A 72,089-nucleotide genomic window follows, 5' to 3' on the forward strand; every position below is an offset into this window, starting at 1 on the left:
ACTCTATATTTTATTTATGAGAAATTACATTCTTTTATTACGTAGTGCCCCTATAATTTTGTTAACCAGTATTTTTTTAAATAATATTTTTAGCAAATATTTTTGACATAGAAAATTCTCTTTTAATATATATAGGGGTAGTAAAAAAGTTTTTGGTGCCCCTAAAATTATGGGGCCCTGGGCTCCCGCCCCGCGAGCTCGTGCTCAGGGCCACCCCTGTCAAAGATAATGCTAACTCATAGTATATATCACTTCTTAATTAATTTATCTATTAGGGTGAGTAGGATAGCTCAGTTATCTACTATCTACTATTCTAACATATAATAAAAGATTGACCAAAATCCCTATATTGCCCTTCTTTCAAAAATAATTTACACTACAAAATGGACATTTTGGTAACTAACAAAATAACACTTCACCTTTTTAACTTTTGCACCAAGTGTTCCACTTTCATTGGTCCACCCACTTTCTACAACATAATACACTACCTTATTTATCTCTCTCTCTCTATAAAGTACAATTTCAATTTACAATATAGTTGCATATTTATGATTATTACTAGCGGGATACCCGTGCGTACGCACGGGTACTGGTACGGGACGCGAATTTGTTTTTAATACATAATAAAAATGAAATGAAAGAAAAATCAAATTGTAAAATAAAAAAAAATGATTAATATATTTTTTATTTAGAAGATAAATTAGTAGTATAGTTGTTATTGTTTATTACAATAATAATTTGTGTCATATATTAAAGTTAGATCAGTAGTAAAGTTGTTTTGTTTATGTACAATAGTATTATTTTTCACCTTAATGTTTTCACATATTTGAAACAAATTATTGATACCCGTGCGTTCGCACGGGTACTGGTGTGTTACGTGGATTGTTTTTAAAATATAATAAGACTAAAAAGAAATAAAAGTAAAATTGATTTATCAAAAGAGTTTATTATTTTTAAAAAAAGACATATTTTTATTTTTATTTGAATCATAAATAGAATTTTTTTTCATATATAAAAATATTAGGATCAACCATATATTTCTTGTATATAAATATTATTCATGTTTTGACATTATGCATAAAAATATTTAAATCAAAAACTTATTTTTCCCGTGTTTGAATTCATTCATTATTTTAAATATATTTATTTTTATTTTTTTTAATGGTACAAAAAATGTAATAACACGTGGGTTTGTAGGAACTCTGTTATGGACACTCGTGTGCTTGTACGGGTACAGATGTGTTACACGGATTTATTTTTAAAATATAATAAGAATGAAATAACATAAATACAAAATTATTTAATCGAGAAAGTTTATTATTTTTAAAATAAAAACATATTTTATTGTTATATTTAGAGAATAAATATAATTTTTTCATATATACTAATATTTGGATTAATTGTATATTTTCCTGTAGCAAAAATAAAAATATTAGAGTTTCATAAATATGAAAAATTCCGTGACTTCGCACGGTATTGGTACGGTATACACATTTCTTTCAAAAATAAAATGAAAGACAAAATGGTTAACCAAAAGTTTATTAATTTTAAAAGATATGATTGTAGAAGTTAAAAGATAAGCAGAACAAAACCCGCGCCTTTAATTTTTTCGCATATAAAAATATTTAAATTATTAATATATTTTTTTCTCACCGTAAAAAATAATTTTGAAAAATGGATAATGCTTTAATTCAAAACCAAATCGGCAAATGAATAAAGTAAATTTATAGACAAGTTTGACATCATACAAACACATTCATTGGCTTGTTGAAACTGAAATGAAGTAAATTGTTTAATACAACTTCAACCATAATTCCCCCCTACAGTAACATGCATAAAGTATATTGTTTATCACCCTCATTGTCTTCTTTTAGTTTTCAAATTTAGAAGGAAAAAATAGAGTAAAATAGAAATCTGATTCTCTCTTTTGGCATCGTCGAAGACATTCCACCAAATCATCATGCATTTCTACTAAACAAATCAAAATGACCAATTCAATCAAAAATATTTGTAGACATAGTTGTACATGTCTGCTCTCTCAATTCGGCAGATAACCCAAGTGCCTCTGGCTGTCTAATCTTCCCAATATTTACCCGAACAGCACAACTTGTACAACAACCTGTCGGAAAAAGAATCAAATAAAGAAGGTCATGACATTGTTTTGAATGAGCTTGGTACAATCAATATTAGTGATAAAAGAAACAAAGAACGGTTAAGACTTTCGATGATTTCAAGTAATGAATTGTACAAACCAAATACAAATCAGAGAATAATTCAAAAGGAAAAACCAGAATCACTCTTCAACGATCCTTTATCGAAACCCATAAAACCTTGATACCTAAACAACAATCACAGAGAGATAGTGATAACACGATTTTATATCGTATATTTAGCTTACAATCCATAGATATTTATAGCATTTTCCGTTTATTATTTTAATTTATTACGATATTACGCGTGTTTTTGCTTTGTTTCAGGTTTTACACTCTTACTATGCCGAATTGTGAAAAAGAGAAGAAATGGAGACAAAACGACCCTTTTCTATGCCTAAAAGACGTAAATTGGGTGCTGAAGTAAAAAGGGAGTGCAATTAAAGGCCAAGTGTGCTGAAAGAGGCCCAAAGACTCAATGAAGCAATCCAGCCCACGAAGGAGAACAGCCCAAGCCACACAAGTAAGCAGAGACGCACGTCTCTGCCACCTCAGCAAAAGGGAGACGCACGTCTCCACCTCCCTAAATTCTCTCCACTTGAGACGCACGTCTCAAGTCTCCCTGAAGAATAGGAGACGCACGTCTCCACGTCCCGGTCTGCAGAAGTTCCTCTTTTCACGCAAAGCAACTGCAAGCCCCTCCTATAAATAGGACCAGTCACTTCACTTCAATCTGTCCGATTTCCTGCCAACGAAGTGCTGCCGAAATTGTACCGCGAACTGCTTTTCCTTATTCTGCTTTCATTTAACCGTTTATTTTCTCACAACGATTTCTACACTGGAAATTGTTGTGAACTTTTCGTAGATCTAGCCTTACGTTAGATTTATCGTTTTATTTCATTGTTTTTATTTTCTGCCATTTAAATTCCGAAGAACGATCCAGCCCACCTGTGGTGGAAGTTCGAGTACTTCAAGATTCAATTCAATTCAGATTTATTTTAATTCAGGTTTTTTATTTACCGCCTTTATTTATATTATTATTGCATGATATATTATATGCCATTTAATATGTCTAATATTATGAACCGAACCGATTTATGCATGTTTAATCATATTAATATGTCTGGCTAAATTACTAAAGGTGTCGGTATGTAAAGTAAGTTAACCGTAGGGATCCGAAATAAATTGGCTTAAATTATGTTTTATTAATTATCACTTATTTTTGGTTTATATGTCTAGTTTAATTAGTAAGTCTTAAAACCAATAGAGCGAAAGTTTGAGGGCTTAGGACGGTCAAAGGTTAAAACCAATAGAGCGAAAGTTTGAGGACTTTAACTGGATAGTAGACATAGGACATTAGTTTTAAGGATGGCGAAAGCGTATTAAAACTAATTGGAACTTATTTATTTTCAAAAATTGTTTTTACACTCGAGCGGGATGGCGAAAGCGTACGTTAGGGTTATTAGCTTGCTCCGAGTCAACAGAGCGAAAGTTTGAGATTAGGAGATTTAAATAGATAACAACCTCGTAAAATAGGCATTTTATTAATTACATTGTTTCCAAAAAGCTCTTCTAAAATCTAATGGGATGGCGAAAGCGTACATTAGGATTAGGATAGTAGTCTGAATCAACAGAGCGAAAGTTTGAGACGAGGATTTTTAATCAATTGGAATTAGTAAAGATTTTTAATTTAATTATGCAAAAGCCAATGGACCTTCGGATTACCTTTAGTTAAACGAAATACATACTGATACCTGTCTTTTATTATTATTCTTTATTTTCTCACAATCACTTTCCCTTAGGAACAATCGAAATTTTAGTACTCCTAGCTTTACATAGTAACCTTAGATAACGGTAGATCGATTCATAGTCCCTGTGGATTCGATATCTTTTAAAACTACACGACACGACTGTGCACTTGCAGTTATCAGATTTATAGACACGTAAAGTCGCGATCAAGTTTTTGGCGCCGTTGCCGGGGACTATTTAAGTCGATATCGTAACTCACTGTTACACCGTAGAGACTAGGACAATTCTTCCCTTTCTTTTTGAACGATTGTATGCCAAATACTCGTTCAGAAGGAGGAGACTTAATACAACGAATTAATGAGATCGAACGTTTCATTAACGTTAAACGTCGAGCTCGCAATCTTCCCGAAGTAGCAGAAATCCCGATTAATCAGGAATTGATTTTTACTGATCAAATCAATCAAATCACCCCGAAGTTAGAGATGGCTGCTATTCGTCCTCTTAGAGACTATGCCGCTCCTTCGCGCGCTGAACCACATTCAAGTATCGCACCACCTGCGATTGAGGCGAACAATTTCGAACTGAAACCTTCACTGGTCCAAGCTGTTCAACAGAATCAATTCTCTGGAAGCCCTGTAGACGACCCCAATCTCCATTTATCCGTGTTCGTGCAATACGCCGACACTATCAAAGCCAACAACGTTAGTTCCGAAGCTATTCGATTACGCCTTTTCCCTTTCTCCTTGAGAGATAGAGCGAGAGCGTGGCTTCAATCCCTGCCTTCCAATTCCATAACTACGTGGGACGAATTGAAGAGAGTATTCTTAGCGAGATACTTTCCGCCTAGCAAAACTGCTATGCTTAGAGGTCAAATCAACGGATTTACCCAGAAAGATAACGAATCGCTCTTCGAAGCTTGGGAACGTTACAAGGACATGCTTAGAATATGCCCTCATCATGGACTCGAACCATGGCTGATCATCCATACTTTCTATGGTGGTCTCTTATATAACACTAAAATGACTATAGATGCCGCTGCTGGCGGAGCATTAATGGACAAACCCCATGATGAAGCATACAAACTCATAGAGAACATGGCACAAAACCATTACCAATGGGGAGGAGAACGAGCCGCTCTAGAGAAAGCCCAAACCAAAGGAGGAATGTACGAAATAAGTGGTATAGACCGCGTTAACGCTAAAGTAGACGCTTTAACTCAAAAGATCGAGAATTTAACCATCACTCCTTCAGCCACCGCTGCCGCTGTAGCACCTAACTGCGAGATTTGTGGATTGACTGGGCATGTAGTTGCTGAATGCCAACTCTTGACTGGAGTCCCATCTGATCAAGTAAACTACGCTCAAGGAAACCCTTATTCTAACACGTACAACCCTGGATGGAAAAACCACCCGAACTTTTCTTATAAGAACAACAATGCGTTGTACGCGCCTGGACAAGCACCTGCTGTACCACCTGGCTACCAAAAAGCGCCTGTAGCTGCTCAAAACACCCCTAGGAAGTCAAATCTAGAAATCATGATGGAGAACTTCATAGCTTCCCAACAACAAACCAATAAAGACTTCCTGAATCAAAACATCCACAATAGCGAGCAACTAAAACAACTATCGAACAAAGTAGATGCTTTAGCTACGCATAACAAAATGTTAGAAACTCAAATCTCACAAGTAGCTCAACAACAAGCACCTACTGCTGCCCCCGCTGGCACGTTTCCTGCTCAACCTCAACCCAATCCTAAAGGACATGCGAACGCGATAACACTACGAAGTGGAACTAATTACGATGGACCCATAGATCCTAGAACCCAAAACGTACCCATGTCACAACAAGAGCCAAAGGAAACCCAAAAGAAAACAACTGACGAACAAACTGCTAAGACTGATGAGAACAATAACAAAGTGGAACCCGAAAAAGAGAAACCTTATGTTCCACCACCACCTTATAAGCCACCAATTCCTTACCCTCAGAGATTAGCTAAATCAAAAACCGAAGCGCAATTTAAAAGATTTGTAGAACTTCTGAAGCAATTAAACATAACCATACCATTCACAGAAGCCATAACTGAGATGCCTTCGTACGCTAAGTTCTTAAAAGAAATCTTATCAAACAAAAAGAAACTCGAGGATAACGAAACTATAACGCTTACCGCTGAATGTAGCGCTATCATCCAAAATAACATGCCTCAAAAACTGAAAGACCCTGGTAGTTTCTCTATACCCTGCGTTATTGGAAAAACCATCATAGAGAAAGCCCTGTGCGATCTAGGAGCTAGTGTTAGTTTGATGCCTCTTTCAACCTGTAAGAAACTCAATCTAGGTGAGCTTAAAGCAACAAGAATGTCTCTTCAACTAGCAGACCGTTCAGTTAAATACCCTGTAGGAATGTTAGAGAATATCCCTGTTCGTGTAGGTCAATTCTACATCCCAACTGACTTCATCATTATGGATATCCAAGAAGATTCTAACATCCCGATCATATTAGGAAGACCATTTTTAGCAACCGCTGGTGCAATTATAGATGTAAAGCGAGGAAAGCTTACTTTCGAAGTAGGAGAAGAGAAAATAGAATTTATCCTTTCCCAATTCCTAAAAGCACCTTCTATAATTGACACATGCTGTTCTGCTGACATAATCGACGAGTGTGTCAAGGAAATAGAATCTGAACCAAATAAGAAAACCGAAACCCTAAGAATTCCTATGCCGCCAATTTTTGAAGATGACAACTAGCGTGAGGAATATCAAGATAACCACCTGAGTGAATGCTTAGCTTTAACTCCCGATCCTATACCTGGACCTAAGAAACCTGGTATAGAGCTGAAAACACTTCCTACCGATCTTAGATACGAATTTCTAGACGAAGAACTAAACCGACCAGTTATAGTGAACGCCAACTTAGGACGAACCGAGACTGAAAAATTACTTAATGTCCTAAGAAAATACCCTACCGCTTTAGGATACAACATATCAGATCTGAAAGGTATAAGCCCTTCTCTGTGTATGCACCGCATTATGCTCGAAGACGATAGTAAAACCTCTAGGGAACATCAAAGGCGAATAAACCCTATTATGAGCGATGTGATTAAAAAGGAAATCCAAAAACTGCTAGAAGCTGGAATAATATATCCTATATCCGATAGTAAATGGGTTAGCCCTGTTCACGTCGTACCAAAGAAAGGAGGAGTCACTGTAATCACTAATGCAAAAGGAGAATCTGTAGCACAACGTACCCAAACTGGATGGAGAATGTGCATTGACTATAGGAAGCTAAATAAAGCTACCCGAAAAGACCATTTCCCTTTACCTTTCATAGATCAAATGCTCGAACGCCTAGCTAAACACTCACATTTTTGTTATCTGGATGGATACTCCGGATTTTTCCAAATTCCTATCCACCCTGACGACCAAGAGAAGACCACATTCACATGTCCTTATGGTACATTCGCTTATAGACGAATGCCTTTTGGGCTCTGCAATGCACCCGCGACCTTCCAAAGATGCATGATGGCAATATTTGCCGACTTCCTAGATGGAATAATGGAGGTCTTTATGGACGACTTCTCTGTCTGTGGAGGAAGTTTTGAAACATGTTTAGAAAATCTTGAAATGGTGCTAAAACGATGCGTAAGCGTAAACCTAGTCCTTAATTGGGAAAAATGCCATTTCATGGTTCGACAAGGAATTGTACTTGGACACATCGTATCCGATAGAGGAATCGAAGTTGATAAAGCAAAAATCGAAATTATCGAAAACCTTCAACCTCCCAAAACCGTTAGAGAAATAAGAAGTTTTCTGGGACATGCTGGTTTTTACCGACGCTTCATTAAGGATTTCTCTAAAATAACCAAACCCTTAACTGAACTACTCATGAAAGACGCCGAATTTATTTTCACCGATAAATGCACTGAAGCATTTCAAACGCTTAAACAAGCATTGATCTCTGCGCCAATTATGCAACCTCCCGACTGGAATGAACCTTTCGAAGTAATGTGTGACGCAAGTGATTATGCTGTAGGAGCCGTTCTAGGACAAAGAAAGGATGAGAAACTACATGTCATATATTATGCGAGTAGAACCCTAGACGAAGCTCAGATGAATTATGCCACGACAGAAAAAGAATTATTAGCTGTCGTATTCGCATTAGACAAATTCCGTTCTTACCTGGTAGGAGCCAAAATAATCATATACACTGACCACGCTGCCATTAGGTACCTCCTAACCAAAAAGGACGCCAAACCAAGACTTTTGAGATGGATCTTATTACTGCAAGAGTTCGACCTGGAAATTAAAGATAAGAAAGGCACTGAAAATGTCGTAGCAGATCACCTCTCTCGATTAGAAAATCTGAAACCCGAACAAGTACCAATTAACGATGATTTCCCTTATGAAAGACTCATCGCCCAATTAGAAGCAAATGAATTCGAACCATACCATCCAAACTCTGAAACCAACAAATTAGAAGACATAGCTTTAGCCCGATCTAACGCACCTTGGTATGCAGATTTCGTAAATTACCTAGCTGCTGGTGTGCTTCCCCCTGATCTAAGTTACCAACAGAAGAAGAAATTCTTCCACGACCTAAAACATTACTATTGGGACGACCCACTCCTGTTCAAAAGAGGCCCCGATGGAATCTTTAGACGTTGTGTACCCGAGGAGGAAATAAGAAGCATAATAACACATTGCCATTCTGCACCGTGTGGAGGACACCATAGCACATCTAGAACCTGCGCCAAAATCCTTCAATCTGGACTTTTCTGGCCCAACTTGTGGAAAGACGTCTATTTTGCTGTACTAAGCTGTGATAGATGCCAACGAACTGGAAACATTTCAAGACGCGATGAAATGCCTCAAAAAGACATTCTTGAAGTAGAAATATTTGACGTCTGGGGAATAGACTTCATGGGACCGTTTCCGTCATCGTTTGGAAATCAATATATACTCGTAGCCGTCGATTACGTTTCAAAATGGATAGAAGCTATTGCTTCTCCTACAAACGATAGACGAGTAGTTATCAAACTTTTCAAAAACGTCATCTTTCCTAGGTTCGGTGTGCCAAGATTGGTAATTAGCGATGGTGGTTCCCATTTCATTTCAAGAATACTTGAGAAACTCCTTCGAAAATATGGAGTGAATCATCGAATAGCCACACCATACCATCCACAAACAAGCGGACAAGTAGAAGTATCTAACCGCGAAATAAAACAAATATTAGAGAAAACTGTTGCTATATCTAGGAAAGATTGGTCAACCAAGCTAAATGAAGCTTTATGGGCTTATAGAACAGCTTTCAAAACTCCAATAGGGACTACCCCATTCAAACTCGTTTATGGAAAATCATGCCACCTACCAGTAGAGTTAGAACATAAAGCCTATTGGGCCATCAAGAACTTAAACCTAAACTACACTGCCGCTGGTGAGAAACGACTTCTAGACATAAACGAATTAGAAGAACTTAGACAAGACGCTTACGAAAACGCCAAAATCTATAAAGAGCGAACGAAAAAATGGCACGACAAGCGTATATCCAGGAAAAATTTTAGCATAGGCGATAAAGTGCTTTTATTTAATTCTAGACTAAAATTATTTCCTGGTAAGTTACGATCTAGATGGTCTGGCCCTTTCGAAATAACTAACATATTTCCGAGTGGAGCGATAGAAATCAAAGGGGAAACCGTCAAACCTTTTGTCGTAAATGGGCAACGTCTTAAGTATTACCATCATCTCGAATACAATGAAAACATCGAAGTTTTTAAACTAGACGAACTGCCCGCTCTTTCGAAAAAATAGTTTTCTATTTTAAAATCGTCGAGCTTACGACATTAAACAAAGCGCTTGGTGGGAGACAACCCACATTTATTTATTCTTTTTTTATTTTCATTTTATTTTTAAAATTTTAACCTTTAATTTTCATTTAATTATTCTATTTTTAATTATTCTAGATTTTTAATTTTCTTATTATTTTTCATACATCTTATAATATTTATTATAATTATAACTGCTATCTTAACTCGAGAAAATACTTCCTTTTTATAATTATAATTATTATTATAACTTGTTTTATTTAATTTTATTTTTAAAATTAACACTAGCCTAGTTCTAACTTAATCTCAATATTTTCAACTTCTAGGTTTTTCATTTAACTACTAACTACGATGCAAGAAGTTGATAACATGGAAGTTGTGTTCCGTGGTAGAGGACAAGAAGCAAGATTTAACAAGCTGGCTGGAAGACACATGGATTTGACTTGCTATCCTCACCAACCAACTATGGTGAAACTTGGTATCGAAGAAAGCATCCTACACCTGCTTAACCAAATTGGTTGGACTGGTTCTCACTTGTTCCGCAAGTTTAGCACTTACCGGAAGCTCACTCTGGAATTCTTGAGCTCCCTGACCTATCTTCCAAACTGTGGACAAGGACTGAAAAAAGGAGTTATTCTCTTTAGACTCTTTGGTATGGAGTTTAATTTCTGCATCCGAGATTTTGCTGAAATGTTAGAACTACCTCATGGACCTGATGCATACGCCCAAGTAGCTGAAGAAAATCTTCCATACTGGGAGTTGAAAAAAATACTAGGGCAAGATCACTGGAAACGACAACCCTGAAGAGAATGAGTTTCAATCTGAGAACATCCACAATCCTGCTTTCCGCTACTTTCACAAGATCCTTGCTCACTATATTTTTGGAAAGCCCGATAATGTCACTGAAGTTACCAGAGAAGAGTTGTTCATCATGTTTTGTACATCTCAGAATCGCCCGGTCAATGCCATCGCATTCATGCTAACAAACTTCGAGCGCATCACGCAAGACGAAGTTTCACCCATTAGGATCGGCGGATTCGTCACTATGATTGCTAATGCCATAGGAATGAGAGTGCCTTTGCTTAGATTGACACCTTTTGGTACCCATACCTCTATGGACATCAATTTCTGCTTTAATCGAGGTATCACCGGTAATCTTGGACCTGATCGTTTTGAATTGCTCATTGATAACAAAGTTTGGTATCAGTTCACCTTACCGAATCCTAGGACGAGTGTGCACAACCCTGCCAACTGGCTTTACTATGGTCAGATTCCTGAGAGAGAGCCATCACCTGAAACTCCTCAAGCTTATGAACATTTTGATGAGGAAATGCCAGCATCTGAATCTGAACCTGAAACACCTCCTGGTTACTATGAACCTCATCCTGTTGATGAACCCATTCCTGATTACGAACCTCTTCCCATTGATGAACCTGTATCTGAGTATGAGCCTGAAACTCGTTCTGAAGATTCCGTTGATGATCACACTGTTGATATGACTGATGTCGAGGTCGAGCAACAACAACCCGCTACATCTACTGCATCGGTGAATCAAAGAATGCCTAATCTGAATACGCACGAACAAGCCATCACTGCGCTACAACAAGATGTACAACATGTGCGCAACGAGCTACACACTTTGCAAATGCATTTCTTCGATTTTATCGACACCGTAAATGCTCAGTTCGACGAAGTTTTCAAACACATTCAGTCTAATCAGAACAACAATAGACGTGGCTAGATGTTACCGTATTAGACTATTAGATTTTATTCTAGTTTTAGTAATTTCTATTCCTAGTTTAGATTTACATTTTTCTGCACTTTTGCTTTCTACTTCTGTTAACACTCAGTACTAGTTTATTATTAAATGCAAAATTCTTTTGATTACTGCTACTGTGTTATGTTACACTGCTATTGACTGCTATATATATACTTCCCTATAATATTTTTTGCTGTTAATAGTATTTAAATCCGACACTGTTATGAACTGATGGACAATATTAATGGTATCTGTCAGCACTGTCTGGTCACTTGCATGCGTGACCCACCTGCCTACAACAGGAGACGCACGTCTCCATCTGTGTGGGGCCAGCTGACACAAACCAAAGGAACAGGAGACGCACGTCTCCATGCTCTGCCCCAGCAGACTGGCTGCCTGAGACGCACGTCTCCCAAGGCCAGCAGTCTGTTTGACCACGCAGACCACTCTCTTTCCCTCTTGAATTTTGAATTTGAATTTCAAAATTCATCTTTCAATCTTCTTCATTCTTCCCCTATTTATTCCATTTAAACTCCATTAACCTCATTCATCCTCCATCATTCACCTCTTAAACTCCATTCATTTCCCATTTCTCTATTCTATTCAAACTTCAAACACCACCATTAATCCATTTTAATTTTCCATTAACCACACCATTTTCAAACCTCACTATAAAACCACACCACCACCACTCTTCTTCTTCACAACTATCATACCATTCTCTACTTTTCTACACTACATTTCTATTTTTCATTTCCATACTCACCATGCCTCCACGTTCATTAATCCGTAGTGAGCGTCCCGAGAGACCACCTCCCGACCTTTCAAACATTATCTTCCGAGATGACGACAATGATGCTCAACGAACAAAATATGTTGCTTTCTACGAACGTTCGGTTGTTCCCACAAAATTTGTGAACACCGAGTGTCTAGAAACTTTGGGTCTCATTGATGGTGTTACCCGTCTGCTCACCAAATCTAGCCTCCACCATCTTTGTACCGAACCCGTACCTACTTATGAGCCGCTCGTCTTAGAATTTTTGAGTTCTTTCAACTACGACACTCCCTCTAATCAACCACTCTCAACCGGTAGCATCCAATTTCGGATGTTCAACCGTGAATATGCTCTCGAACAAGATGTCGTAGCTTCATATTTGCATTTTAATCATGCACCAATTGCTCACCGCTCAATCTTTCAAGAACTCAATGGTCGATCCTGGGAGGATCTCGCTTTTGAATTTTGGTTCCATCTAACTGGAGAAAATCCTACCGGTTGGAGAGCTCTCCATGCTTCTCACATTCAAAACCCCGCTATACGTTATTTTCAACGTGTCTTGGGGCATACTATTTTTGCGAGATCTAACAACCACAAGGTAAACCAAAATGAATTATTTTTCCTTTACTGTGCGCTTAACAATATCCGTTTCAATGCCGCACCGTTTATGTTCCAACACATCCAAGGTTTAGTTAACGCCCCCGCTACAAATCCATTCTTGCTTGGAGGCATTATTACTACCTTGGCCTGTGCTTTAGGTCTTGGTGACGAGCTCCTCTCACTCTCACATCTCATGAAGCCTGCTCAGTCACTCGATCTCACCTACTGCCGCGATTCCCACTTGGTTTCACCCCGCCATGATGGCCGATACACTTTGGTCGTCAACAAAGTTCCTATTCCTTATGTCATCCTTCCATGCCCTGAAAGAATTAACATCCGTTATGTTCAACGTTGGAGGCTTATTGAAGACAACCCTCAAGATGACCAACTAGAACATCCTAATGAACCTATGGATGCCAATGAAGAAGAACTCAACCAAGGGCAAGCTGATGTCAACCAACCTCCTCCAAACAACCCTCCGCCTATCACTCTTGAAGCCATGTATGCTGCTATTCAACGCCAAGATCAACTCGTTCAAGCTATGCAGACAAACCAAACTGAAACAATTAGGCTCATCCGAGAGATGCAACAGGAGCACCGTGACTATGCTATTAGGAACGAAAGTCAATACGCTGAAATTGCTACATATTTGCATGATCTTGACATTCGTGTGAATGACTCTCCTGATAGACGTCGCCGTGTTCGTACAAGAGGCGCGAGCAGTTCTCGAAACCGCAACAATGAGGAGTAGTTCTTATGCACTGAGGACATTGCATCATCTAAGTCTGGGGGAGTCGTATTATTTCTATTTCCTTTAGTTTTATTTTTCCCTTCAGTTATTTCCCTTCCTTGTAATGTTTTTCAAATTCAATAAAGAATATTTATGGAATTTAAGTCTTATATGTATAATTCCGTAGTTATTTCAATTTCTTCCATTTTCTTGAGCCATAACAAAAATTTTACGATAAACGCAAACCCCACACGTTCGAGAAATACAAAGCTACTCAAACACTCAACGCACTGAAACTGAATATAGTCAATATCCTTATTGTCCCAACACTCTAAAACCCCCGAGTATGCGTAACCGATTTGAATACCCGTTATACCAAAACCACCGACTTTAAGTTTTGAAATAACCCTTAGTAGTTTATTCTAGCAGTCGGCACCGTCTTAGATACAAACTACGCAGAGAGTCGATGAATATAAGTGTATGATCCTCATAATAATTATGTGTTCAACCATAAGAAGAAATGTGCCTACTAAGTAAGGTGATCCTCACAAGATCATTTAACCTAACGGTCGCAAATCTCAAATACAAAGAATTTAAAAAAAAAACTCACTGTCGATTGGTTCAGAAGTCATCTGGTAATGAACTTGGTAGGAAGGACTATTGTCCGATTCCCCACAATCTACAAGTGAATGCTAAGGAGTATACCACATATTGTGCCAGAACTCCATGAGAAGGATCATAGTCACTAACCGACTACTCTGCTATGTGCGTGTCAAGATAATGGGCTTAATGTGATTGCGCGCGAATGAAAAGGGTGAAACATGATGACAAGTCAAAAAGGTCGAGCTATAATGGCATGATTCGGATTGGTATGCATACTGGGAGTTGTTTAGTGTTGTTACTATAGGTTTATTGCTAGATTCATTATCATTATTTCCGAATAAGAACACTATGTAGCTAAGTATGACTGAACGACGTGGTGGAAGTGTGTTTCATTTATCTTTATCTTCTTATTTTGCTTGAGGACAAGCAAAGGTTCAAGTCTGGGGGAATTTGATAACACGATTTTATATCGTATATTTAGCTTACAATCCATAGATATTTATAGCATTTTCCGTTTATTATTTTAATTTATTACGATATTACGCGTGTTTTTGCTTTGTTTCAGGTTTTACACTCTTACTATGCCGAATTGTGAAAAAGAGAAAAAATGGAGCCAAAACGACCCTTTTCTATGCCTAAAAGACGTAAATTGGGTGCTGAAGTAAAAAGGGAGTGCAATTAAAGGCCAAGTGTGCTGAAAGAGGCCCAAAGACTCAATGAAGCAATCCAGCCAACGAAGGAGAACAGCCCAAGCCACACAAGTAAGCAGAGACGCACGTCTCTGCCACCTCAGCAAAAGGGAGACGCACGTCTCCACCTCCCTAAATTCTCTCCACTTGAGACGCACGTCTCAAGTCTCCCTGAAGAATAGGAGACGCACGTCTCCACGTCCCGGTCTGCAGAAGTTCCTCTTTTCACGCAAAGCAACTGCAAGCCCCTCCTATAAATAGGACCAGTCACTTCACTTCAATCTGTCCGATTTCCTGCCAACGAAGTGCTGCCGAAATTGTACCGCGAACTGCTTTTCCTTATTCTGCTTTCATTTAACCGTTTATTTTCTCACAACGATTTCTACACTGGAAATTGTTGTGAACTTTTCGTAGATCTAGCCTTACGTTAGATTTATCGTTTTATTTCATTGTTTTTATTTTCTGCCATTTAAATTCCGAAGAACGATCCAGCCAACCTGTGGTGGAAGTTCGAGTACTTCAAGATTCAATTCAATTCAGATTTATTTTAATTCAGGTTTTTTATTTACCGCCTTTATTTATATTATTATTGCATGATATATTATATGCCATTTAATATGTCTAATATTATGAACCGAACCGATTTATGCATGTTTAATCATATTAATATGTCTGGCTAAATTACTAAAGGTGTCGGTATGTAAAGTAAGTTAACCGTAGGGATCCGAAATAAATTGGCTTAAATTATGTTTTATTAATTATCACTTATTTTTGGTTTATATGTCTAGTTTAATTAGTAAGTCTTAAAACCAATAGAGCGAAAGTTTGAGGGCTTAGGACGGTCAAAGGTTAAAACCAATAGAGCGAAAGTTTGAGGACTTTAACTGGATAGTAGACATAGGACATTAGTTTTAAGGATGGCGAAAGCGTATTAAAACTAATTGGAACTTATTTATTTTCAAAAATTGTTTTTACACTCGAGCGGGATGGCGAAAGCGTACGTTAGGGTTATTAGCTTGCTCCGAGTCAACAGAGCGAAAGTTTGAGATTAGGAGATTTAAATAGATAACAACCTCGTAAAATAGGCATTTTATTAATTACATTGTTTCCAAAAAGCTCTTCTAAAATCTAATGGGATGGCGAAAGCGTACATTAGGATTAGGATAGTAGTCTGAATCAACAGAGCGAAAGTTTGAGACGAGGATTTTTAATCAATTGGAATTAGTAAAGATTTTTAATTTAATTATGCAAAAGCCAATGGACCTTCGGATTACCTTTAGTTAAACGAAATACATACTGATACCTGTCTTTTATTATTATTCTTTATTTTCTCACAATCACTTTCCCTTAGGAACAATCGAAATTTTAGTACTCCTAGCTTTACATAGTAACCTTAGATAACGGTAGATCGATTCATAGTCCCTGTGGATTCGATATCTTTTAAAACTACACGACACGACTGTGCACTTGCAGTTATCAGATTTATAGACACGTAAAGTCGCGATCAGATAGATAGAAAGAGGTGCATTCAAACTTCAAATTATGAATCATGACATGATTCATCGATGTTATCGATTGCAGATACAACTATGGCGGAAAGCAACAAATTCCCAATTAAAACATGTCAAGAATTTGTTTAGGCAAACTCACAGCATTACCTTTCACAGTTAGTCATTTCATCATCAACATTCTCCTTATATAATATTATGCGAGCTTCAAGACCAACCCCTCCAACTGTGTTAGTAAGTTCCTTAACCTCGTTGCCAATTACCACTGATGAATAAACTTTTTTTGGATATGAGGCTTTAGAATTTACAGCCCTTGAACTCCAAACTGCATGTTCAGACTCAGTAATAGTATTTAAGATTGTATGATAGACAACAAAAAGACTGGGTTGATTACAAAGGTGTATTTTAATAAAACAGTGGGTTGATTAAAAATAAGATAGACAGCAGAAATGAGAAGACATAAAAACCAAGGATATTTAGCTTTAACATGTTCAAACCAAGAGCAAAAGCAAATAAATCAGATATAATCCAGAAAGATCACATGTAACATTTCCCGAGTAAGTATGTACCAAATGTATTTTGATCATTATGCACAATAATATATCAAAAGTTACTTTTATTATTCTGCAGTACTTTAGAACATAAATTTACAAACCTAAACATTAAATCTTGAAAAATAAAAATAAAAAGCATTTATAATCATAGACATAGATATAAAAAGGAGTATTTCGATATTATTGATGCGTTTAACCATGGACTATTGTCGATGAGACCATAACTTCAAGAAGACTTATTCTCATACATCAAAATTTAGATATCATCTTTTTATGTCCAGATACTTTTTCATCTAAGACTAAGTCCTAACCAAATGACTTTTGAGTTGGCTAATGGCCTAGTTTCTTTCACTCTGCTCCAATGCCACTACTGCAACGTTGATTTCATTGCTCAAAATTTTGGTTAACTTAGGGGATTGCATCTCATATAGCACTACAAATGGAGTATTTCCCGTAGACACATGAAATGAAATGTTGTGTTATACAGAAACTCTACTCATTAGGAGCACAAGTTTTTGTTTGGAGTACAAAGTGTAAGTATGGTCGACTGTTAATATTGAATCGTATGCCGACATATATGTTGCCAGCGCAATGATGTTTATATCAGTTCCCTGTCACAGAAAGAAAGTTATACACCCTATCATAAACCAAGCTATTAACACCAAAATCATTGTTCCAACCAGAAAACTAAAACATTGGAAGGAGAAAATTCAAATGCAAAGTTGAGAGAGGGAGAAAACACAACAACCATTTCATCAATAATCTTCACCTTCACCATTGAAGGCCAAATGCCTAAAAACCTGGCACTGCTACAGATAAGTGCCATATATTGGCAGAATTCAGAGATTTTCTATAACTCGCCAGTTTGAAGATCTTACTGAATTGAGCTGAGATAAAATCAATATACTAAAATAAAAAAAATTACAACAGAAAATCTTGTTCAAAAAGAAGTTGTTATTATTATAATATGCCAGCTGAATATGGGTCACATGAACCTTCTTTAAGAGCCTTCTTTCTCATTATAACATGCCAGTTGAATAAAAACTTAATTTTAATTAATAATTTAAAGTGAAATATCAGCAATGTCAAAGAAACTCATCAGTTGCAAAGTAACTAACAAAGATAATGGTCGAAAATTGAAATACCTGTCTATTTTAATTTCCTTCGCAGCTCTTACATTATCTTGTAATGTCATCACTGATTAGATGTTTATGGCGGGATTTTTCTTTCCCTGTCAATGAAGAAATTCATAATGAGAAGAAATACAACTCATGCACCACTTCCAACCGAAAAACCTTACATATGATGATCATGACTATAACTATATTGACTTGTTAATCAATTTTTTTTGGCTTACGACTCATAAATTAGCCTTGCAATTAGGAACAATGGTCTGTATCAATATGATCATAAAAATGCATACAGAATAGATATGCAACCCTACACATTGATATGGACATGCTTATGAAAAACAATAACAATGAAAATAGATGCAAGTGGTTATGAAATATTTTAAATTTGCGTAGCTCAAATTAAGTTAAATAAGTTAAATAGACAGATAATGTACACATCAAGATGCAAAAGCAAAAGGTAGATTATTTCTCATCCCAAGCGGCATTGTCGCAACCGGTGGGGGATGAGGTAATTTAAGATCCGATACCACTCGAAAAAGCCAGCTAGCAGTACCATCTCCACATGCAACCTAGATTTTCAAGTGACATATTATCATTAGAGATCAAAAGCATTGTAAAAATTCATTTCAAATCAAAGATAGTAAATTTATATTATACTTTTATGTACCTTTTCATATTTAAATAGTTGGGTTTATTGTATTCTATACAGGTTACTTGCTGAAAGTAAAATTCCATTGTTCATTGCAATTTTGAATTAGTTAATCCTGTCTTACATAGTTTTTCGGTTTCATTATTTATTCAGATCTGATACCACCTCGGAAAAGACAATTCAGTCGTAGGAGTGCAAAGAATGATTTCTAACATGATAAAATCACCCTCCCCCAGTCGTGGTACATACTTCCGACAACATGTTCAGACTAACACCCCCAACAAAAAAAGCCGAAACGGCTAACGGAGAGTCCTGCATCAGCTAAAAAAATGGTAGAAATCAAAATAAAAACAGAATTCTAGCATAACAATTCTGCAGTGGAGCTCAAATGAAAACAGAATTCTAACATAATCAGAAAAACCTATAACCACTTTCGCCTGCCGACTTACCTGAATCAATCTATAATTTCAAGTAGGAAAAACAATTTAAAACATTGTGAAAGACAGTAAAAAGAAAAGGGTGTTATCCAACTATATATGCCGAATCGTATCATCAAAAGTGAGACAAAGAAGCAACATAGAAGCAACCTGGGAAAGATATAAAGCAAAGATGTCATGGTGTATTCAAAATAGGTCTAAGACAAATGTGAACTCAAAATAGGCATTACCATCCCCGTAAAACTCGTGATAGGGAGACTTTTCCTCCCTTGGTTGTCCATCAAAGGAAGCAATAACAGTTCCTACAACAAAGAAAAAACATAAATGAGAAAGATATACCAAATACCATAATTTTGTAATATGTAGAAGTAAAATTTTTTTAATTGAAGGTGCAATGGAAATGTTTAAGAAATAAAATTACTAACCAATAACATTTGATGCACTGACCAGGGAACTTGCTGCTTCGACATCGGAGGTTCTTTCAACGAATCAACCGTACTAACAAATAAAATTACTTAAAAGCATTAATGAACTAACTGAAAACAACAACCCAAGGAGCAGTGAAGCCAAAGTTCACAACAACATAGCAGGATTCAAAACAAAATAGAGGTGACAAAGCAAGAAGGATGGTCTCATAATTGGCCTGAAATCATATTTAAACCGAGCCGCACTGTATCAAACCCTAAAAGAGATACTAAAACCGACTCTCTTTATCCAACCGATGCACCACCGTAAAACCGATTCCCGCAGTAACAAAAAACTTTCATGGCCAGCAATCTAAAATTTGTTTTCGGTCAGTTATGGTGATGGTATTCCTCCGATGATACTCAAAAACAAATTTTGAGAAAGAGGAAGAAGAAGATAGTCGGTGGCAAAATATGAACGTGGAACATAAAAACCCTAAAATCTTAATTCATCAACATTGAAACAAATTTTGAGAAGAGGAAGAAAGAAGACAGAAAATGAGAGAGGAGGAGGACGAATACAGAAGATGAAAGAAAGAGAATAGAGGGAAAGAGAAAGACAAAGAGAGAGTGAGAAAAAGTCAATATTTTTTGAAATTCAAATTAAAGTAACATTGAAAGAAAACAAAAGTTGAAAAGAAATTGAATTTGGACCAAGTGACATCATCAATCCATTCCAACCTATTTATCAAAGACAAAAAACACCAACCATGTAATTGAAATAGAATTATATGACATCAGTAGTTGGAAAAAGTATTTTTTAGACACAAAATACCCTTATTTCCATTAGGTGGCAGCCAAAGAGAAAAGGGCAAAAATGTTTTTTCCAGAACAACTTCCTTTCTTATATTATAGATTCATTTATAATTGACTCATTCATTTTAAATTTACATGTTTTTAAATATATTTTATACAATATTAAATAAATTTACATAATATTAGGCTATAGTTTACGGGTCACTATCAACATAATACATATTTTATTTATTTTTTCAAATATTAAAAAAAATTATTCTCTTTCCGTTTCATAGATCAATTTTTTTAAACATATACTAAGAGATTGATCAAACTCCATAAACTTCCCTTGCCTCAAATTTAGACTACAAAATGAACATTTTGGTAACTGACAAAATAACCCTTCACCTTTTTATCTCACGGGCCACTAACAAGACAACATTTATTTTAATTTAATCAATCATTATTTTAATTCAAGAGACAAAATCTTTATTTTTAAATATTAATTTTTTCTCCATCTCATAATTATATTTTCTTCTTCTTTGTGTATGATTAGTTAATATAATTAAATCGGTTCATTTTTTTAAAAAAGTAAATCATTTTAATTTTTGCATTTATATCTAAAATTTTACATTTGTATTTGATACTATCTAAGTGGTATGACATTAAAACTCATTTATGTGTTATCACATTAACAAATATTTTGTTGTTATTTTTTTATTTCAGGATTATTATTCGAAGATTCTAAATTACTACATATATTTTTTTTAGTTATTTACACAATATCATAATTAAATTACCCGTCCTAAAAATCCTCAGTGTTGGAATTGCAAAGCATTATGAAATTGCCTATGAAAATCTTATTAATAAAACTTTTTTATAATGGTTTATTTTCATTTTATATATATATAATTTAGTCAAACTTTTATATTTCACATTATTTCATATCATTCAAAAATACTACACCACAAATAATGCACCCGTGCGACAACACGGGTCTCTGACTAGTTTGTCATTAGATAGTTGGGTTAAGAGAATTCTTTAATAAATCAAATTGTATTAAACAAACACATCCAAATCAAATAAGTTATTTTGGGTTACGTTATTTTGGTTATAGTAGTTATTTATCGGTTATATTGGAATTTTGCATGAACTGTTTTCTTAATTTGACTGATTCACTTTATAAAGTAAAGAGAAATCTCCCTTTCAGCCACACAACCTGCTCCACCACCGGAATACTCATCTTCACCATTTACCATCGTCGGGTTCGGTTATACTCTCTCTCAATGCATTTTCGTTTCTTTCGCTTTGATTGAAATTCAAATACGTTGGAAGAAATAGTTGATAAACCCTATAATTGACTAACGCTATGTACAATCAATGGAACCCTCAATCAATTTTTGAGCGAGGATTTTATGACATGTCTGTAACTCACATTGTCTATATTATCCTTTATACTCTGATTTCAGAGTATAACTTAACAAGAAAACTCCTTTTTGTTATAGTTGTGTGGTTTCAGCTAGTTTAAATTCAATGGATTCAACGGATTCATTGGATACCGATAATGAGAAACCGAATCAAGGTGATTGGAGAGGTCAATTGGACGCCAAAGAATTGTCAACAAAATGTAACCTTTAGTTTTACTTTTACTACTGCCTTACTAATTTGGAGCGTAGGGAGTAATATTTAATTATTAAACCATTGTTTTTCATTTTTGTAGATTCGACCATTTAAAAGAGCTTTTTCCCGTTTCTGCTCAAGAGGGATTTCATGAAGTTCAATGGATTGTCCAAATGTTTGAAGAGAGAATTTTTATTACCGCAACAAGCCTGGTATATCTCTAATTAGAGGCCACATGATTATCAAATTATACACACATACCTTAAGGTAACATGACATTCTCTTATTTCAGTATGATTATCTAAGGACAATATCTTGGAAGATCCTTAGTATGGAGATTGAATCCCAGGAAACTATGGCCACCAATATAATATCATCTTTTGATATGCTTACACTAGAGAGTGAATCCCATTGCACTATGGCCAACAATATGACATCGAATCAAGTGGGCGCTATCAATAAACCTCTTGATCCAGGTTAGCATTTAAGAGCTTTGCCTGTGATCGATATTCTGAGAGTATCAGACTCTGAATTGTGTTATGACTTTTAGCATTAGCTATTGGGACTATACTTAGACCTATTGCCTTGAGATATTATTGTTATTATTATTTGTTTTTGCATCTGACTTTGCCAATGGGAGATCAAATGAAGGTGATTGGAGAGGTAAATTGCCGCCTGGAACGCGAGAAAGAATTGTCAACAAAATGTAAGCTTTATGTAAATTCCGTATCACTGACTTGATATGAGTTTTTACCGTTGATGCACATCACAAGAGAAATTAAATATAAATTGTTGATTGATCTGATAGATTTGTAAGCATTTGGTGTGTTTTATTAGAGAATGCTGCCATTAGTTTTGAATAAGAGCATGAGGTTTCCTGCATTCTGTTTTGCGGGTTTTCTGGAAAACTATTGTTTCGCGGAAACTACGGTAATCTTAAGGATGAGACTATCTAAGATGTTAGTTACCAAGAACATTTATAGTTCCTGTAATCTATGTGTGCCATCCATTCTGCCATTTTTAGGGGAAAACTTCTGTAATCCTAAGGAGGAGACTATCTCATCTGTTAGTATTATTTAATAAACTAAGATGGATCAAACACTAGTGCAGAAAAGATTTTTTACATCAGGCGAAAAACACATTTTACATCGGGTCTGGGTCCGATGTAAAGTCAGGTGATGTAGTAAATCAAAGACATTTTACATCGGTCTGTAGCCCGATGTAAAAGATACACCTACCACATCGGTTGACTGTTATATATGATGTGAAATAAGGTGTTACTTCTATTTTAATAAAAATAACTACAATATTTAACATCGGTTTTCTAAATTGTCCGAGGTAAAATATGGGTTTTAACATCGGTTGTTTTATTGGTCTAATGTAAATTATATGTTTTTACATCGGTTACAATTGCGTCCAATGTAATATGTTTGCTATCTTTTTTTAAAAATTTAGACTATTTTTTAGAAAATATTTTTTGGTAGCTAATTTTTCATACTTTTATAACGGAGTACATCTAAGCCACTATAAACACTCAAATGAACATAAAAAATAATTTAAATGTTATATACAGTTTAAAATGTTGAAATTCTTTTGGTTGATACAAGTAAACATTCTTTTACAATTAGAATACGAGCAAGTATTTCATAGTTTTTAGTGTTATAAATTGTTCACTTTGCATTACACATAGTATAAAACAATAAAAACTAATGTACTATAGACAGCAAAACTGTCTCATCATTATCACCCAAATTATGTGTTTCACAATAGTCCTCTCCAGTTTCATTTTCCATTTCTAGTTGATCCATTTCTGATTCAACCAATGCAACCATTCTTGACCGTTCCCTATCCCCTGGGTATGTCAAATACAGAAATGAATAAATGATAACACATATTGGAATAGAATTGCAATTGTACTATAAAGTGCCTTACCAAGTGATGCAGCATTTTCTCTATCAGTTTCAACTTCAACAGAATCCGATGAACCTTTCGGCACTGGTTTATAACCATAAGCACGTTGAGCCAAAACTCCAACAATAGGTGGAGCAAAAGACGCCAATATACACTCAAAAGATCGATCGAAATCATATATCGTCGTTCACAATTTCTCAGGTAGTATTTCAGCAAATATTGGATCATTTGTTGCTGGTGCACACCAGAATGTGATTATTCCCATGATGACCAAAACGAAACCATGAACAAAGGGTGTGGATGGATCATTTAGGCAATAACAACAACAAAATCGCAGCTAAAGGAATGGTCGAACCCGCGCTTATTTGAGCCAAAAATTATTCTTCCAGTGTTAGGTAACCGTTGAGATATAAAATCTCCAAGCCATCCTTCAAACAGACCTTTAACGGGTTAATTAAAGATCAGTTATGAAATTTCAAATGAAAAATACAGAGAAAACATGAAAATTTTAAAGCCTATGCAGAATAGAAATATATATTAATGATAGAAAGGATGGCACATGTCTTTCCAATGGGCTAATGTGCAGGCACGCAGCACACGATTAACTGCGGATTTGATGAAGTGATAAAGAATTTACCCATTCCAGATGTTGAGCAGGGATACCAGAGTCAGTTCCAGCATATATTCAAAGACCTGACATGACAAAAATAGAATATCAACTAAAAGTGCAAACACGGGCAAAAGAAGATGATTCAAATCTAAGTAATAATCATACTAAAGAAATGATCTTAGGAAAAAGTTATCAAATTATAACAGTTTGGATTCTCAGTGGAGTGAAATTTTTAACTGAACCAAATATTTAACCATTCCATGAAATTCTCAGCTACATTGCTTCAAAGACAATCATTCAACATAAAAAAATGACATAGCATTACCTTAAAGACTGTTTCGAGAAACATGCCCAGACATACCGAATGTGGCCTCCGTCCTGGCACACTTGCCTGGGTATAATGAAAAACAAATTAAATATCTTGTTGACTACAACTTGAACTGAATGCACGCAAAACACATTCACGTGTTAAATAATACACATCCATCCAATTTAACTCACCCTTCCAGCTATTCTTATTGAAACCCTATCATCTTCATCATTGTTGCCAGAGTTGTCTGCACCTTCATATTTTTCTAGCATCACATTTCTTATCATCTCAAGAAAAACATTCCCAGGTTTTAGAGCCACCAATTTGGTTAAGAAATTCACCTGCAATGCCAACAGTTTTATGTGAAACTAAATATAATATGGAAATGTCACATCATCAATACATTAGTACAAGACATATTAGTATAAGACAATTTAAAGATTAAATAGTTGACTGAAGAACCTAGTAACTCATATAATACTTGAAGTTTCTATAAATACCTCCAATAAATCATCAGCTTGGTTAGCTATTTCAATTAGATTTGCCCCTGGGATATGAATCTTCAAGTCATTCTCGCCCTTTGAATCGCCACCAGCTGCTACTCGGCGTAACAATTCATATTTGCTTTCCTTTTAAGGAGTTCTACATAGAAGACCAATTACTCGAACATAAAAGATGACGGGAGAAGTGTACATTGGTATACAACTCGGAACATATCAGAAAAGTGTTCAAGAAATGACTCAAAGAAGTTCCTTACCTGGGGTGGCATTTTTTAGTTAGATGTGATAATACTGTCTCTTTGATATCTTCCAACAATGACTTGCGCTGCATGAAAACATATTCACATTTAATTCCCAGCCATAACTTTATGACAGTTTGTTCGCTCAGCGAAATATATTCATATCATTTGTTGCTAGTTCACACCAGAATGTGATTATTCCCATGATGACCATAATAACACCCTGAACAAAGGGTGTGGATGGATCATTGGGCAATAACAACAACAAAATCGCAGTTAAAGGAATGTCGAACCCGCGCTTATTTGTGCCAAAATTATTCATCCAGAGTTAGGTAACCGTTGAGATAGAAAATCTACAAGCCATCCTCCAAACAGGTCTATGCGGAGAAAAATACAGAGAAAACATGAAAATTTTAAAGCCTATGCAGAATAGAAAAATATATTTATGATAGAAAGGTCTAATGTGCGTGCACGCAGGATTAATCGCGGATTTGATGAAGTGATAAAGAATTTACCGATTCCAGATGTTGTGCAGTGATACCAGAGTCAGTTCCAACATATATTCAATACAAACATTCCCGGGCGTACCGGATGTGGCCTGGCACACTTGCTTGGATATCGTGAAAGTCAAATTAAATAGGTTATTGACTACAACTTGAACTGAATGTACGTGAAACACATTCACGTGTAATACACATAAATCCAATTTAACTCACCCTATTCCTGTGGAAACCCTATCATATTCATCGTTGTTGCCAGAGTTGTCTGCGCCTTCATCTTTTCCTAGTATCACATTTCTTATCAGCTACAACAACTGAACCTTGCAACTTCAACCGATCCCCATCATCAACGCTGTCATATACATCTCGCAATCATAATCTCCAACTACACTCGTCTTCGATCACATCTGCAGATCCTTCGACGATGCAATCGAGTTTCAACGTAACAATACATGCAGCAGCATCACGACATCATCAACAAACTTTCAACACGATATGCACAACACAACAACAACATTCATAGGAGATGGATGAATGAATCCTGGAAGCAGAAAGATTTGGTTTTTGGAAAAGGTTGAATGCATTTGAGAGAAGAATTAGACAGAGGGAGCATTGATGCAGAGGGGGTTCGAGTGATGATGCATCTGCGTGAAAAGGTGAAGAGGTTTCGGCGGCGAAGCAGAAGAAGAATGAAATTATGATTTAGAATTTAGGGTTTTGTTCAGTGGAGAAGGATTTCACATCGGTGGAGTAAAAGGCCCAATGTAAAAAGCAGATATAACAAAATTTCATCTATTTACCAAAAAGCCACCGTGTTTTACTTTTTCATCAATAGACTTTTTACATCAGTGTAAATTTAGGTCTGATGGGAAATCTTTTATATTAAAATTTTATTATTTACCAAATTGCCACCGTGTTATATTTTTTCCAAAATATAAGTAGCTACCAATCTGATCTTTTACTTGAAGAACATAAGTGAAGTTCTTTCCTGGTGGAATTGGACAGTTTGTTCCATATACTCCACGTCTTGCCCTGTTCCAACAGAATCTAGAAAAATGTATCAACAAATTACTAAGATAGATTATTCCTATCATAGTCAAAGAAATTTTCATTAACCTCAAAATACTGAGGCAACATCTTGTTCCTGTCCTCCCTCTGTCCGCTTCGGCGGCTGCTGCAGTTGATCAAAGTGCTGCACTTCTTCTCGGCTGCTAGCTCTTCCTGTACACAAATAAGGAAGTTGTTGATTTTCATGTCAGTTTTCCTTACACACCTCTACATAACACATAGATCTTATCTGAATCCAAATGCAATAATCCTCATAAAAAATAGCAGCAAAATAAAAAATCTATATAAAGGCACAAATGACACTGCCAGCACCAGTTCCATATGCAAATAAGCACCAGATGTAGTATAACACATTCCATTAATGTGAATCTCACAAGTAATATAAATTGCATACCTTCACCGAAAATACTCATTAATAGGAAGCACATTCTAATAGTTATTATATAGCAACAAATGAAGCATACCTTCATCAAATCCTTCCTTATCCAAGTAATGTAGAGTTGCCTAAGACTTTCTTAAAGTCATTCTGTAGTTTAGTTTCTGTCAGTGATAATAATAAACACATAAAATTCTAATCAATCAATTAAATTATGTTTCACTAACATTAATTGGAAAACATATAGAAAACAAAAAATATTAATTTCCTCCAAAATGAATTATTCTAGGTCTCACAATAAGAAAGGTCTCTCACCTACGAAAGTAGAAAACATTTTCACCAATGATTGAAACACCTACCAAAGTTAAACAATTTTCAAAAGCTGTTAAGAAAAATACTTAACGGCGGCAAATACTTTAATGTACAAGCCTACATTTCAACCTTGAGCTTCCTTTCAATCTTCTCTAAGCCGTAAAATCTCTTGCTTTCTTATCCTTGAGTCATGCTTCCGCATCAAGCGAAGTGAACTGAAATTGTAGATTTAGCCGTATAAAAGGTAAGGTTTGCTGAGATCCTGCAAAGGCGATGATTGACAGAAAACATATTTTAGGAATTCAGAATTCTATGTTTATTCTAGCTATTTATGATACGGAAACCTTGAAGTTAAATTATTTCTCTTTCCTTTGTTCTTCATTTGTATTGGTTCTTTCTGTTTTTATTTTTCTATTACTTACTACCTCTTCTGGAAATTAAGGACCTTGCTTGCATAAGCAAATACAAATAGAAACACAAGAACAAAAGCAATATGAGCATGATAAGACAGAGCATCAAACATTTGTGTGATGAACTTCGAGAACTCAAAACTTTTTACATCAGTGTAAATTTAGGTCTGATGGGAAATCTTTTATATTAAAATTTTATTATTTACGAAATTGCCACCGTGTTATATTTTTTCCAAAATCAAATATTTTTTACATCATTGAAAATAAATGTCTGATGTAAAATATTTTGATAACTATTTTTCACATCATATATCTTAAAACCTGATGTAAAATTCTTTAACCAAATGTCTTATTTTTAGTAGTGAAATAATGTATTTGGTTCAAATTTGTGCATTTAATTAGGAGTGTATGAGGTATTATTTAATAATTAAACCATTGTTTTTACTTTTTGTAGAATGGACATGTTTCCTAATGTTTCTGGTCAAGAGGGATGAGATGAATTTCGAAAGATTGTCCAAAGGTTTGAAGACATGATTTTTACGGCTGCAACAAGCAAGGTATATATTTAATTAGAAGGCACATGATTATCAAATTATAGTTACTAATACTAGCTACATGTCATATGGAAAATTGACATTCTCTAAGTTCAAAGAGTCTTGCATTGAAGACTAAATGGCAGGACACTGAGATCAACATTATAACATTGAACTTGGCACAACTAAATCTAATAATTGATATGGATTGATCTCCATGAAATATCTAAATCTCATCATTATTGGGCACATAGAAATAGTGCTATGATTTGTATGTATTTGTGCTCGTGAACTGCTTCAATCCAAATTCTGGAATAATTAAGAGCATTGTCACGAATACTTTTAATCAAGACACGACCACAACACTTTGGAGACAATAACGGAGAGTGTTGGACCCGTTTATGAAGAATTGGGACAAGCTTTTCCTGTTTGTCATGAAGCCAGGCCAACATAAATTTTGGATTACATTTTGTTCTTACTTTCAACTGCAATTTCACGTTGGAGAAATAACTATTAATTGTTAGATAAGAAAAGGAACCTCACATCACATGGCGATTCTGGTGGTATTTGAATGTTATGCTTTTTGCTTTTAATTAATGAGATTTGAACCATGTAGATAGAGCTAAACAAGTTATTGTAGTTTACTACGGTCTCGGAAAGTTACTGTTGGAGGCTTGATCAAAAAGAAAAAATATGCGCAATTAATAATTTTGAAGGCTTGGTCAAAGGTTAATGCAACAGATGAAAACAACACATTAAATAAAAATTAAAATTAATTACTCAAAAATATTGCAAAACATAAGTCTGAACCAGACCGAGTTCATCCAGTCAGATAGATGGCGGCCGCAGACGCGTGTGTGGTGGTTTATGATGATGTGTTCTTCCTCTTTTATAAAATTGTGTACTCCTTGAGGCTTACTCCCAGAGACCACCTATAAAAACACCTCTAAAATGTATTATTCCTCCAATGTGAGAATTTAAATAACTTTTTCAAATTCACACTTTAATACACTAACTTATACTCATGTTTACTTCCTATCAATTTCAAGCCAACTACTCCTTTACCCACCTCCCTCTTTTCTTGGCCACCTCCGGTGAAAAACCTAAAATATCCTCACTTCGAAAATGCATTTCCGAAACGCTTATTTTTTTTTCAAAATTTATCTTATTTCGGAAATGCACTTCCGAAAATACGAAAAAAAGTGTTTTCGGAGATGCATTTCCGAAAACACCCTTTTTTGGGTTTTCGAAAATGCATTTCCGAAAACACCTTTTTTTTGGGAGGGGGTATCTTCGGATATACACTTGCGAAAGAATTCAATAATTATTAAAAAATTAAAATCAAGATGAATCAATACAATTAATAGGTATAAAATCAAGGTAAATCAGTACAATTAATAGATATAAAATTTCCTAAACAATTTTAAAGTTAAAAATTATTTTACTAACTTATATAAATCAAAAACATCTTAATTTCATAAGTAAATTTTGAATTATTTCAAATTAAATATAATATAAATATAAATATAATATATATATATATATATATATATATATATATATATATATATTATATTATATTATAAATTAAAACACTCATTGTTTTAATTTTTATAATTATTATATAAATGTATAAATATATTTATAATGAATATATAATAATTATTATATAAATATATAATAATTTTTATAAATATATAATAATTATTATAATTATTATATAAATATATAAATTTATAAATTAAAACACTCATTTTTTTTAATTATTTTTGTAAATATATAAATATATAATAATTATTATAAATATATAAATATATAAATAAAAAATTATAACTCATTTTATAAGTGAAATTATTTTAATTTTTTTAATTAAAATAATTTTAAATTTTAAAATATGAATCAAAATAGAAATATATAATAATTATTATTCATAATTCATAAATTATATCAAAATATATAATTATTATTATTCATTACTCATAAATTATATCAAATTTATGATAATTGAATTAATTAATATCCTAAAATTAATTTTTGGGATTTTTTTAGATTTTTTTTGTTGGTTCGGAGATGCATCTCCGAATTAGTCAAAATCCCAATTTTTGGGATTTTTTCGGAAATGCACTTCCGAAGTCTGGAAAAATTTAGAAAAAAAAAATTTCGGAAATGCATTTCCGAAGCGGGGTAAAATGGGGTTTTCGCTGGGGTGACCCCCATAGGGAGGTGGGTAAAGAAAAAATCTTAATTTTTAACAATCTCTCACTTAAATTTAAACAAAAAAAATGTTTTGAGAAGTGACGTTAAACGTTTCTAAAATTATGCATAAATAAATTTGTATACGTGTTGAATGCAGTATAGGGCAAGCAACAAAAATGATTTGGAAATATTGATCCGGGAATTATCATCCACAGAGATGGTGAGAATGCCATTCAACAATTTCTATGGTTTCGAGTTCGGGTTTGAATGAAAAAAGTATAAGAACGGAACAGTAAAATATATGAACAGAAAAGAATTCATTCTTCAGAAAGATAAAACTTATCGAGCTTTGCATATGATCTACTTATCACAAACTTAAACTTATCGATCAGTTATACTCAACCTACGATACTCATCTATGTCATCACGTATCTCTCACATAAGCGTCCATCTCTGGAGCACCTACGAGATTAACTCACAACCAAAGTTATCTCTAATGCAAAGTTGCGAGAACATCCATATTCTCACGCCGGCAATCTCTCGCGCACGCTCAAACACGAAAGCATTAAGAACGAATACCCACAATGATTGTTAGCTCTAAGTATATCTCTAGAGTTCACAAACTAAAAGATAATCATCCTAGATAAGGATTCAAGAAGTTTATCTCTAAAGCAACCCAAATCCCGAACACAGAGCAAAAATCTAAGACAACAATTAACATAGATTTGTAAAGCAAGTTTTATATAACGCCATGATCAACAAATATACATGAGTTCAAAGTAAAATCATATACAAAACCCAACCAAAGAGAAATACACAAAGAAGAAGAGAAATGAACCGAAAATCTCCCGGTTTGTCAGCTCCGTTCGACGCTCAATCCACCTCAATCATCCAAATGCAACCTCCAAAGTTGTTTTCTAAGCTAATCTATCCAAAAAATGAAGGTTGATAGAGTTGGGAACAAATACCCCAAAAGCATAACCTAAAAATGTAATTTTTACCCCTATTTACCGAGCTGCTATCTGTCATGGTCGCTTAGCGAGCTCTGCTCCGCTTAGCGAATGACAGCAAAAGTGAAATCTTGTTTTCGCCATAAGTTGAGAACCGTAACTCCGAATTGCGTCCGGTTCGAAGCGTTGGAAAGATTATTCAATGCTCTATCCAATAATGAATGAACGGAAACCAAAATGATGATTTTGGTCATCCTTATTTTGAGCCTATGGAAGTCCGCTTGACGGTGGCTAAGCAGGCTTGCACCAAAATTGCGAAATCGAAGCCGTGCCTTTGACACTTTATTCCTCAAAGCTCCAATATGCATAAATACCTACAAAACACAGGAAAAACTATCAAATGGTATAAAAGTATATGAAAATACAACTATTCACAAAGTATACGTATTTATACACAAAACGGGGAATTCTTCAAACAGTATTAACAAAAGTATCGATAAGTGCCACTATTTACATACACGAAATAAGTACATTTTGGCACTTATCAATACGACTTGAACCTTTGCATAGCAGGTCAGATTCCAACTTAACAAGAGTAATCATAGTCTTTCACGGTCTATCCCAATTTAGTGAAGTTTCTAGAAACTCTCCCTCAAAATTTCATAAGAACTAGCCTAAATTCCACAATTACAGATGTGAGTTAATCAAAAGTGTTCATGTAGCTTGGTACTCCAATCATACATAGTGATTACTTCTTATTTGATATCTCTTACAATTTTAATAACAATTTTTAATTTTTGCAATAATTGCGGTATCGTTGCAGTGGATCAACATTGCTAACATAGATTTTTCTCAGATTTTTATCGCAAGGGAATTTTAGCTAACAAACATCTTAACAAATTTGCTTCTTTACTTGCAGTCCCCAATGCTATCATTTCAAACGTTAATGTAGACTGAGCCAATATAGTTTTTTTTTTTACTTCTAAGTTACAACTTCTCCAGCTATACTGAGTATATAATCACTAATTGCTTTAGAATCATCTGATAAGGTGTTCTAATATGCATCATTGTATCCTTCAAGTACAACCAAAAATCTTTGATAATATAAATCAAGATTTATGGTCTTTTTAAGGTATCACATGGCTCTCTCAATAACTTGTCAATGCTCATTATTCAGTCGAGTAATAAACATGCACAACAATCCTACGATATATACAATGTCGTGTCTAATACAACAATAAGTGGCATATCTAAGACTGTCAATGATATTCGCATACTCAATTTGTCTAACATTATCACTAGTGTTGTTTAATAATTTTTACACTTGGTCGTATGATGTACAAACAAATTTATATTAAAAGTAATTATATTTCTTAAAATCTCCTCCATATAATAAAAAGATTTACCCTTCTTAAATATAGTAATCCTAATTCCAATCTTCAGAATTACTTCTCCATGGTCTTTCATAATGAATAACAGAGGACCCATGTTTCAAATAAATTCAGATTACCTAGCATTCACTTCAACCCATGTCCCAATCACAGTATTAAAGTTTTGTAGGAATGGCTGAATAAAAATACCAAATTTCAAAACTCTCATTTTCCATTTTCCTCTCAACAACTACATACACCAAACGAGTGGTAGGTTCCCACAAAGATTCCACATTTTATTGACCTTGTCCACAAATAATTCTCATCACATTTAGAAACAAATTCATGTTACATGCCATGTTACTTTCTACACCTCTCTTAGCTTTTGGTTTAGTCTCTCTCAGTCCCAACCAATACGGCAGAAACTATATAGAATGTGTAACTTATTATTCACCCTGCAATCTTTCAATTTTTATATTCACTCTTCCAATGAACATATTGTGAATAATCATTGGATATTCATCATACTATGAGTATGACATATACAAACCATAAATATTGGTAAATTCATTGATCTACACCCAATAAACTATTGATCACATTCTTTACAGTCACAAAAAGAACTAAAAAATTTATTGTTTCCCATATTAACCAAAACCAGGGACAGTGGATATTTTTCAGTAGTAGCACATGAAACCATTGATATGCTTAGAGTAGTCTCTGTATGATTATTGAATAGTGGCTGCAGAAATTTGGTGAGCTTTGTGCCTGCCAAACAATTTTGTCCAATCTCATTGATTTCAAGTACGGGACAGACGAAACGAACCGCTTGCGTACAACATTTGATATACCGGTCTTATTCTAACTGTCAATATTATACTCAAAATGGTACCAATTCCACATACACCCGCCAAAACAAGAAAAGTGATTCTGAAGCAATCTGCACCATAGCAAGTGGAATTTCCTTGTTTTGCAGCTTCCGTGTCATACAAATTTCCAGCAAGGAAAACAGAAAAAAGTAGTGCACCAATTGGATTTCCTAGCATCATGAAGCTGCTAATCACACCAAAGTGCTTCAAACCAAATAGCTCAGAAACTGTTGCAACCATTATAGAATACTGAACTCCATAGCACATTCCAAGTAAAGCTGTTGCAGCATAAAGAGTTCCATCTACAACTGAAGCATAAAGCAAAAATGCTATAATCATAATTACTTGTGTAATTGCCATCCAAAATGTTCTAGGCAGTGTTTTCAACCTGTCATGATGTTAACCTCGTCAGTTTACGCTCACGCCAGGTATAAGATAATTCAAATTGTGGTAAGAAGCTAACATTATTCACAACCATTTCATGATTCAGATCATAAATAAAGAAAGTACCTAACAAAATGTTCAGACACAGCACCAGCACCGAGACGACCAATAAAATTGCAAAAACTGAAGACTGAAAGCAATATGGTTGTATCATCTACACCAAAAGAAATTCCAATTTGAGCCAAATTATTGAGAACAGTTATTCCCGAGCCAACGCCTAAGGAATAAGCAAACCAAAGTAACCAGAAATCAGCCTTGACTATAGCTTCTTTGAACTTAAAATCATCTCCTCTTTTCGGTCTCCTTTTCTTCCTCACCGCCCCTTCTCCTTCTGCAATTAGTACTTCAACATCTGAAGAAGAAGTATCCTCATTTTCATGAAAACTTCCAACATATGCAGCTGAAGTGGATGAAGATGCAATCAACGGACTTGTTTGTGTCGAAATTGAAACATCACTTCCATCTAACGGAGCATTGGTTTTTTGAATGGCAGGAAATATAGTCATTTTCAAAGGAATCGCAAGGGGAGTTATCATAAATATGATCATTATGGAAACTAAAATATAGGAAACAGAATCATTGATTGAAACCATGTCGCTTAGTATTGTGGTTGTAACAAGATAAGTAGCAAGTAAAATACTTGAAGCTTGTGTGAAAATAAAATGGACATGAACAGAAGAGTCTTCACCAGAAGGAGGAGTACAAGGCCTAATGAAGTACATCAAAACTAAACACACAGTAGAAACTCCAATGGCAAGAAATAAGAGTAATTTAGAAGCAGAACCTTTTAGCAATAAGCTATATATTAATGTATATACTGAAGCACTAATCCCTATATAACCTTTGAGAATGCCAGAGATTGTGCCTCTACTAAGAGGAAAGTTTCTCATGTTGGTTACAAGCACGGCTGTCCCGAACCATGCGCTGCTGTTCGTGGCAACACAAAGTGCAAGCCATAACTGCAAAGTCAAGAGAATCGAGTTAATATAGAAACTAGAAAGCATGTGTGACAGAATGATGATTTCAACCAATGATAAACAGAAGATATTGTGATGCAGCATAGTTACCATAACATAGGGCAAGTTGGAAACAGTTTGTGTAACAGCAAGCCAGATAACACCATAGCCAAAGAAGCAAAGGAGAGAACCAACAAGAAGCAAAGCCCAAGGAGGGAACTTGTTGCAGGCAATACCAGGAAACAAACTCAAATTTTCTCCAACATCATTGGCCACTCCAAGAATAGTGACTTGTTGTTGATTAAGGCCCAACACAGATTTGAGAGCAGATGAGTAGAGAGGGAAGTTGTAGGCATTACCAGCAGCTATTTGAATCCAAACTGCGGCAGCTAGTCCCACCCATGGAGGTCTGCTACCAGCTTTCAGAACCAACTTCGCCATTTTGCCTTCAAAATTCAGTTTCTTATCATCTTTTTTACACTATCTGGCTTTGAACTAATAACCCAAATGAGTTTGTTACTCTTTTTTACACTGTCTGGCTTTGAACTAGTAGCTCAAATGTGGATCACAGGAAATTTCAAGTGTTGTAAAAGTTTTGTCGTTTCCATTTTGGCCTTACTTTTTCTAAATTTGCATGTGGTTGTCATCATCATCATCATCATGATGCTTATGATTGCATAATTTGATCAAGAGATAAATTCTGGTAAGGTTTATCTGTCAGCATTGCCACCAAACAGTCCAAATCTAACTTTCCATTCACAAACCTATGACTTTTTTTATCATGGAATGTTGTAAGAAGCATTAGATTTGAAGGTTATCTTAGATAACATAAGTTGTTATTTTACTGTCATTTTACGTTTTATCAAATTTTTTTTATGACAAGTAACTGTTTAAATTTAGAGTGTTGATGAAATCCAATCACACTATATATTTTTAACAATTTTTCAAAATTTTGATGGTATTTTTAGTTTATTTTGTGCCAAACAAAAAAAAATAAGACAAAGTTCGAAGTATTGTGGAAAATTTCAATCAGATTCAAAATCACTTTAACAAATACTCTCTTTGTCCCAAATTATAAGAGAAAATTATTTTTTAGATTCATTGTATAATTAATGTATTTGGTCTATATAAAGACCAGATACATTAATTCTTCAATGAATTTAAAAAGTGATTTTCTCTTATAATTTGGGACGGAGGGAGTAGGAGATTTTGACACAGGGTTTTGAAGTGTTTGGTTTTATTTATAATACTAAAAATTTTTTAATTTAGGGAACACAAAATTTATATTAAAAAAGAGTTTTAGATGACTTTCATAAAATTTTCAAATATATTTTATATTGTTATAAAGTTATGAAAGTTAAAAATATAGTAATAATTAACACTCCTTTATTGTTTTATACAATTTTCTTAAATGTCAATTTATTTTTATACTTTTTTAAAAATTTGTTTTCAAAAACCTTCCCATCCCCTCTCCATAAAATTTCCAAATATATTTTATGTATTCAAAAACCTCCACTCTTTTTTAATTCTATACAAAATTATGTCTTTTATGTATCCAACAAAATTTATGGTATTTATTTGAAATTTCCGATATAGTACCGAAAATTTTTAAAAATTTGTTATTTTATATGGATAATTTGGTAAAAACACCCTTAAGAGGAGTAGAATACATAAAATGGGAATGGCAAGATAAATTTTCCTATTTTCCTTTTGAAATGAGTTTTTCTTAAAATTGTTTGATAAATGTAATTTGTTTTGTTTTAGATTATTCTTAATGTTTTTATTCATTGACGAGTAAAAAATAATGATTAAAATTGTGCAAGAATGTTAATCATGTCATGTGCAATTATATTACACTTTATCATTCAATCTCTGATGTTGGTTGACATAGAATATTAGTTGATTGTGATAGGGCAATTTAATGTCGATGAAACCCTCCATGACTGAACATTGCGAGACATTGCAGGTTGCAATTGAAAGAAGTCACATAGCGAAATATTGAGTGTAGCTATTTTTAAAGTTAATTGTGATGATTAGGAAATAAAGTATATGCTCAATCAAAATTATCAAATACGATTAGGGTATAAGATTCAAAAAGGGACTTTCCTTAATATTTTCATGCACACTGGTCTATAATTTCAACAATAGTTAATTTCAAAATTAATGGTATTTTTATAATTTTATAAAGATACTTGAAATTTTAAAAATTTCCGGTAAAAAATACCGGATATTTCATAAATCTACCGGAAACTTATTTGTTTTTTGTTGGACATTTTAGTCATTTCATTCATTTTGGAGGGTGCCAAGTATAATTTTGGGGGTGTCAAGTTAATTTCTCTCCTCATTGGCTTAGATTTCAAGATACTCCTTTGATTTTGTTAGTGTAAATCATAGAGACCAATAATTTTTATTAGAACTTGAAACTTATATCGAATTATTTATTAATAATAATAAGATCTTTACTCATTATGTTTGTTTTTCAAAGTAATAAAGTTTCTATAATAGCTAGTCTATTTGACAAAACATAAAGTGTGGCTTAATCGTGAGTTCTCATTAAATATAAGTACATTATTCTGTAATCAGGCTTTGTTGCAAAGTGCTTTTAAGACATTTAGCCTATTATGTAGATAGACCGATGATCACGTCACATGGATCATGGATAAAAAGTTATCAAGTTTTAATATATGTATAAATATTAGGAGTAATATTTATATAGGATTGAACTGCCATGAGAATACTACATAAAATGTTATGCAAGTGTCATAAGTTATTCTCATGGTGATAATGGTGTATACTATCATTAATTTGATCTGAAACAATTATGGATCATAGATGTGGAATCGAGTACTTTATTGTCGATCAAACATTGTACCTAACATGATGACAAATAAAGATGGTTGGTGGATACTCCATAAATCATGATGAGAGACATGAGTGATCTAGATAGAATTTTTCCATGTTGCATTACATGATAAATTTCTAAGGGCTCAATATTGAACTAATGGTGACATGATATATGCCTTGTGTTCATTATAGACATGAGGGCAAAAGGGTCATGATACACATAAAGATTATCACGAAAAAAATTTGTGAGATCACATAACATTTTTGTGACTTGGATATCTATTTATTGTATTAAATGTGTGATTTAATATAATTCTCAACATCACTAGAACCTATGGGATCATACACATAAGAACAAATTGGTGAGAGAGAAAATAAATTAGGGAAGTTTATTTGATTGTGCAGTCATGAAATGCATTAGCGTAAATTTGAGAAATGGAGTACACTGTATGATATAGTGTACTTAACTATAGTGTGCTTAAGTGAAATAAGAAACACTATAAAATACAATGTACTTAAGTAGAACATGGAATATTGTAAGGCATGGTGTACAAAAGTGGGATACGGAACATCGTAAGGTATAATGAAGTTAAGTGAAATCTGGTACAACGTAAGGTATGACGTGCTTAAGTGGACTTGTTCAGCTTGCAGCCCACATATGCGGTTTTATAATTACTTAACCTTTGTGTTGAAGTATTAACGCTTGACCAAATTTTAGTTTGTGAAACCCTACTCTCTCTCTCTCTCTCTCTCTCTCTCTCTCTCTCTCTCTCTCTCTCTCTCTCTCTCTCTCTCTCTCTCTCTCTCTCTCTCTCTCACAATTTTCATCACATTGGCTTGCGTTGAAATTCAAGACATCATGTTCGTGTGAACTGAAAAAATGTGTTGTTGTTCATGCAGCGCTCGTGATCACTCTATCGGTTATGTATCAACGTTTAATCGACAGAAGAGGTGACTTTTATATCACTGATTATGTCCACTATAAGGATTAAGTTAAATGAAATATTTGTTTTCCACTACATATTTTATTGTGATTTCTCTTTATATTTATCATGTGTTTGGATAATGTGTCAGTAGATTTATCTGGTTAAAACAATTCGAGATAATTTACAACTTCCTTTTCACCAAAGCTAAAGCTCTAAATTTCTACAAAAGTTAAACAAACTAGAGATAAAAACTATTAAATTGTTTGTAAGAGACTATGTAAATCAGAAGTAATAACAATAATTTCTTATCATACAATATAATAAAGCAAGATGAGTATTTTGGCAAGTTTGCCAAGTGTCATCTTTTTAGAGTCCTTACTATTTTTACATTTGCTATTAATAGAAAATTTTCTATAATTATCTTTTAAATATTTATTTAATTCATTCATTCATTTTTATCTATATTTTTTATTAATAATAATAATAGTAATTAAATTGGGCTTTGAAGCAAACAAAAAATGGTTCAGCTTTTTTTGTTATTTGTTAAATCTTAAGCAATTATTAAAGTATTTTATATCCACTAATTATCACATTAATTGATAAAGAATCTTAAATAATTATTAGGGTCATTTTTTTTGTTTTTTCCAACGAGAAACTATGCCATTTGATTTTTCAATCTCACATAAACCAACTTTTGAATCATTATAATATCTGTTGGCTGTTGAATTTTGCCCACATTCATATCCTCTACTTTTTGTATTCTCAAAATTCATTATATAAACCTTATACCCTTGCCTCCAATATTTCAAACCATAAACTCACAATTGTATAATTTTTTTTTCCAGGAAATAGAGAAAATGAAACGGGGCGAACATGGAAGGAGAACAGAAGAGCGATGGACTGCGTCTGAGCCAAGCTACCGCGTTGGCAACTCGAAGCCACCGTGCTCAGCCCAAATCCGCACCGATGTCAACACCATCTTCGACTTTGCGCAACATGTCATCAGAACCATTCACATCCGCCGCGTTCATCTGCCATGCAGCCCCAGACCACTGTGATCTCTCCGACGCCAATAGAAAACTCACCTGTCTCTGACCTTCGATTGTACTTTCGATATGTAACCCGTTTTTGTTCCTTAATTTTTTGTTTCATTGATTGATTTATTTTGTATGAAAACATTATATTCATATGAATTTTTAGATAAAGAAGAGAATTGTTTTTTTTTAAGAAGAAGAATGAAACGTTAAGAGAGAAATAAGAGACTGTCTGTTTTTTTTATTTTATTTTATTTATTTATTTATTTTATTATTTTGCCGTTTGGTTAAATTTTTTTACTGTTTCTTTTGGACAACTACAAAAATGCACCTCCCCTTATTATAGCCATCTTTTTTTTTTTTGTTTTTGTTTTTTTATACATTACTATTATTATTACTAGATAATTAATTTATTTAATAATTAGAGTTTATTTTTTTACGTCCTCTTGGACCCATTCCATTGCTATGCATACCTCCCATGTTCTACTCCTACATACACTCTTTTAGTTGTGCTAAATTTAATTAAGTTTTAATTTAGTTAATTTAGGTTATTATCCAAAGTACAAAACAATAAAAATAATAAAACACTAAAAATATGACTTAAGTTCCTGACTATTTGAGTATCTCATAACTCTTTTTTATTTACAAAAATCAAACTTTTATCACTATTAATTGTGATGTGTTTGTAACAACACCAAAGAAAGTAAAGATGGTACCAAATATTTCAAACTTTTATCACTATTGAAATACTTTACTTATTTACTAAAATATCTAAATGTGTTAAATATCATTTGTTTCTAGAATGTTGACTATAATTTCTTGATTTTGATTATGCTTTATAATTAATAATTGCTTAGAAAAATCATATTAACCATGAAATATACATTGCATATTAATATTTTATCATACTTATAAATGTGATTTTTATTCTATAATGTGCACGTTGTTTCACAAATATTTGATTGTGTTTATTATTGTTTCTTTAACAAAAAATATTTCCTTTTTTAGAATTTAATTGCATATTGATTTTTTTAAATTGTCACTAGCTTCAAAATTAAGAAAAATATACATTTCTTAAATTATATTTATATTTTTTATCGTGACTATTTTTATCAACAATTCACTACAACACGTCATGACCAAAATAGATTTACAAAAAATAAATTTAAAATTAAAATTTATAAAAATGGCTTAAATAAAAATAATATTTATGTACTAGACAAAAATATACTATAAATTAAAATATTTTTAGATTTAAAAAGTTTATAGACACGGGCAAATTATTTTAAAAGACACAGATAATACACAAGTACAGTGTAAATGCGCGGTAACCATACCAAAATCCATGCGCATACGAGTTATTATGTTTTTCGTACAATTAAAAAAAATAAGGAAAAAGTAATGTATTAATCCAAACACAAAAAAATATGTTGTTTTTTAATTATTTATGCATCTAATATTTTAGTTTTGAAATTATTTTTAATTTAAGATATAATTTTTTAAGATAATATATATATCACATTATCGATGTAAAACAATTTAGGTAAAACAATTTTAGTTTTATTTTAAAAATATATCTATTTTAAAAATAATTGATTACTTTGGCAAAAACAATTTTCTTTTTCTCATTTACATTTTGAAAACAAAAGCGTGCGTATCACACGAGTACTCGTGCAACACATGTTATGATATTTTTTGTAAAGAAAATAAAAGTAAAAATAATGTATTAATCCTAACACGATATAAATGTTTTATTTTTTTTAATTATTTAGGTATCTAATATTTATATTTTAAAAATATTTTAAATTTAAAATACAAAGTTATTAAAATAATATATAAAAAAATTTAAAGACTTGAAGGAATGGGGTGCTCCTTCCCCTTTTAAAAATTTAAATCCTAACACTCTATAAATATTTTGATATAAATGTGTTGTTTTTATTAAATAAAATTTTAAAAAATTTAGTTAAAAAAATTTTAAAAAAAAATTGAAGGAATGGGGGCACTCCCTCCCTTTTGGTAGGATAGTTTTTATTTGATTTTATTTATTTGTTATTTATTTAATTTTATTTTATTAATAAATAAATCATAATAACTTTGGATTTAGTATTTTGTTTTCTTTTTAAAAAATAAAAATAAAATAAAAATATAAAATTTTAGAACTTGAGCGCCTCTTTTCCTTTTTGTCCCGTGCTTCACACGGGTATAAACACTAGTTAGTATTAAAAACAGACTTTTCATGAAGAAAAAATTATTAAAATAAACTAATATAAAAATATATATCATTATAGAAATTTATACCATTTTAATGTATCGAAATTCGAAACAATAAGAAGAGAAAAAAAACATAGTAAAGTTTACGTCTTCGTCTTCTGTGATTTGGTGTTCTTCAGGTGTCCTCGAGCTGGAGAGGTTGTTGTTTTTTCTCTTTTGGATCCTGGGTGGATATTTCTTGTATTTCTTGTAGAATCAAAATCTAATATAATTTTTACTCTATAAAAGCTAAAATGTAAAAGGACATACATTAAATTATCATTCTTAAGAAATATAAAATTAAACAATTTTATAATTTGAAGAAAGTAAAATTTTAATTAGTGCGTGCTTATTGATCCCTCCCATTTAAATTGATTCACAACTCACGCACAAAAAGAGCCTTTTATCCGATACATAATACTTAATGGTTAAGAAACTTAGTAGGAAAGGATTCTTGAGGCGGTGCTATAATTTGGTCACTGTTAAAGGTTAATTGTATTTGTGGACAAAAGACTAACATGGAGCTTTTTAAATTCTTCTAAACCATTATCACTTTAATGATATGCTTAAATATTTATTGAATTTCATCTCATCTCATCTTAGTTCATTAATTTAAATAAATGTAGCTTTAACCTTTTAGATCCGCATACTAAACAAACTTGATTATCATAATAAAATAAAATTCAAACATAGTTGTCCCTTTTCAATATAATGAATGTAATAATTCTAGATTTTTAATTTCACAATCATCAAATCCAAGTTTACATAACACTTCCTTCTTTCAAACTTGTTCTCACACAGTTTCACTCACAGTCCATGGTATGTAGAACAAGATTTGATTTGGATTTTACATTTAAGAAAGAAAAAAGATACTGTATACAATAACTCTTCACAAAAATATACAACTAGTTAGTTACTGTATTTTCCGCTATCAAAATACAAGGAATTATAAAATCTTACTCCATAGTTGATAGCTAGCAAGCGCGTGTTTCTCACGTTCATTCTTACAAAAAAAACAAGAAAAATAAAGAACGAGGAAACTAAAAAAAAAGAGAATGAGTCTTAAGCTTTGGACATATTAGAGAGCCGGCTCGGCTTCGGCTGAAAAGCTTCCCGGCGGCGAAGCTGTTGCGCCGAAGGTTTAATCGGATTCGTTAAATTCCTTTTCACTATTTCACCTTCAATTCCGATTCGCACCAGGGAATTCTTCATCGCCGATCTACGAAGGTTCAGTGTTCTACTTCTTGACCACGCCGTTTGCTGTTGCTGTCGCCGTTGTTGTTGCTGCTGCTGTTCCTGTTTTACTTGCTGTTGTTGCTGCACCTTCAGTTCTTGTTTCTGTTGCCGTTGTTGCTCTTGCTCCGCCATCCGTTTGTGATACGCGCACCGGAACGAACCCGCGTGATTCGTCGGAGAACACATGCACCTTCTGGTTTTCTCGCAAGATGAAGACACGGCGTTGTTGTTTCTTGTATCCTTAGCCGCAGTCATCGATCGGTGTTCGGAAGACTCCGGCCGTTGTTCCACGGTGAATCTCACGGTTGAAGACGGAGGTGACAACGGCGTAGTACGGTGACCGTGCAGTTTAACTTTAACGGAGGATGATGATGAGGTCGAGGATTGCATCATTACAGGTGACGCTCGAGGAGCGAAGTTCGTTACCGATGAGGAAGCGAACGGAGATGAAAAAGAATGTGTATACGACGACGTTTCGTTTCTTGAAGAAGGAAACGCCATAGCCATTGTTGAAGTTGTAGAGAGAGAGAGAGTGAGTGTAACGGTTTTAGAGAGAGAAAGTATTGAAAAGAGAGAGAGTTGAGTTTAATTTAGAAGTTTGTTGCAACGGTTTTGCGACGGAAATGTGATATTCGAAATTCAGTTACGTAACAGATTGAAGAACTAAGAATGGGAATGGTTTATATAGGAAGAGAATGAAAGTGGAAAACAGCGTTTGTGTTATATTTATTCATATATTTATAAAATAAGATAATAATTAAAATTTAAAATTATTAATTTATGTTTCGTAGTGGATCTGCTGAGCTGACATGAAATTGAAGTGGGGATTATTTTTTAAAATATGTAAAATGTTATTATCAGGACGAATCATAGTTTTTGTAAATATTTTTTTAATATTAAGATCCACACGGTCGACATTAAGTAAATAATGCTACTACGGGCAGAAACAAAAGTATTAGTAAAGTTCAATAGTTTATTTGACACGATCAATGATAAGAAAGTATAGTGAAACTAAGAGGAAAAATAGTGGTATAGTTCTATAATAGTAGAGGAAAATTGTGCGAAGATGTTATCTCAAAAAAAATACTTGTAAAATGAAGTTAATTAATAATAATTGAGCATGTTTGGTGTGGTGTTAGTTCACTAGCTAGTGATTATCTAGCTTAAATCTGGCTAAATTATCCCTGGGTGCACCCAGTGTTATTTTGATTGTAACAATTTAGTTTTTATGTTTTTTTGGCTACATGTGGATTTTTCATGTTAACTAACATTTGCACCGTTGATATTTTTCTGCTTTATTTTGTTCTATTAATTTTATTTTAACTTTTAAAATTCATATTAAATCCGTTTTTAGTCCAAAAATTATGAAAAAATTCTTAAAAATATTTCTTCTCATTTTACATTTCGGATAATTTTATGAGAATTTTCTTTTTTATTTTACTATTTTTCTTTAATTTTTTCTTTTGTGTGCATTTTAATTAGTTTAAAAATATTTTTATGCATTAAAAAATTCTGAAAATTTTATTATATGATTCTATGATGGTCTTTGACCTATCTTAAGTGACATATCAGTACTATTAATGTCACTTCAACGTTTTTGAAAAGGATTTGGAAAAAGATCAACGGTGCAGACGTTAGTTAATATAAAAGACTCACATGTAGCAAAAGAAACATAAATGACTAACTTATTATAATTAAATAACTTAAAAGATACTGGAGGTAATTTAGCTCTTAAATTTTCTTTTTGATAAAATGTAGTCTAATTTTATTCCGTTAAACAAACTCAATTGATAATTGTGTAATAACGAAATTTAGAATCTGCGACATTTATTTGAAATTTTAATCATTAGATTATTAATTGAAAAATTAACTTAACTTTAATCATATATATTTATCATATACAATAAAGTTTAGATAAAAATAAAAGATAAATTGGCAACAAGCTGCACCACTATCTTTTTTTAGATAGCAAAAATAATTCCTTAAAATTATATTTATTGATCTAAGAGATACAATATTGTTATGTATAAGTTTTTGGATTCTTTGTCAAAGATCGGTTGTCTCTAGTGCTAGGAAATCTAGAGTGTCAAAGACAAATGATATGAAAACATGTTGCTTATCGGAACACGTTTTTTCATGTTTGACCACGTTACTTGAAGCAGCTTTGAAGGTTGTTTGTCTCATAGTAAAACCTTCATTACTCAATCTCATTAGTGGAGAAACCGCTCTGTTCACACATGCATGTTTTCCTCTTACTCACCCGTACACGAGAACATCTATTGATTTAAATGTCAATCTCCTCTCATGTGAGTTAGTAAAAAAATGTACACGCACCTCTTTCTTCATAGATACTCCGACCCGCTGAAGTATATTAAATAGGACACCCCTAACAGGGTCACGTCGATATTTGAAGCTTTAAAGATCCCTACAATGAATCATGTGTTCCCCAAATGTATCCAAATACGCCTTGTGACAAACAAGGAAAATCATAAGGCGATATCTCACGAAAGTACGGTACTCCACTGTGACATATGTTGACCTAGTACATCAATAGGAATAGCAAAGATAAAGTCTTGAGCATGTGTGATTTGCAAAGAACTAAAACTTGTTTTATGTCTTGTGGTCATGTCAAAATCTGGAATTACAGCACTAAGACCATCCAAAGTTATCTCAAAAATAGTGTACATACCATTCACACCAATATTTCTCAATATATGATCATGTAACAATCAAGATTAGGCCCTAGAAGCTACAGAAGTGTATAAGGCATCCTTTACCGCCGAGTACAAAACCTGATTCCCCAAATTTAATGGATAGAGAAGTCACCATATATTGGAGATCCTCAAAGAAATACCTCCACCAACCACGTTGCCTTCAACCCCCTTCACAACTCTTTATCAAACCAAATAATTATTTCCTCTATATGATTAGGTTGGTACGTTCTTAGATCAAAAAAGAATTTAATAATATAGGATCGAAGTTGAAGATGTTCATTCTAAGGATCCTTTAGTTTAGATTAAATTTATTAAGAGTTTTTTTTACAAGATTTAACTAATGGGATAAATTCATTGTCTAAGCTTATAGGGTTTGAGTGGAATTATTTTTAAAATATATTTAAGATGTTTACTTAATAATAAGAGTTATTGTTATATTCTAAAGATGTTACGTCTGAATTTTATTTAACTTCTTCGACCCTTATCTTAAATCTTGTCATCTCAATTCCTCATTAACTCATTTGGTAAGAGTTTTCTATGAGCTTATAATTAGTGACAAATCTAATTAGGAAATTTTAGAGATGCAAAAAGTATGGAATGAATGGTAATCATTATGTTTATTTTATTTCTTTATATCTTAATTTCATTCATCCCCATAGCATTGTTGTCTTTAATTGTAGATTATGGATACCTGTAATTTTTGTATCCATGATGATGACCTTGATGATGTAGTTGGTAAATTTTGAGCTCAATAATTTCCAACAAGTTTAGATTTTGGTTGCAACGACTATAAGGATATAATGAATTATCTGAAGCTTTAGGTCTTGACGTCATTATATTTTATTTTAGAATTACACAAGAATCTTGAGTCTTCTTGATGAGATTTGAGATATTTTCATTTTAGTTACCAACTTTTTAAATGTTGAAAGTTTAAACTCTACTGATCATGAGCCCTAAGTCTTCACTTGAGAGTCATTAGGTTACAATATTTAGTTTAAACAAATGTCTTTAGCTTGATTCGGGAGGATAGCTTGATCAACCACCTTGTGCATACTTGACTTCTTCAACTAACTTCAACAGTTGCTTGACTTTAATTGTTGTCATCATTAAAACCATGCCATTATCAAAATTAAGTAGCTACTAATTGACTTGTATCTTGTTATCCATAAGTTTCACATTCTTAATTATACCTGCAAGCACATACATCCACATTTTCTCCCTATTTGATATTGACGATGCATCTCTCAAAAAGGTGGTAAAAGAGAATACAAGTAGATAAAATTTGGAGTAGTTAAACTACTACTCACATCAGTAAAAGTATAGTCTACTCCCTTAAGAGTATAATTATTCCCCTTTGTCATAATAAAAAAAGGTGGATAAAGATGCTAGACAAAAATTGTAAGTATGCAAACACATAGTTCTCATAGATCACACATTTTACTAAGGAAGGGAAAGTATTACTTCATTAATTCAAAATCAAGAATTCAATTTACAAAAAGCAGGAAATTTTTGAAATAGAAATAAGTGAAAAAATACCTAAAGTTAAACACACTTAAATATTAAAACTAAAGCACATAAGTGAGACTGCACATTTCCATTTATATCATCATCTTTTGAGGTGTTTCTCTTGATGATATCCATGTACTTTACTATATTTTGAATATCTAGAGCATTTTGTTGACTGATTTCTGGAAGGGTGTTAAAAGCTGGGTCATTTTTTGCGGTTGGTTGGACTATAACTCCATCTTCATCCATTGATTTTTTTCTCATTCGTCCTTGAAAATAAAAACATGCATGCTACTAAAAAAGGAGGGATTGATCCTTGAGTGGATCGGATCCACTGATTCTCTAATTGTGTCGATTCTAGTGACATCTAATATATTGGGTGATCAAAGCTCCATGTGATAGTCTCGCTGATCAATTCTACTTGCAATAGATCATATGGAGAAGCATTCCATCAACCCAATTTTTTGAAATTGCTGGGTTAGTAGCCATAAGGGGACCACCACTTTCTTCATGACCATCCCTAGATTGTCTTGTCTTGGAAGGAGTATTCTTGTAATTAGATAATGGGCCATACTAATCTTTGGCTTCAAATAACTTTTGATAGGAATTTTTTTATCCTACATGGGGTTCATGACAAAAGAGATGATGGAAGTGGAAAATTTGAATTTTTTGAACTTTGTAAGCCCGTAGTAAGTATAGGATACACCATAGAAAGGTAGTTCAAACATCCTTCTGAATTTATCGCTATGAATTTTAATTCTGCTCCTCTTACTATGGATTTTCATTAGTTTAGGAAAATCCAAACTAAATCGTTAGGTATTTTTTTAGTTCGGAAAAAAACTGAACCAAACTAATGAAATCCGATATTAATTTGTTCAGGAAACATATTTCCCAAATTCAACCGACGAGTCTGTCTACCTTAACCAACCATAATTTATTTATATAATTTATGTCATCTTTATCATGTAAACTACTATAAGTTATTCAACTTCAAGAAGAAAAAAAGAAAACACCATTTGACATTCTCAACTTATATGGAGAAACGAAAAAGATTAAGGATTTTATATTATTATGGAAAATCAGTTGATGTAAATTAGATATATTTTAAAAATATCTTGGCCCTTTTTTTTCTAATGTATTCTATCAATCCAACCCAAACCAACATATATTTCTCGGTTTGGTTCGGTTTGGCCTTTATCACAATATGTGTGAATCCAATCCAAGCCAATCCATATATTTTTATTGGTTCGAGTATTTGATTCTCTCAAAATAGAACCAAATCGGTCCACGAACACCCCTACCTCTTACAGATGACTTCAAGAATACATCTTCAATATTTATATTGGAGTAAAACTCTGTTACAAAATTTGGGAATACTTGATTTGGCACCTTTATGAAGAATACCCTTAGCAATCCTTGAAAGATGTGAACATAACACTTGAAATTATTGAGAAAAGTTTCCTCTATAATAGTAGGTTGTATTACCTTACAATTAGACATTCCATTTTTTATTTACTTCATGAAGTTGAACCTTCCATGAACAATCTTTTTGAAGAGGAATTTCTAGATTGAAGGCTTCTTCTTGGGTCCACGGATGATGATACTTATGGGAAGAAGTAGAATTCACACAAAAATTTTAAAAAATAAAGAGAAATGAATGAGATGCAAAAGAAAGGAATATTTATAGTGTTCCTTCTGACGGTTTGATTGTGCAAAAACTTCACAAAATCCCTGCAAAACACACTAGGTTTTCACCCTTGGTACCCAAATCTTCTTGGGTCCTGGTGTGTTAGTAACTCTAAGTGAGGTCTAGAGTTACTACCTTTATACCTTCTTAGTTTATCAAAACAATATGTCTCTAAGTGGACAAATATATCACAGTAAGAGCATTTATAAACAGGGTGGTTCAATTTCTTCATATTAAAGCCTTTACTATGTGATCTACATGATTTAAACCCTAATTTGGTATTATTCAAGGAAGTAATTTGATTTTATAGAATCAAATTTAGTTTTTATTTCCCCTTAGTAAATTTATTTAGGGTTTCATGAAGGTCTTTCACTTCATTTTTCATAGATACATAAGTCTCATATCTTCTTGCTTGGTTTATAATATTATCTATTTCATACTTAGTGTACACCCTAAAATTCTTACAAGTCATTTGCAAGTCAGGTGAGGAGAATATGTTGAAGGTGGGATCACAGGCAAGGGGGCGGTGCGTAGGATCGGGACTAGAATGTGTGGTCGGATACGAGGAAGAATGAACCTACTCTGATTCGGTACGTGAAGTCGGGCGAAGGAAGGAATACCCTAAGCACGGGGCCGATAAGCAAAATTGGGGGGAACAAGACACATGTCTAGTCGGAGGGCCGAAGTGCCAAGTCGGAGCGACAATTACGGTAGTCCAAAAGATGCATGGAGGTTATTGAAATCAAAGAGGGAAGCGTTATACCCTCATTATTGCGACCGCGAACATTAGGAAAGCTCTTTTAATACTGTATCTGAAGGGTTGTTGCGCAATGAATGCAGGATGAGAGAGTTTAGTATAAAAGGCAAACCTCCCATGAAGTAAAGGACAGACAATACACATAGCATACAAACACATCCAATAGCTTTGAAAGCACAGAATAGTTACAACTTTCCCTGATTTGCTTCCGAAAGGCTATCCAAAGGTGTTTGACAGAAACACTTGGTGTTTCATTACTATTTTACGCTTTTCAATCCTATCATGTTCTTCGAATAACTTAGACTTTTGTTTAAAAAAATATTTATATGATAACTTTATTACCTTACAGTCATCTTAATCGCGAGATACTTTCAAGCAAACATGTTCATCTTCTTTGTTGGAGGAAGACTCAACCAGATGTTGATTCTTCGATATTTCTTGTTGATGTTAAGTCTCTAAATATATTTCTCGTTTAGACTTCTTTATCCTTTCTTCTTTCGAGGATTCCACTTGATGAAACCTCTACTTCTTCTTGTTCTCTTCTCGATCAAGTTTCTTCATTAATACATTACTATAGTTTATTTTTATGAGGATAGTTCAACCATCGAGACTATTATTTCGAAGGAGATTATTGGAGTTTACTTTTCTTCTTCACAGGAGTTCTTTGATGAAGTTGTTATTCTAGATTTGAGCCTATGCCTTCATCCTTTAACAGTTGAATCAATTTATTCAATTTCTTGCGATTTCTTCCTGATGGAAATTTAGAAAGTGTACTAAACTATTGAAGTGTACAAGGAAATAAAGTTTTCAGGATAACTTCTAACCAAAAAAACGAGTAAAGCTTGAAGTACTTAGTCTTCAAACCAAACAACGAATAGACTTAGAGCGGTTAGTCTTCCCACCAAACAAAGATTTTGTACAGTCTAATCTCGAACCAAGACGGATTTTTGAGTTGGCTATCCTCCTAACCAAATTAAGGTTTTTATACGGGCAGACCATGAACCGTACCGATATTTATACCAGGATGATCTCGAACCTACCGATAATTTACATTGGGCTGAACTTAGAAACCAAGATATATTTTACCACCAAGATGATGTCAAACTAATAGAGTTTTTAACCGAGCTGAGATTAAGAACTATTTTGGAGATTTTTAGTGGTTGATTTCCACGAGCCAAAAGCGATCTTTTTCACAGGAGGAGCTCACGAACCAAACAAAGACTAAGACTAATATCCCAAATACAAATAAGATCTTTTTGAATGTTTAGCTCCCAACCAAAATAATTACTTCCTAAAGAAGTATAATTTACTTAAGAGAAAAAAATCTAGTCTTGGTAAATTTACAAGTATACCCTCGCCCAGAACACTATCCTTATTGAGACTCGAAAACACTCCCAAAGCACTATGACAACAATATGTGAGAAAAACAAGAACGATTTAGAGAGGCGATGAGAGAAATGAAAAGTGATATTTTTCTTTTTTTAATGTTTTAAAATGATAGAGAAACTCTCTATTTATAGGCCAAGAAATGGTGTAAATTTGGTTCCATGGACCAAATAAGTGACCTAATGACTAAGCTTATCAATTAGACAATGTCAATAATCGATTATGGATTCCCATAATGAAAGGTTTAGATATAAAGTCGTTACCAATCATTGAGACCATCATAATACATTATATACTTGATTAGGCATCATCTAGTCGATTGGACAATTTAAAAAAGGTTTTCATTATCTAGCCGACAGTCCCTTAATCAACTGGACAGGTCTCAATTTTTTTGTGATTTTAATTAAAAAGTGAGAGACTTCTCAATCATCTCTGTGTGTGTGTGTGATTTATTCATTATACTTCCAAAAATTCCCTTGTTTCTTTATAAGACACTGATCACTCAAACAAACATGACTAATAAAGCTTTCACACATCCTCCCTTTCATGCTCTGAAGATTCAATTCTTGACATCATTATCTTTGATTTTAGCACCACACAAGAGCCTTTTTCTTATTGACAAGACTTGAGATATTTCTATATTAGTTACCATCATGTTAGATATTAAAAGTTTAAACCATCGGTGATCATGAACCCTAAGCCTTTACTTGAGAGTCTTTGGACTACAATGTTGATTTTAAACCAATGTCTTTAGCTTGATTCAGGAGGATATCTTTATAAACCACCTTCTGCACCTTCTGCATCTTTGAACTCTTAGTGTTGTCATCATCAAAACTAAGAAGTTACTAATTAACTTGTATCTTGATATCCATAAGCTTCACCATCTTGAATCGCTTCTTAATTATACATGCAAACACATAAATCCACGTCACCCTCACCTCAAATGACCACCCTATTACAACATGGAATTTTCAAGCCTCATACACTTTTTAATCTCCATCTCTCATCTTTAGACTCCATTTCTCCATTGATTACCAATCTCATTCATGCATTACATGATCATAGTTGAAAAATGGCCATGAAATAAGAATATAAGGATCTTATGTAAAATAAGATGTGGGATTTAAGTCATTTCCCGCACAATGCTAATATTATTCTAAGTTTGTGAATTTGCAGATATAAAAAAGAAATATGATGAGTCCTTTGAAAGGTACAAAGCTTTACTTATAGGTGATGGTATTGGTAAAGAAAATGTCATCAATCATGGTGATATTTTAGTCCCATAGTCAAACTATCCACTATTCAGACGATACTCAATGCATCTTTATCAAAATTGTGGTGTGTTCATTAACTAGATGTCCATAACACATTTTCAAGGAAATGTTGATGAAACTAACTACATGCATCACCCATTGGGTTTCTGCAATCCTCAATATCTTAATTATGTTTGCTTGCTCAAAAAGTCACTCTATAGACTTAAACAAGCACCTCGTACTCGGTATTAGTGTCTTACTAACTTTGTTGCTACCTTGGGTTTCTCTCACAGCATCTCCGAACATTCCTTATTTATTTATCTTCAAGGTAATTATATAGCTTTTATTCTTCTCTATATGGATGACATCTTTTTGGTCGCCTCCTCAAATTTCCTTCGTCAATCCATCATGACTAGAGTTGTCAAATGGGTCGGCCCGGCCCAGCCCGCTTCGGCCCGATGGGCCAATGTGTTTTAATGGGCTGGCCCAGCCCAATTGCTAAATGGGCCACATAAAATGAGCCCGACCCATTTTTCAAAAGCTCGTGCGGCCCGGTGGGCCAGCTCGGCCCGTATTTTAATATTATATTTTTAATTTTATACAAAGGATGTAATGGATAAATGCAATACAACATAAGTAAAAAGTCATCATAAACGTACATAAGTGATGTTTAAAATATTTATCCACAAATATATATATATATATATATATATATATATATATATATATATATATATATATATATATATATATATATATATATATATATATATATATATATATATACCACAAAATCATCCATGTAAAAGTATAAAGTAACTTAATATTACCACCAATACTTATCAAATTTTTTCTACATCTCACAACCATTTCCTTGATCACATCATTTTGAAAATATATCTTGATCCTCTTTAACTTTTCTTTATGACTTGAAAACACATTTATAAAATCATATCTTATCTCAATCTTTTTTCTCCAAAATTTACCAAAATCTTTTTTTAATGGGCCAGCCCGAAGCCCGCTTGGCCCGGCCCAGCCCATAAAAATCATAGGCCTGGTGGGCTAGCCCAAAAAGACAGGGTCGTCTTTTTCTAAGGTATTTTGCGGCCCGACCCGTGCTATATTGTAGGGCTTATGGGCCGGCCCAATGGCCGAGCCCATTTTGGCAGCTCTAATCATGACTAAACTCGGCTCCAATTTTTTTTGGAAGATTTAGGTCATCTTAGTTACTTTCTTGGTTCTCTTACTAAACACACATGAGGTTTTTTTCTATCACAAAAGAAATATGTCGATAAATTATTAAGTGCGCGAGTATGTATTCTTGCAAAACATTTGCTTCACTAGTGGACACACAAGCCAAACTAAGTGGATCTTCTTGAGTATCGTAGTTTTGTTGGAGCACTTCAATACTTGACTTTTACAATATTTGATATCACTTATGTTGTGAAACAAGTGTGTTTGTTTATGAATGATTTGAAACACACAATATATGTTTGCCTTAAAGAGCGTCATTTGATATATTTATGGTACTATTGATTTTAGTCTGCATTTATATTCTTCCTCCAATGATAATTTCATCACATATACTAATGCAGACTGTGGTGGATGTTCGGGCACCAAAAGGTTCACATCGGGAAAATATGTATATCTTGGGGACGACCTCATCTCTTGGTCTGCCAAATGACAATTTGAATTGCCTCGTCCCAATGATGAAGTCAAATTTTGTGTAGTCGATCATGTAATTTCTTATTCATGTTGGCTTAGAAATCTTCTTTTGAAATTTGCACTGTCTTATCTCGAAGGTCACGATAGTCTATTGTGCATGTAAGTGTCGTGTATCTTTTCAGAATTTATGTGCAACATCAACGCTCTAAGCCCATTACGATAAATCTTTACTTTGTGCAGCCAAGTTCGTGTAATACATGTTCCTTCACGATTCTAAATAACTCATGTATTCACTAAAGATCTATCTCAACAATTCTTTAAAGATTTTTCAGCTTAGAATCAACATCTGACCGTCTCTAATTTTAATTGAATATATAAATATCTTTTATATTTAAAAATATATTTTTATATTTAGTATATATATTTATATTTATTTATTTAACAGATTAATCTCATTAATTAAAAAATTACTGTTATTATACTTGTATATACTCAATTATTAATTATGTAATGAAATATGTAAGAAACATTTTCTTACAAAAAGAATAAATATATTTAAAGATAATCTTTAAGATTATAAAAGTCAATTTCTTTAGGCAATGTTACAATTGTTGAATGTGCTAGGAAAAATTGGTACTGGTAACTATTTGTCGCTGTCTTTTTGAGAAGGGATAAATGTGAAAGTTTGTTTAGGTAAAGAATGCAAGTGAACAAATAAAATATAAAAACATATAATTTGATGTAGATGAAGAAACAGGATTTGTGGTGTGACAAGTAAGCAGTATTTTACAAACATTGGGCGATGGAACGTCCCATTGTTTGTTTCTGTCAAAACTTGAGAATGTTGAAGGATGCTTTGTGAACAAGTCTAGCATTTAAAATTAAAAATAAAATAGTAGTAAAATATTTGGCTTTGAACAAGATTGTAAAATATGTTTATGTTATTTTATTGTAAATTATTATCGTTACCATTTTATCTTGACTTAATTAACTTGCCGGCCCACAATTCTTTGCAAGCGGTAATCGGTGCCACGCATTACTACTTTTGAATTTACATATTACTATTTTTGAACTACGTGTTTCTTTCCATAATTAAAATCATTTAATATTGATGATTTCTATGGTGAGTCAGAATCATATTTTTACATTAGTTGCCACGTATCATTGAACAATGTCGACATTGAAGTTGATGATTGGAGTAGTAAATATATCTATTACAGTTAAGATTTTGTTTCATGCCGGTATGAAGCTTTATTGTTTAGGTAAGGAATCAGAATTTGATTAAAAGGAATCAGAATTTGATTAATTGATCATGAGTTTTAAAAATACAACCTCAATTCTAAAAAGGAAACACTATAATGACTATGTGTCTTAATCAATTAGGAGTATTATTAATCGATTATGAAGCTTTGTGACTTGCTCTAATCGATTGGTTAAGGTTCCTAATCAATTAGGAAGTGTATACAAGCTTCTTAAATGATTAGAAATATTCTTGGTCAATTTCACACGCATCTTGATGTTTCCTCTATAGGTTTTAAGGTGTTTTAGCAAAGTTGATGGAGGTTTAAAACAATTTTAGGAGAGTGTGTGCATTGTATTAGTAATTTAAGAACTGCTTAATATCCTTGTAATATTATGACCACTCAGACATGGACCATACGAGATTTCACATTTCTGCTCTTTCACAATCTTTGAAGCTTCAAGATCTCTTCCTTGATTCATCATTGTTTCAACATTTCATATGAGACTTGACTTCTTCTAACTGATAAAGCTCGATAAAGTTTCTTAATAGACACCATCTCAGCGATTGATTGACTAAAGATCATCAAAAATTCGACCTAACGTTGCTTGACATTAGGTGTTTTCCTTAATAACATTGGCTTCGACATCTTGATCTCACAAACAAAGCATCTTGACCATTGCTTGACTGATGAAGCTTCACATTATAGTGTTATCATCATCAAAACTATTGTGAACACCTTACTACTACAGACATTATACCTGGAAGCACATATATCCACACAATCTTCCCAACACTAGGGATTTTATGGTCCATCTTCCTTATAGGTTATATAAGAAGTTTTGGGTTTGCGATGTTCCCCTTTTTCGCTATTTATGAATCTTTGAGAGTTTTTATCCTGTGTTTGCAATCTTCTATGTCTTTGACAATCTCGTCCCATCATCCATACTTTTGACGTAGGTGTGCCATCTCTTTTGATAGAGTATACAACATGTGGATCATTGAGCTCATATTTTCAAGGTAACAACTGAACCTAAACTTTTTCTTTTTTACATAATTGCTTATTTTATTAGGGTTTTTAGAGATGAGGGCTATGGGTTTTTTTCCCTTTCTATTTCGTACTTGGGTGAGTCCTATTGTTATAAATGACTTTGGTGGGATGCCAAGGAAGTAAAAGAAGCATTTCATAGAGATGTGTTTGTTAGTGGAATTAGCTTCGAATGAGGATAAACATGTCATCTTTGGTGAGTAATCCAGGAGATTTTCTCTTTTCTTTGGAGCTGCTTAGATGATGATTATTATTATTTTGACTTCATTAATCTTTAATTTGTAGATAAGATAAAATATAAAATAATTCGTCAGATGAAGAAGATGTATAAGGTTGACCATTTACTTGTGGTCGTTGATGTTGGGCACATTGTGACATTTTGGGATGTGAAACATTTAGAAATTGTGAAAGACTTCTATTTATCCTTTCACTCTCTATGAGAGAGACATACAAGTGAAAGAGACACCACATATTCACCCAAAACTTTAAGGTGATAGGTGTATAGGTCGTCTCACTTATAAAGTGTTCAACCTTCATTTTTCTAAACAATGTGGAATTAACTACTCACACTTGCAGACAAACAAATCATATTTATATTCTTGTTATTTATTTACTGATTACTTTTTGTATTTTGTTTTTACTGTTGTTAACTTATATTCTTGTTATTTATTTTCTTTTTTTTGGTAAGAAAAATTACTGTTTACTTTTTGTATTTTGTTTTTATTTTTGTTATTGTAAGTCTTGTGCACTTATGGTGCTCGTTGTCCCCTCTTGTAACCCTCTTACTTTTTATTTATATATTTGTCATTTGAAAATAATAATAATAGAGTTCTACAAAACATAGTAAAGCTATATACATTTCAAGACTCAAGAGTATTAAAACTTCTTACATGATGGTAAGTAATCTCATTTTGGATTCAAATTTAACATTAGGGACAAAATATTGGTTATAATTTTCTCTTAGTATGCCAAAGAATGATCCATTAATTCGTGAGATTGAGGAGCATAAAAACAAAGGGAAATTTCTTTATAGACCCAAACCTTCTTGAAAATTTGCGGAGAAATTTTAAAAATGTCCCTATATTTTGGAAGTGCATATTCGAAGTTACTTTTTTATAAATAAAAAATTTGTTTTCGGAGATTCACTTCTGAAAACACCTTATTTTTTTGAAAAAAATGTGATTTCGGAAATGCACTTCCAAAAACATTCATTTTTTAGGAAGGGAGTGTTTTCGGAGATGCATATCCGAAATATTCTAATTTTTAGTCTTGTAATTTTTCGGATATGCATATCCGAAAAAACTCAATAATAATTAAAAAATTAAAATCAAGATGAATCAATACAATTTATAGTATAATTAATTATATGAATTAAAATATATTATTAAATATATATCATTATAATCAAGATATAATAATAATATTAGTCTAATAAATATTTAAATCAACACCTTATTTTTATATATAAAAGTAATAATTATAATAATAAAGATATTTATTTACTATTTATTTTATTTTTTATGATACATAAAAAAAATAATTTTATAAACAAAATTTTCATAACAATTTTAGAGTTAAAAATTATTTTACCAATTTATATAAATGAAAAATATTTTTATTATATTTCATAAGTAAATTTTGAATTATATAAAATTAAATATATAATTTATTCACTAAATAAAATTAAGACAAAATTTTCTTGTAATTTTTTAAAATTAAATGAAAAAAAATTTTTTTATCATAATTAATTATTAAAATAATGTTTATATTTGTGAATTTTATTTATTATTTTGAAAAACTATGTAATTTTAAATTTATATTAAAATATGAATAAAGTAGTAATAATTATTAATGTAATTTTAAGACTGTTTTTGAATTTTTAGAAATATTTTTTTAATATATAGGATCTTACTAAGAGATACCTAAAAATCATATTAGTGATTGTATCCACAAATGATATACGGTGGGTAATGTCATGAAAATAACTATTGACATTCAAAGTAATTAGAGAAAAGAGGATGTGCCCTACCAGTGTAAATCATTTTTACATTGTCAATCAATGACAATCATGTATCTTACCAAGTCAGCTTGTAATTTTAAAATACTGAAATGATTTGGCACTTTGAAATAATCTGATTGAATGTCTGCATAATGGTGCACTACCATTAAACTCAAGTAATTAAATTCAACAAAATACTATAATTTTATATAGTTGAATACAAGTAAAAGTCAATATAACTAGAATTTTTTTATCAACGTTAATTTACAAATGTCTATAACTTCCATGAATATTATGTTTATTTTTATATGTTTCTAGGATATATTTATTTTTTATTTTTTATTCATATATACAAATAAAAGATAATTATTATTGCGTTTCTTTATTAATTTGAGTTAAATATACTTTAATTTTTTTATGTATGAAGGACAAATATATATCTTATATATTTATGTATCAATATGAAGATTTTTAATCTCATATTTTTTATTTTTATGAGTGATATTCTTTATATTTACTTTTTAATTTATAATTGTTATTATAATTATCATTATTATTATTCATAACTTATAAATAATATGAATTTTATGATATCTGAATTTATCAATATTCCAAAAAAATTTATATCGAAAAAACCTCTGACCATTTTTTGGAGGGTTTTTTCTGATATGCATATTCGAATTAATCAAAATTCTAATTTTTTTTGTGTGTTTTCGGAGATGAATCTCCAAATTAACCAAAATTTCAATTTTAATTTTTTCGGAGATACATCTCTAAAAAATATTTTTGAGTTTCCAGCAGGAGTTTTCACCGCTGGAGGATCTGTAAAAAATTCTCAAACAAAGATCACTTTTTATACAACAAGAACATAAATCACATTTGATCTACTTGAGTTTTCCTAACGGCAGGGCCGGGCCTGGGCCAGGGCAACCAGGCCCACGGCCCAGGGCCTCATAATTTTTCTGGGCTTTTGAAATTTATAATAAAGTTTTTATATATACATAGAGAATTGAAGATTTATAAATTAATTGATCTAGCGCAGCGGTTTAATCCTTTAAATTCTTGAAACAATGAAATGTGGGATCGATTAAGAAAGCTGTAGAAGCCATATTTCATTTTTTCTCCTGATTGCCAAAAGAAAAGTTCAATTTTTTTTCCTACTGTTTTGTGTTATTTTATAGTCATGTAAATTTTTTAATATATTATTTTTAATTAAACCATTATTTATATAAATTAAATTAATAGAATTAAAATATTTTTGAATTAGAGCTAATTTAGTCTACCGATATATTTTTAAGGTCATGTAATTATTGTAATTTGTTCGATTTTCTTCACGCTATTATATCAACTCTAACAAAGTTTTGAATCATTTATCGCATTGTCTCAAATTATTGAAAGTCTTGTATATAACTTTAAGAATATATATATATATATATATATATATATATATATATATATATATATAGGAAGCATATCAAGTGAGAGCATTTTTAAATGAGAGATGAGAGGAAGAAATATCAATCATTGGATTCATCAAGAGAGAGAAATTAATAGCCTCATTAATGCAATAACATTATCTCTCTTGATAAATTCAATGGTTAATATTCCTTCCTCTCATCTCTCATTTAAAAATGCTCTCACTTGATATGCTATATATATATATATATATATATATATATATATATATATATATATATATATATATATATATATATATATATATATATATATATATATATATATATATATATATATATATATATATATAAGGCCTGAACCTCAATTATTTGAGACAGCCTTGCGATCAAATATTAGTAAGAATAAAATATTTTTTACATTAGTTACACAGATAAATGATTAATTTTAATGTTGTTGTTATTATTTATAATTTAAATAGATGATGTTTTTTTCTAAAAAAAAATATATTTTAGTAGAGGTCCATTTTTATATTTCGCCCTGGACCTCTAAAATGTCGGGACCGGCCCTGGCTAACCGTATAACATTTTTCCCCTTTTTGAAGAGAAATGTGTATTATTTATCTTCGTATTTGTGTTCTAGCTTTTGGGGCTATGAAGCAACTCCGTTGCCAATATGCATTATCCAGAACAATGTTTCATAACTGGTTTCGGACAAGCCAGTCCGAGTTGCTTATTATCGAGTCGATCATGAAGTCATTTTTATAACAATGATCCAAAGTTGTCTTCAAACCATACAATCAACTGTTTTTATAAAAGAGAGTATCATTCTTAAGTATGAAAAAAGAAAACTGCATTCATATAATCATATTTGTATGAGTATAACCATTAAGTACAGAGCATTCCGTATAGTTATGAACAAGGCCTTCACCAAGAACAATTCGATTCAAGTCATAACTAGATTTACTAAACCAAATAACTTAGGCATCACAACTTGTGATGTAAGCAAACAAGAAAAAGACAGTTATGGATTATATACAGAGTGAAACATTGTCTAAGTTTAACAAAACTGAATTTGAAAATAACAAAAACAGTTTGCACTGCGCGCACAAGGATCACCATGCGGAGCAATCCTCCCAAGAGCCATGCTTAGAGCTAAAAGTCCCTCCACCACGCTGTTGTGCATATTCAGAAATTACTGTGCGAGCACATACATCCCAAGTCTTTGCTATATCCTTAAGAGACATAGGTTGTGATAAACCACGTAAGGATGCGCTAAACTTTGACTTTGATTTGGCAGAAAGATCTTCATTCTCCATACTGACAGAAATATACAACAACATTTCATTTTATTAGAAACAGAAGAATTCTAGGAAAAAATTTAAGATAAACTACAGAGATAAAGAAAAAGAATTTAATGTGACTATTATAATTTAGGCCCTAACTACTTTACTTAGTCAGATACAACAAAGCAAACAAATACTTCATGCATGAACAAAGTTGAAGAGAGAAAGTTTTGCAAGATGTGAACATTGTTTGATTTGAAAAAACATTCAATTTTGGAAAGTTGTTTTTCACTTCTAATTATGAAAATTCCAAATGGTTTTAATATTTTGTTTTTAAAGATTTTGCACATGAAGCAATGAAAAAAAAAAAAGAATGTCGCATTGATTCTAATATAAAATTTCAAAATAGGATAGAGGGAAACAACATAACAGAAAACATATTTTTCAAAACAAAGAAGCATTTTTGGGGATAAAAGCAAGCAAACAGCATATTTGGAAGATAAATAGCACACTAGATACCAAAATACTGATTCTCTCACCTGGATTCAACTGGAAACTTGTCTAGGAATATGGGGGAACAATTGGGATAATTTGTAGGAACAAGGAGGCGCAGGGGTTGAATTTGCGACTGCATGGCAGTAAAAACATAGATTAAGACAGTTATAAAATGGAAAGAATAAAAATTCCAATATTTTATATTCCTATATTAAATTGGTACAGTTTAGTTTAGATCCCTATAAAAAAAAATCATTTTCTGTCCCTCATCATTCTCTTATCAGAACTAAACACACATTTAGTTTTGTAGGGACTAAGCAGATAAAATTCCATTAAGACCAAAATATTTTTTTAAGTTTATAAGGGCCAAAATTTCACTAACCCGTAAAAAAAATAAAAATAAAAGTGTACGGAGTTTAAGAGTTTGAAGAACTCACCATCTGTGCTGAATTATAAAGGGCTTTTAAGCTTGGACTGAGAGCCACAGCAATGTAAGAACATTTGACAATAGTCCCTTCTGCCCCTTCAGCAGCGGCTGCTGCTGCAGTTGGATCAACTTCTTCATCACTTATGCTTACTACTGTGTCAATAAGCCGCTGATTAACCTCCCTAATTTCTTCCAAAAGGGCGTGATTAGCCTGCCGTATAAATTACATACTCCTTATCAGCATTCAGAATATGTCCAGAGAAAATCCATTAAAAATGAAGAGATTTCCATCCAATGCTAATTTCAATTTATTATTTTTGCATAGGGCTACTTCCAAATTATTGCATCTTTATAAAAGCAGGTTCACATATTAAATTGATCCAATTAATATCAAAAAAATGACATAAACAGCAAAGAGATCAATTTTTAAGTAAAACAAAACAACTAAAGAAATAATGCAGTACCTCAATCCTTGGCTTCTTGATATTGGATGTTGCAGTTGACTCCAAATCAGAAGCCTCCATAGCAGAGAACTGCTTGAAACTATCATTCACACTACCAGCAGATGATGCAACATTCAAGGGTGTAGCATTTGTGGAGCGTTTCATCCTCCTGGTTCCATTCGCACCATCTTGAGTGATGAAATTTCTAGCTTGAAGGCGACAATTAGTCATGGCAACTAAATCTTCACCAACAGCAGCTCTGGATCCATTGCCTGGAGCTGACCCTGCTATCCTATCGTTCATGCTGATAACTGAACCTATATCACTGACAGCTGCCCTTAAAGCTGCAGGGGTCAATGAACTCACCTGGAATCAAGATTAGACATAAATTAGTCATCTACAACTCCAAAAGTAAAAAGCAATTTACGTCATATTTGTGAACGACAGGTCACAAACACTGATCGGACCAGCTTTAGATAAACTAGACTAACCGCTTTAAGTAGGCGGTCGATAGGCTGCTCAGTAACAGTTGATTTTCCTGAAGGGGGCGCTAATGCATTACCATGAGCACCATCTGGACCGGTGAACTCTGCCAGTAATGGAGAGGCTGATATTCCAGGAGTTCCGATGGCAAGTGATTGAGCAGGTGCTGCTGCACCCGCACCCCCAATTTGTTGGTGTCCAACATTTGAAATTGATGAAATACCAGAAATGGGCTTTTCAAAATCTCCAGGCATAGGAGATGGAGCTAAGGGAGGTGAAGGAGTGGGGATTACAAAAGGTGAGTTAGCAGATTGCAAAGGGGTACCAACTTTTGTCAGAGATTGGAGGTGGTTTTGTTGGTCAATCTGGGGAGATGAATGTTGTGGAATTTGCGGAGATGTAGCCTGTAGTAGTTGGGGTGAAGAAACAGGAAATGGACCTTGCTTCAACGGTTGATGGGGATAAGCAGAACGCTGACTAGAAGCAAGGTGTTGCTGAAAAACTCCTGGCTTAACACCAATTCCCTGTCTCAGCTTCATGTCATTTACATCATTCATTTGCTGAAGTTGTTGCATTTGATGTGCTTGCAATTGGGCAGGCAGCTGTTGTTTTGCTGGCTGGTGTAACTGTTGTTGATGTTGCTGGTGTAGCATCTGCTGCCTCTGCATCAGTTGTTGCTGGTACTGGCTACTGTATTGTTGATTCTGCAACATCTGTTGTTCCTGTTGTTTTAGTTGCTGGTGTTGAAGCATACCAGAACCTGGCTGGAGGGAATTAAGATTCGGTTGGATCACATTTACCCCAGCTTGTGAAGATAAGGAGCTAACATTAGTTTGTTGAGGAGCAGTAACAGGGTTTTGTTGATGGGAGTTCATATTTCCTTGTCCTGAATCCAAACTGGCACTTGGCTGCATTGTATTCATTATATTCTGTTGTGCTGTAGATACACCAGACAGAGAGCTATGCTGCATGTTCGTCATATTATTCTGCTGCATTGTTGCTACAGAGCCTTGCATATTTGTTGCTTGTAACTGAGAGTTCATTTGATTTTCATGAGATTGCACTTGAGTAACTTGAGACTGAGTCTGTGACATGGAGTGCATGTGAGGTGGGGGAAGCTGCCCCGGCTGCAGCGAAGATATTTTCCTAGGTCTATTTGTAGTTATGAAATTTATAATCTGCTTCTCATATGAACCCAGCTTCTCCTTTAAACTAACCGTGATGTTGCTCTTGGAAACCTGGAGGAATGTTATAAGACGCTCCAACATCATTTTAAATACCTTAAGCTTTTCAAGCTGATCTGACTTTGGCTGTTGGGGAAGAGAATCGTGCTGATAAAAAACAGAAAATACAATGTTAAATACAAAATATAAGTTAAAAGCAAACACAAAAACAATTGAATGAATTGAGGGCTTCCTTTAAGGAAGGATGATGGCTTGATAGTGTTTAGCACACACTGCAACCTTCAGATTTTTCCAGGATAATTATATCATAAAAGGATTTTCTGTCCAGAGAAGCTATTAAAAAGTTGAACAATAAAATGTACCTGTTGAAGTTTCGTAGCGATTTTCTGATACATCTCACTTAGCTCTGGCAAGTAGCTCTCTTTCATAACTTGGATCTATTGTTAAAATCATCACAATTGAATAATGAATGCGTAAGAAACCATGAAATCTCTCATCTCATACAAAATATTTGTATTACTGTACTATTAATTGGCGAAGTAAGTAAAATAATTTTTTCCATTTGTAAAGCATTATAAATTGCAAGTTTTGTTTTCATGCTGAAATTGGCAAGATTCAACAATGCATTTGGCTACCCATGAGACCGTGACTTTGAATATTGATTTTAAAACTTTACAACTCATCAAAGCAATATCATTCCTCTCAACAAAGAATCAATTTAACAATTACAAGTTTTTCATGATGCCAAAATATTACTAATTGATAAAAAGCGTAGTACAAAATTCACTACAGAAAACCAAAATATAAAAATCCTTTTTAGGGTAGAACACCTATAGTTTCCACTGTTGCAGCCCATATTTTCAAATATTACGTGAAGGATAAGAATCATTCAAATAAATACCAAAAAGTAAGGACCTGTCTCCATTTTTTAGTGAGAATCCTATGTTCCTACTATTGACATATTTTTTGGCACAAAAGCCATTTGTTTGACAATTTTCGGTTTTTCAACTCAATTTGCCCAAACAATAATGAGAAAGTAGCATATTACCTTTTGATATAACTCTTCTTGCCACTCAGCCCCACTTGGTTGTCCAGTCTGTGCTGTTGAATCCAGAGAATCTACAACAATATATATAATACATACATAAGCATACATGAAAAATATCACAAATTATGAGACAAAAAAATGTGGAAATTCGCGTCGTTTTCGCTTTACTTTGTGAGATATAGAACAGTAGGGAATCGCAAAATAACTTACATGACTTTATCAAACCAATCAGAAAAATGCATTCATTAAAAACTGTGCTTTGCTATGTTTTATCAAAGATACTGTCAGGGAGTTGTGAGTAATCCTACAAACCACTTACTTATCGAGGGGGGCAAAAATATTGAAGGATGAACATTTGAGAAATATAAAAGATGAAGACCACGATCTCAATTTTTCTTCAAATGTAATAAGACGGTTATCAGGATTTACATAAATGGGAGAAGGGCAAAGATCGAGGTTCTAAATCCACGTACAACTAAAAAAGCACGGCATGTTGAATTCATGTTTAGTTTTTTGTTTTTCAGTTTTCCTTTTTTTTTGCAAGTATTTGTGAAGAACTGTTGAAAGCATAAGAGTGTCATCCAATACTATCAAAAACAAAATCCTACATGTAGAACCTTATGATTCTACATATAAGAAAGGCAGGAGGCATCCCGAAACCATAAGAAAACTCGTTCCGCTGAGATTATACATGGACTACATCGATGGTGGTCCATGTCGGAGAGCCAAAATCCCGCCATACCATCCGTTTTGCGACGCCGTTATAGCGGATTATGGCAGAAACACCTGTAATATCGGCCAATATTTACCATTGCGGTGAGCCCAAAAACCGCCATGTATATCCGCCATAGCGTCACTAGGGTGAATATTTGATAACACTTTAAATCCCAGCACATAGATTCACCGAGATTGTGCAATCGAACCAATTCCAATATCTTGGATTTGGTATTGCATATTCCAAAAAAAAAAATTGTCAAAACTCAGAGCTGATTGCAACTAACCTGACGACATCTAGCAAAACTCTACTGTATGCTAGAACACTATCCTGATTGATCTGACGCTCGAGATCGGTGTGGTTCTGGGTTGCTGTTTTATCTATGCCTCTATTTTGACCTGCAAGCCTCAGATTCAGGTTTGACAGAGGCGCCGTTCTACCTCTGAAATTGGGATAGTGGTTCACGGCTGGATTTGCTCTATTATATATTGTCAAACCCTAGATCTATTTCGGTATATTACATTTGCTGCCCAGCCCTTGTAATTAACTAAAACTAGGTTATGACCCGCGCATTACGAGTGTACAATTTTGGAATATCTTCTTTTTCAAGGTGGCTTGACTTGATCAAAACAGATATGAACACAAAGAGCAAGTCATCAACCTCTTCTAGCGCGTACTCATGAGCAACATATTGACAACCCTCCTTCAATTCATAATGCTAAACTTATTCCTTAGTATCATAAGAATTTTTAAAATAATCAAACTGTAGACTTAAGTCTACAACTATTCTAAAAAGGGTACGAAGTCATTTTTGTAATGGGAAAGATGAGTTACATTTATATATAAAGAAGGTGACCATGGTGGCTCAATGATGCTCTACAAAGTCGATAATTGAGAATAAGTTCACAAGTCTTTTTATATTGTTGCCAAGCCAAATTAAGCATAAATGAATACTAATTCGATGCACTTGATATTTGTCCTTAAATTTACAACTCAGCAAGTATGGTAATTAGTTTTTGATAACTAAACCCGATAGGTTCCTTATAGCATATGCATATTTAAAATTAGTAAAAGTATGGTAAAAGATGTAAAGGGAAATGTCTATTTAAACAAATTAGGTAATAAATGATGATGCAATAATTTTGCATCTGTTTTAAACAGTATAAAGATGTGTGAAGGTTTTCAAATACCCTTTTAACATGTAACCACTGTACTGCACTACTACCTATTATTTCAGTCATTCCCACCAAAAGAACTGATGTAAGTAGATGCATTGTAGACAGTAATAAGCATAGAGATTCTATCTAAACTAGCTTGATGTGACTAAACCCGTAATTTATGATTCTTTGTAAACAAAATAACCGACTATTTTATCCCCATGGAATTGCCACTAAAACAATTGATTTACCCATCAAATATAATGATGTCGGTCATTGCAAATCACTTTCTCATATTGGGAAACGTGGTATGCGAACCGAATAGCCTTGGAAGATGTTAGGCACAGTTATGCATTACCAAGAAAGAGTGAGATTAATTGGAATTTAATAGAATTACTTGGCATAGAAAGAGCTGAAGTGGCAGCACAAAGATGCGCGACTCTGATTTAATAAAGTCTAATTTTTTGGTGTTTTAAGATTCTGTTTTCAAACATCAACTTTTGACCTTAGTTTTATTAGGTTTTCCTTGTTTCTTTTTCCCTGGGACAGACAAGACATAGACCTTAAAGACTACGATTTCACAATCTACGCATCTAACTCTAAATGATCCTATGTAGTAGTAAGGACCCTAAAAACTTGACTATCTCTTGAGCCACAATTTCAATTGATAAAAGATAAGAGGACAAAATGGTGTAGTTCCAACTTTACGTACTTGACGAAGTTTCCGGAAGAGGTCTTTGTGATTGATATAGCTGCTTCTGTTGATCAAGAACACCCGTTTGTTGAAGTATGGAACCCGGTGTCTGAAGCCTTTGCTGCATATCTCGTTGCAAAGGATTTGGTTGCTGTTGCAAACTCATTTGCTGTTGCAATTGTGCAGGCTGAGATTGAACCTGTGGCATCAATTGCTGTTGTGGCACTTGTTGTTGTGATTGCTGTGCTTGAGATGGTAACAAACTTGATGCACCTTGTTGTGATTGCTGCTGAATTGGAACCTTCGATTGCTGTAGCACATGTGCAGAGTGCTGGCTTGTCTGCATGCCTGAATTGGCAGATTGAGATCCAAGGACCTGCTGCTGTTGTAACCCAGGGACATTGTTTCCCAACTGTTGATGCATATTTGATAGGTTGTTTTGCTGATTTATTAGTTGCTGCTGTTGCAAGTTTGAAAGATTATTCTGCTGTGCAAGTAACCTCTGTGATTGCTGCAAATCACCAACATTATTCTGTTGCCCAAGCATCTGGGAGTGTTGCATGTTGGTTGCATTTGCCTGTTTTCCCATAAGCTGTTGTTGTGGCTGCTGTTGTTGAGGTAATATTGACTGTTGAGTCATTGGTGTTTGTTGCTGATGAACAACAGAAGTCTGTTGTTGCTGCTGCTGCCTGATAACTTGAGGGTGTTGCTGAAGCATGGACTGTGTTGACTGTTGACCATTATTAGATTGCTGATTGTGCTGAATGCTAGATAGAGAAGATGTTTGGATCATGGAAGGCTGCTGCATGCCAGATTGCTGAGAAGATTGTAACTGATTGGATTGTAGAAGGTTCTGCTGCTGTTGTTGTTGCTGCTGTTGCTGTTGTTGAGATTGCATCTGAAGCTTATGCCTCAAAAGCTGCTGATTATACAGATACTGTTGTGGATTCTGTGACTGCTGCTGCTGCTGCTGTTGTTGAGGAACAACTTGCTGCCTCCCTTGCATTTGTCTCTGGGAAGCATTAAACATATTTTGAATGTTGGAATTTTGAATGTTGGAATTCTGACCAACATTCGGGATGGAAGCCTGGGCTAGACCAGATACAGGTGGAAGGTTGGGCTGAGATGCAATATTATTTTGAATGTTTTGAGATAAAAGTTGTTGGCGAGACTGGGGCTGGTTGGGCAAAGCAATGGGAAGCTGCTGCCCTTGATTGTGAACTTGAGACTGCATACCAAGTCCTATTAAAGAAGTAAAAATTGGCAAGTCAGAGATACAAAAAATAATAATAATGATGTAATGTCAGAATCCAAAAGATTAATGATTCATTAATAACACAAGAATTATTTTAATAAGAAATAGTTAAAAGAAATCAAGATTGAAGATAGATGACAAGGACAAAGATCATGTAGGACCAGTAAAACTTTAAGTGATAATGATGTCGAAAGCAATAGGTCAATTAGTCCCGATAGCAAATGTTAAAAGACATGAAACAATTCGGCATCTGATACTCTCAGAATAAGATCACTGTGGCATGGCTTTTAAATGCTAACCTGGATCAGGAGGTTTATTGCTAGGGCCAACTAGATTCGATGTTATATTGTTGGCAATAGTGCCCTGGGATTTAGTCTCCATTGTAAGCATCTTCAAAGATATTTTCCTTAGATAATCAGACTGAAATTAGAGAATGCCACGATAAATTGTCAATCTTCCATTGTACTAGTAATTATCATTTGATAATCATGTGACTTCTAATTAGAGATATACCTGGCTTGTTGCAGCCGTAAAAATCTTCTCTTCAAACCTTTGGGCAATCTTCCGAAGTTCATGCAATCCCTCTTGACCAGAAACGGGAAGATGCCTTTTTAAAGTGTCCATTCTACAAAAATGAAAAACAATGGTTTAATTATTAAATAATGGGTCTTGCTAACCAGTACCCTCAGGGCAATGGTTAAGCATTCTAAAAAAAGAAAATATTTTATAGAATATTTAACATTTCAATTTTCGAGGCATTAAATATACAGATTACCGAGATAAATTTACTATTTTTAAAGTCTTAACCATTGTCCTGGGGGCACTGGTTAGCATTTCCCTTAAATAATACACCCACCATTCTTAATTATAAGAAAAATTTGTCCCAAAAAACAGGATGTATTTGATCTAAAATTTGAACCAAATACATCAACTTTATGAGTTATTAATATGTTATTGTCATTAGACTGACCTCAAACGATAGAGGATGACTGACAAGTAATAAAAATCATTGAAATCATTTGGACATGTTCGCATAAAAAAGATAGTAAAATAGATGGCAAATAAGGATCACATGAACTAGAAATGTTCTTGGTAACATCTTAGATAATCTCCTCAAGAAATCTTCTTTGTGACATTAGCAAAACTGAATCCTATTAACATTATCGTAGTTTTCCACTAAGAATTCGTTGTCTAGAAAACCTGCGAAACAGAACGCAAAAAACTAATGGCAACACTCTCCGCCCAAACACACCACATGCTTACAAAGATAACAGAGATCAATCAACAATTTATATTTAATTTCTCTTTTGATATGCATCAACGGTCAAAAACCCGTATCAAATCAGTAACACGGTAGTAAAACTAAAGCTTACATTTTGTTGACAATTCTTTGGCGCGATTCTTGCTGCAATTGACCTCTCCAATCACTATTATCCATGTTGGGCTCAGCCCCTTGATTAGGTCTCCAATTATTAGTATCCATTGAATTTAAATAGACTGAAACCACAAAAAGAAGGAATATTCTTGTCAAATCAGGCTCTGAAAGGAAGGTATAAAGGATGCCATATACGAATGTAAAATTAAAAAGGTAATCAATGTCAGTTACGGACTTGTCGGAGAGTCAAATTTACTCGGCTATCAATAAAGTCGTGGCTTCTAACTTTAGATTGTAATAAATAAATGTAAACAAGCAAATCAAGGCAAGATAAATGGACAAAGCATGAGGAAGACCATACATCTCATACTTTATACATGCTTGTTGTGGTTTATTACCACTAATATTACCATCAACATATCTTCTCGCTTCATGGATTGACGAAAGTATACTCGAGAAAAGAGTAAACCAAACCTCATATCTATAATCTATCTATTCATAATAACTTGCTGTAAAATTGATGGAGGATTAGGAAAAACCTTGAGGAGATTCCATTGATTGAAGTAGTCAAAGCAAAAGCTAAACAAACTACATATCTATCTATCCATAAACTACAACGCGTATCAAAATAACATGAATTACAAAAACTCGTTATTCTATAGCGTTACTCTTGTGAATCGATTATTCTCCAAATTTGGCTACAAAAAAGAAGACGTAACCGATTATTTTCCCTTGGAAGATCTAAACTATTTCTTCCAAGGCCTTTGAATTTAATCAAAGCAAATCAAACGAATACTAAGAATCTTAAATTTCTATGATCAAAATCAACGAGGAGATTTAATCAAGCAAAAAATGAGAGAAAACATGATGATGAGATAGTTACGGAACCTGACGGTGGTAGACGGCGGAGATAAATATTCCGGCGGTGGCGCTAGGAGTGGTTGGATTGCGTGTATGAAATCGAGCAATTCAATTCAGGCTCTCTCTATCTAGACAGATTATAAAGTTTTCAAAGTTTTGATTTTGATAAATAATTTTAT

At 33.4% G+C, this 72,089-nt stretch overlaps 3 protein-coding genes, 1 non-coding gene and 1 pseudogene across 4 annotated transcripts in view; all 5 read right to left on the bottom strand.

Moving 5' to 3' along the window:
• Positions 1–4,756: 4,756 nt before the first annotated feature.
• Positions 4,757–4,863, bottom strand: LOC131654335 (small nucleolar RNA R71). The gene has a single exon (XR_009299376.1). It is a non-coding gene; the product is annotated as a small nucleolar RNA R71 (small nucleolar RNA).
• An 18,816-nt stretch (positions 4,864–23,679) lies between these two features.
• Positions 23,680–27,297, bottom strand: LOC131651475 (uncharacterized; annotated as a pseudogene).
• Positions 27,298–33,754: 6,457 nt separating this feature from the next.
• Positions 33,755–36,186, bottom strand: LOC131648362 (protein NUCLEAR FUSION DEFECTIVE 4-like). The gene is made up of 3 exons (XM_058918125.1): positions 35,639–36,186; positions 34,638–35,530; positions 33,755–34,515 (listed from the first exon to the last, which is right to left on the bottom strand). Exons 1-3 carry the CDS (start codon positions 35,966–35,968, stop codon positions 34,059–34,061), a joined length of 1,680 nt encoding a protein of 559 aa, XP_058774108.1. The 5' UTR covers positions 35,969–36,186; the 3' UTR covers positions 33,755–34,058.
• A 7,092-nt stretch (positions 36,187–43,278) lies between these two features.
• LOC131648363 (uncharacterized) lies at positions 43,279–44,488 on the bottom strand. The gene has a single exon (XM_058918126.1). It carries the CDS (start codon positions 44,322–44,324, stop codon positions 43,644–43,646), a length of 681 nt encoding a protein of 226 aa, XP_058774109.1. The 5' UTR covers positions 44,325–44,488; the 3' UTR covers positions 43,279–43,643.
• A 16,837-nt stretch (positions 44,489–61,325) lies between these two features.
• Positions 61,326–72,089, bottom strand: part of LOC131654072 (mediator of RNA polymerase II transcription subunit 15a) — a 10,785-nt gene continuing 21 nt past the window's right edge. Inside the window, exons 1-12 of the mRNA XM_058924484.1 lie at positions 71,938–72,089; positions 71,048–71,171; positions 70,188–70,299; positions 69,974–70,094; positions 68,438–69,661; positions 65,854–65,924; positions 65,168–65,242; positions 63,630–64,952; positions 63,160–63,504; positions 62,706–62,906; positions 62,313–62,401; positions 61,326–61,807 (exon numbers count right to left, since the gene is read on the bottom strand). The exon at positions 71,938–72,089 is cut by the window's right edge and continues 21 nt beyond it. Coding sequence (XP_058780467.1) covers positions 61,603–61,807; positions 62,313–62,401; positions 62,706–62,906; positions 63,160–63,504; positions 63,630–64,952; positions 65,168–65,242; positions 65,854–65,924; positions 68,438–69,661; positions 69,974–70,094; positions 70,188–70,299; positions 71,048–71,157 — 3,876 coding nt within the window. The 5' untranslated portion in view covers positions 71,158–71,171; positions 71,938–72,089 and the 3' untranslated portion in view covers positions 61,326–61,602. The remainder of the gene's footprint in view (positions 61,808–62,312; positions 62,402–62,705; positions 62,907–63,159; positions 63,505–63,629; positions 64,953–65,167; positions 65,243–65,853; positions 65,925–68,437; positions 69,662–69,973; positions 70,095–70,187; positions 70,300–71,047; positions 71,172–71,937) is intronic.

This window comes from Vicia villosa, linkage group LG2 (assembly GCF_029867415.1).
Source record: "Vicia villosa cultivar HV-30 ecotype Madison, WI linkage group LG2, Vvil1.0, whole genome shotgun sequence".
NCBI classification, from domain to species: Eukaryota; Viridiplantae; Streptophyta; class Magnoliopsida; order Fabales; family Fabaceae; genus Vicia; species Vicia villosa.

Coding starts and splice junctions, on each gene's coding strand:
- LOC131648362 (XM_058918125.1), bottom strand. CDS start 35,968: ATGGCGAAGTTGGTTCTGAAAGCTGGTAGCAGACCTCCATGGGTGGGA. Junction 35,531..35,638: donor CCAACTTGCCCTATGTTATG/GTAACTATGCTG, acceptor TTGACTTTGCAG/TTATGGCTTGCACTTTGTGT. Junction 34,516..34,637: donor GTGTCTGAACATTTTGTTAG/GTACTTTCTTTA, acceptor ACATCATGACAG/GTTGAAAACACTGCCTAGAA.
- LOC131648363 (XM_058918126.1), bottom strand. CDS start 44,324: ATGGCTATGGCGTTTCCTTCTTCAAGAAACGAAACGTCGTCGTATACA.